The following is a 72,089-nucleotide window of genomic DNA, read 5'->3' as shown; positions in this document are numbered from 1 at the left end:
TCAACCATCATCACTAACTAAATTGTCCTCACCTTGATATTTTGCACGATGATTTAAGTTCATGAAATTATGTTCTATGAGAATCAATCGCTAGATGCACTTCATTCCAGATTTCCAAGTGGGGAGGCGCGCATAAGGGCACTTCAAGGATCAAAATTTCAAACATTTATAATTTTTGACGCAATGCTCAGATTTCATCGTACTTCATAGTTCTCGGCTCGTCAAGGCGGTTCAAAATCATGCATCATAAGTCAAATTCGGTCCATAAGTCAAAAATGGATGTCCAGAATGATCACCTGATCTCAAAACTCTTATTATTAAGGATCTATAAGCATTTTTATATGTCTCTGTGATAGGAATACAGTTTTTCCAGTAGAGCTTGAAAGAGCATTTTTCCAAATCCATTTATTTCAATTATTCTCATGGAACTATTGTTTTAACTTATCAGACACTGTAGAACTATTGATTCTGCATCTAGAAAAGTCAATATTCGATTTTATTCTTGAAAATGCTCTTCCAACTTCACACTGGCGTTGTGTGGTGTTGATGAAACGAGAAATATTCGAAAAAACGTCCCTGGATGACATTGTTTCAATCTATAAATTATTGATGAAGCTTGCCTGAGATCAAAACAACAATGTGAACTTCTCGCTTGCTGATATTGCTCAAAGACAGTGGATATTGTTAGTGTATTTGGATGATGAGGTGTGGGGAAATACGATTAATAATACTATTAGGCAAAATGAGAATCAGCCTCGTGACCAGTGAGTGATTGGAAAACAAAGTTGCAAGTTCTTACTCCAACCATTTTCACTATACCGTTGTTCCTATAGACTACAGCTCTATCAGTTGAATCTTCAGAATAAAAATAATATTTCAAAGCTTCCAATTAATTCGATCATTAGTCTTTTTTGACTAGATTGCAATAAAAATTAAAAGAAGAAAAAACTTCGAATTGAAACTAAATTTGATTAATCAACGTCCCAGCGTGGTAGAATCTTGCTACAATACAGAAATTCACGTAATTGAAATGAAAATATTTATCACGTTCCATTCTAATCATATCATTCAAATACATTTTCTAAGCTGAATTCTCTTCAATGAATGGAAAAACAGTGTTCCTAGCCCAGAGCTGAGGCAGCCTATCAAAATGACATTTTATTTGCTCCTATCTTGATTAATCTATCCATAGCCTATCTAAATGACATTTTTACTCCTATTCACGTCTCTAGTTGAATTTCTCTGAATTATAGTTCGAAATCTTGAAATAAGTATTTTAATATGCCAATAGTTGAGTTATTACAGTATCTGGGACACGTTCAATATAAAATAGTTTTTGAAGGATTCAGGTCTTCTGGAATAATAATTGTTCAATTGATCAATTATTGATCCAGAAAAATGCAGTACGAATAGTGTTCTGATATTCAATAGAAACTATCGAGCGTAGCTCATTATTAAGAGATGCGGGTAAGCTAATTTCGGTTCAAGTGCGAAACTTAGTTGATTATTCTTCCTCAATCAAAAAACTCCCTTTTTTGATTGAATATGATGGAATATTGTCATTGAATACATTTTATGCAGTAGAAGAACGATAAACGTGAACGAGAGCTAATCAAAAATGGAGACTATTTTGTTACAATATACAGGGTGATTCTTAATTATGGTAGAATAATTTGATACGTGATAGTAGAGGTAAAAATAAGAAAAAAATCCTCATAAACATATATCCATAAACGCTTCATTAGCGAGCTATACAGGGTGAAAGATTTCGCCCGGAATTCAGTTCCTCTGGTGAAATACACCAATGCTGAATTGTTTGGCGACTAGTTCTTGTGAAACTTATGCTGGATTCATATGGAAAAATATCTGAAAAATTGAATAAAACTAGTCTGGATGCTGTAGTGTGAGTAGTTTTTGAGAAAAAAGTTGAAATATGCAAAAAATCTAAATAGAAAAACACAGACTTCTACGTTTGATGCCTAATAACTTTCTTTAATGACCAGTAAACAAATAATTTTTCGCAATAAAAATTGTAGAGAATTTAATTTTGAGAAGAATCATGTAAGCTGTGTGAACTAAATTTGAATAAAAGTTGAATAAAATGTATTATTATGTAGTACGTTACACCACAAAAATTTGCTGTTTTATGAGGAGAGAACTAATAACTCATAGGTTGTAGCTGATTGCAAATAAAACATGGATTTAAATAACAGCTGTTCCAAAACAGCTGATTTATTTTGTTTTAAATAAGAAAATATTCAAAAGAAATTATCAGCTGAAAGTTATTTTCAGAAATATTTTAGCTCACTGTTGAACAAATCAACAAACTGTAAGTTATGCCTACTGTAACCGCGCTGTGTTTTTTGTCAGTGCAGTTTAATGTCAATCAATCTATTATTTGGAGGATACTGAAAGAGCAACAATTACATCCATACCACCTCCAGAAAGTTCATACTCTATTGCCACGAGACTGTATTCCCCGTGCTGGTATTTGCCGATGGTTTTTAGAAACACTTGTTAACCCAAACTTTTTAACAACCGTTTTATTTACCGAAAAGGCACACATTACAAGAACAGCTATCGTTAACGTCCACAACCAACATATTTGGGCAGATGAGAATCCTCATGCCATCAATCCTAATCGTCCACAACATCAGTTTTCAGTAAACATTTGGGCAGGAATCATGGAAGATCATCTACTTCTTTCTGTTCGAGCTTCCTCCCAGGCTTAATGACATAATCTACTTTAACTTTTTGAGAGAGGAGCTATCCATCTTATTTGAAGATGTACCACTTCAGTTGCGCCAAAACATTTGGTTTATGCATGATGGAGCTCCAGCACACTTCAGTGTTGCTGTTCGTGAACACCTGAATCACAGCTTTCCAAATCAATGGATAGGCCGAGGTGGGCCAGTACCATGGCCAGCTAGGTCACTAGACTTAAAAAGAACTCCGATTAAGGATTTTGAACGGAATAGAAATGTTAAAGCAGACTCCTGGAATATTTGAACGGGTCCGACAATCGATGAGAAGACGTATGAACATATGCATTCAGAACAACGGAGGTCACTTTGAACATCATCTTTAGTCTTTTGGTATAAGTAAAATGTCATTTAGATATGTTGCATTCATATAAGAATCAAACTTTTCATAAAAAAACCGAATATTTTATTTGCAATCAGCTACAACCTATGAGTTATTAGCTCTCTCCTCATAAAACAGTGAATTTTTGTGGTGTAATGTACTACATAATAATACATTTTATTCCACTTTTATTCAAATTTAGTTCACACAGCTTACATGATTCTTCTCAGAATTAAACTCTCTACAATTTTTTTTGCGAAAAATTATTTGTTTACTGGTCATTAAAGAAAGTTATTAGGCATCAAACGTAGAAGTCTGTGTTTTCTACTTAGATTTTTTGCATATTTCAACTTTTATCTTAAAAACTACTCACACTACAGCATCCAGACTAGTTTTATTCAATTTTTCAGATATTTTTCCATAAGAATCCAGCATAAGTATTACAAGAACCAGTCGCCAAACAATTCAGCATTGGTGTATTTCACCAGAGGAACTGAATTCCGGGCGAAATCTTTCACTCTGTATAGCTCGCTAATGAAGCGTTTATGAATATATGTTTATAAGAACTTTTCTCTTATTTTTACCTCTACTATCACGTATTAAATTATTTCACCATAATTAAGAATCACCCTGTATAATTTTGTTACTAGGCAACTAGTACAGATGGTGATCTGTACTTTCTGTAGAGATATGACACTTCCGAAGTACTGTTGCCAAACATTAGTGTCATCTGTCGTGATACTTGATTGTTTTATGTCGTAACAAAACGTCATTAATTCTGTGGATCCCATATTCCGTCAGATGAACTTCCAGTTAAAATTGTTGCTCTCTCACTTGGAAGTAAGTATTTGAAGATCAAGAATTGATTTGTGAATAATTTTTCTTAATCTCGAATAAAAATTAGTCATAGTCATGTAATATTTGAGAAGCATGTGAAGTGTGATTGAGCTATGAAGGAATAATAGCCGTGGTATAGAAATCTCGCTGCCTGAAATAGACGCATAATTGAGAAGGCGGTGTTTCCTCTATACTCCGTACAAACTAACTTCTGACTTGGGATGGACATGCGCAGCAGAGAAGGCACAAAGCGGCAGGGATACAACGGCGGCTATGTTTCCGTTGTGTACCGGCCAGCGTTCTCTAATTTCCAGTGATTATTCAAGCGCTCATGTTAAACTTAGGTAGTTTCCTCTCTGCTATCACAGACTCGACTGACTCTAATCGAACTGCACTTTCACCTATGACTCTATCCATCACTGCAATTGACTGATCCCCCTCCATTGCTCTGCGTCGCAAATTCCTCCAAATCTGAAGTAAATTATCACGGAGTATAGGTAACCTACTGAGGTAGTGAACAAAGAAGCAATTCTTCTGAGCTGAGCTAAGCATAAGCTGTCTGAATGTTTGTTCTATTCAAAAAAAGACGTAAATGATTCAAAACTGCTCTCTCATCCACTGCCCAGTATGTTCCAGAAAGGTCTTCATCTGGCAATGGATGTTGCAAAACAAGCTCCATCACAGTTTATGTTCCAGAACGACCCTCATCCAAATTTGAATTGCACTTCTGCTCATTAACATTGAAAATTGATAGGATGACCATTTGTTGAATCAAAGTTAATTTTGTTATCGATTATTTGAAATCAAAACACAAATGTCCCTCCTTCTCAATACAATTCTAGAAAATGTTTATCAGAGATTGACAGTGGTGTAACAACCGAAACCGGTCATTCTAACTTTCAATAAAATCTGTGGTTTTGACAATTTCTTAAGCTGCGTTTACACCAAAGTTATTAAAAGTGTTAATAACTTAATCCTTATAGATTCTATTAGATTGAAAATAACTTATCATACACATGATGAACATATGTGTTTGTCAAGTTCCGTTCAATGTAATAGAACCTATAAGCATTAAGATAACATTTTGTTATTAACTTTGGTGTAAACGCAGCTTCAGTCTTTTTATCTGCTATGAATAATTACCAAATCAACTTTTCAACTACACAAGAAGTAAAACTATTCTATAGAATTATATAAAAGCGAAATGGCACTGACTGACTCACTCACTCACTCGCAGAACTAAAAATCTACCGGACCAAAAACGTTCTAATTTGGTAGGTATGTTCAGTTGGCCCTTTAGAGGTGCACTAAGAACGGATTTGGAAAATTTTCCAAAGATACGCCCAAAATCTTTTCCCAGCTCGCGTTTTTCCAGCGTTTTTTAGCGTTTTCTCAGCTTTATCGAGAACAAATCAACAGAAAGCATTCAAATTTAGTACAGAGGCTAAGCTAGGGTGTAATAATGTTGTGTTAGAAGGAATTTGAAATAACGCCAAAGATACGCCCAAAATCTGCGTTTTTCCAGCGTTTTTTTTTTGCGCTTTCTCAGCTTTATCGAGAACAAATGAACAGAAAATATTCAAATTTACTATAGAAGCTCAGCTTGGGTGTAATAATGTTGTGTTAGAAGGAAATTGAAATAACGCCAAAGATTTGAGTAAAGCCGGAGCCCCCTGGCTAGACGGATATGGCGAGCGAAGCGAGCCTGACGGCTAGTAAGTAACTATTAAACGAGCAATTTATGTTTATATGTCTGTATATTATGTCACTTGATCTCGAAAGCGGCTCTAATGATTCTCACGAAATTTGGAACATAGTAGATATTATGATATAAAAATGATCAAATCTTATAAAAGTAATCGATATGAACTCCATAATATATTCTTGTATTGCTTGAAGACAGGAATAAATATATTTATTCATCTTCATCTTTTAGGTCGATTTTCAACAGTTTGGCTACACGACCTCGTATGATTCTCGGGAATATGATATTTCGCCTATCAATGACCAAATGTTTATGTTAGTGCTGAAACTTTTTTGAGGAATATGGAACTGCAGCCCGTTAATAGTTAATTACCTGGAATATTTCCGATGGTATAGTGAGGTCCACGTTATAATGACAGTGATTAAAGATAGAAGAATAGCGATGCCGATTCTCTGCATTAATTAATCATATTTCTACACTGTCAAAAACATAATTGGCACCGTTGTGGACCTAGAAAAGGATAGTACCACCGGCTTTGTCGAATGATAGACAAGGATAGCAAAACCAAAGTTGATCAAATACTGTCATTATAACGTGGACCTCACTATAGGAATATTTTCCCCCTGAAGTGTTTCGAATAGGATTTTCTCCCATTCATTCAGTTCAATTTTCTCGTTGCCTGTTCTGTTCTCGTCAGTTTTCTTCCATAGTCTCGTTTTCATATTGTTTATCTTTTTCATCAACTGCTGGACTGTGACAGGAACCCCAAAGTTTTCTTGGTGAAGTACCGTACTATCAGTTTTTTAATACAACATCCTTTTCGTTTTTCATTTCTGGTGCTTAGGAGTTTTTTAGTACCTCCGGGTAACTTTGAATATTCATTGCTAAAAAAAATAAGCGTACTCCCCAAACTAATAACCTCTTCTTCTTGGTTTTCAAAATCTTTCATAATCTGACATCATTGCGAATTGATTAAGTTGAATGAAAAACTTATAAATTAATTTCAAATTAAACTTATAATTATTGATTATGAACTTTTGAAATATATTTATTACGATTGAAATGAGCTCTTGTTTTGTCTTAACCTTTTACTATGAGAATCCTTTTAATTCAATTTAGTTTAGTTTAATTCAACATTTGGGCAAAGCAGCACTCAGTGTTATGGCATCCTGTAATACAAGGCAGTACAACGAGTGCCGGTTGCACAAAAGACGGATACACTTCAATCGTGATTAATTTCACGAGAATCAATTTAACCGGCTTTTGTTCAACTGGGACTAAATATTTTTTTAATTATAATTCAAATATTGTAGTTGAAATAATCTTCAATCCATAAATTTGAAATCTTGATTCGAAAATTTAAATCCATTTTCGAAATGAAATGAAATTCATCCAATCTTAAGGATCTCATGCCCTGAGTATTGTTGAAACATGCCATGCACCAATTCATTATCAAAAAAGGGTACTGTACTGAATTATTTTCTAATTTTATAATTTTTTTCTAATTATAAATTGAAAATGGTTCCAACTTCAATTGGAAGTGAAACTTTGTAAAGCAAAAATGCCCATGACAACAACGTTAAGAATAGGCGTGCCCTCTTATTTGATATCAATGCAGTTTGCTAGCACTGCCTGATTGATGGTCGTTGGCTCAAATCCCGTCTGGAGCCGGGACGTTCGAAAATAATCTCATTACTCACAAAAAAGCAAACAGTTGAAGTAGGAGCAAAAAGTATCGTCCGCTTCAATGTAAAGTCTGCATGGAGAAAAATCGTTTCCAGGTATTAAGATACTAGTATCTTATTAGTATCTTCAATCTGAGATCTGATATCGCCTCTCAGTTCCTCACTTAGACCTTAGATCTTAGACCTTAGACCTTAGGTCCTTAGACATTGAGGCGAATTGTACAGTGAATGCTTATCAGAACTGTACTCGAAACTAAAAATATTACCAATAACTCCGATGCAATTCATATGATCATAGCTGAATGTGATATTCCAATTGCTCCAATTTGATTTGTTTTCAAATTTGGCAATGACTGCCAAATTACAATATCGCGCGTGCAGTAAATGCGCGATCATGTTGTAAAAGCCATTGAAAAAACAGATCAGTTTCAGAGAGAGTGAGTGGGAAAACCGAAACGGAAAGTTCCCACTGCTACAAAGCATGTTTTCGAATTAGCATTGGGTCTACTTATAATAAGATCCTTTATCCTTCCAAATAAAAAACTGAGAAGGAATATTTTCCTAAAAATAGTTCACAGGATTGATTGATTACACTTGTTTTCAAAAGCTCTCCATGAATCGTTATTTTATTTTGAGCTCACGTTTTGTCTTTGCCACTTGTGGGAGCGAGGGAGCACTGGCGATCAGAGACTAAAAAGAGAAAAGATACAAAATACAGGCGAAAAGTTGGTGGCCTTTGAAGGCCAACCGAGAGACCACACCCATCCGCACTCCTCTCTCCGCCCGCAACTGTCTCACTCTATCTCATTCTTGGGCTCTCTTGGGCAATTTCCTTCCTCGCCGTTCTCATAAGTCGGCCTGCATGCAGCCTGCAGCCTGCAGCTCAGCTGGGCTTATTGCGCCTTTCATTATTTCTATTTGAGAAGTCGGACCGCCTCAACCAGTTGTCTTATCTGCTGGCAGTACCGTTTTAAAACAGCTTGACAATATGCAAGAAACCCTGCTGTTGCAAACATGCGAATGGAATTACGTGCGTCAAGAATTACACAAGGAAGGTTTTTCATGTTCTTATTGAAAATGGGGATCTTCGTAATTACTATGACAAAAACAATCGACCAGATCAACAAGCTGCTGAAGTAGGAGTAATTTGAGTTGGAAAATATAGTTATGAAATATTTCTGTCCGTACTATAAAATTGATTGGTTAGGTGATAACTCTAGTGATAACCTTAAGGAGCTACTATAACATGCAAATGTTGTAATCTATATTGAATAAGGAAATCTAATCTAATCTACGCAGACTTCAAATCCTTCTTCTAGTGATTTTCTTCTGTATAACGTTGATATATTAAGTTAAGACATGAGATCATGGTTCAACATCGCTCTACTGGAAATTAGATCAGGACAATTTTTAATAATAATTCAATTTTATGCTTCGAAATCCATAATCTGCTTATAGAATCTATCCAATCTAACTCTATTTATACTAATCTGAACTCTACTTATATGCTAACCGTCAATAAATTTCCATATTCTCATATAACATGCTTCACCGAAACCAATGTCAATGGGCAATTGCTCCTATAATAGCGCAGTAGATAGAGTATATTATTATCACTTATTTATCAACAGAAGAGGATAAATTCCATAAGCCTTCATTAGTTGTTTAGGTTATTCATTAGTAGTAGGTTTTCATTAGTAGAGTTAGTGATAGAGTTCCCTGGGCAAGTACTAACTATCTTGTGAACTCTCCTAATGAAAACGTTCATGGTAGAGTACTAGTTTTTAGTAGAGTAGAGTGGTATAGCACTGTGTGATGGTACTCTACCACTTGCATTCCCACACCTCCGCTTCTCACTCTACTCTACCACTACTATGCTAATGAAAATGTCTCGAGCTAGTAGAGTTATTTATTAAAAAGTAATAATTTAATAAAGTGTTAATAAGTGGTTAATTTATTAAAAAGTATTGACATTTTAAGGTTAGTTCTGTTCACTATAGTGAGGTCCACGGAGAAAGTCAGAGGAACAACGTTGCCGATCCTCTGTCTTGGCAATGCCTTCTATAGACGGTAGCTGATACAGGTTTATTGATGTAATATTAACTGTTAATTCTCGTTTAAAATATTCAATTATATTTTATTAAGCGAGGCATTATATTTTTCAATAATTTCATAATTGAGATTGAATATTTTGTTAATTAATCATCAATTCTACATTGTTGAAAGACGATCTGGCAACAGAGCAAAGCGAGAAAGAGATAGCGCTATCCGCTTAATTGAATGATAGATAAGGATAGCTATAATCAAACACTGCCATTATAACGTGGACCCCACTATAGACAACACACTCCACCTACTATTCTCAATCGTAGTTACTCGACCAAGTAAGTAGAGTAGAGTTAGCTCGGTAGAGTTAGTATGCCAGTTACTCGACCACTAACTCTACTAGTGAAAACCAGGCTATAGAGTTCTCTGGTCGGGTTATTTAATGATACTACCATAGAGAAAGGATAAGCATAAACTATATTGTTTATCACTGATACTACTGAGTAAAAGTCAGTCAAAATGAATTCTTCATTCATCGTAAATGTACACCGTTCCTAACTAATTAAAATGTTTAAAAGATTCTTGATTCAACTGAAATGACAAATGGATACAAGTTATTCGTAGAGATATATATCTTCCATTCTATCAAAAATGATGCTCAAGATAATCTATGTTCAACATGAATGAGAAAAATTGATAAAATTATTCATTTGCCACAAAAAATAATACTTTACAAAAAAATAAGAAAATGCCACTGCACTTGACTAAAGAAAACAAATACCTTTGAATAGAAATACAGAAACTTCACGATACAAATATATAAATCCTTTTCATAATATTAGCCTATGCTCTATAATAGTAATACGACTATACCCGTTATGGCAACTCAGAGGACCTTGAAACGTATAGAAATTTAGAAATTGGGGTACTTTCATTTTTTCGGGATGAAATACTTTCCTTACCTGTGGTAATAGGGCAAGGAAAGTAAAAACACCTGTAAAATGAAGATTCCTTGTGCGCCAGTGTGGGTCCTGAAATGTGTCAGTCTGAGTCCTCAGCTTGAGAGTAGTAAAATAATAACTTTGTATTCAGCCTATGTAGTGTTCTACATTTTGCATGAAATTCATGATTATATGAAAGTCAGTGATGAGAAATAACTTCAGCCATGTCTCGATGGCTCTTTTCCTGTGTTTAGTGGGATTATTTTGTTACTGTGTTTGAAGAGATTATTTGGTGGAAATTAAATTTATTAGATACGGTATAGTACTCACATCTTTCATCTCATTAACTTTTTCATTCATACATTAATATAATATCACATTCATTCACAAAGCTTCACTCAGTCCTAGGAGTTGGCTTTCGAAACTAAAAAAAACACAATAGACTGGAAAGTTCAACATCTTGGACTCAGATAAAAAATATACTGCTTGGATAGAAAAAATCCAAACCTATAAAACATTTTTAACAAAACTAACTCTGATAATAGTACCCTAAGGTAACTATAACTCATTTGTGAATTCAGGTTCCATGTAGAAGACACAAAAAGAGTGAACAATAATAATTTATGATGAAGATTCATTTATCGCATGATCCAATCAATACGGGATGGACCTCACTAGACAAAAATAAAAGACTGGAGAGATATGAATCGATTCGAAAGCCATTATGAAGTACATTTGAGGACTTTATTTATGATACGGATTTGATTAATAACAACAATACGTTGTATTTGGACTGTTGCCACCTCGCCATATTATAGTGGGCGTAATACTGTTAGACTGGAGTCTACATACCCACGGGGAACTGGAGTAGAAAATAATCGATAAATCTCGTTTCAAGCCTATAATATTAGAAACAACTAATAATGTCAAGGTCATTGTATTCGACGCTTATAAAATATAGTATCCCTATAGTTTACCAGCTTCCATTATGTACATAATCCCCTTAATCAAAAGCCAGTTCCCGTATTGCTTTTCCAAATAATAATTAGCTTGAAAAATTTATGAACGCCTTCGAATAATAATTTAGAAGTGATCCTGCATCACTTTTAATCAATTTGGAGCGATAAATGTCAGGTAAAAGAACACCTAAGCAGTCAATTTGGAAATTAATAACAGTTCCTAAAAGTTTTTACAGTATGAAATATCAATTTGTCTTAGTGATTAATTGAAAATAACATTTTATATCGAATAATGATATTAAATTTTAACGTCAATCAGTACCGTATCTTTCGAGAGCTTATTAGACTCTGGCTTGGCTTTGATGATATTTTTTCAGGAATTACAACTAAAGGTCATTACGTGGTTAAGATGATTATAATTATCCCCCTTCCCCAAGATGAAAATATTGAACTATACACAAAAAACTCTGAATTCAGAAATGTTATTCCTCTGTATCAGATCAGTCCAGCATTTATCAGCTTGTCTTATTGATTGTGTCTATTATTGTCAGCACTATTATTGTGTAGGCCTATTGTAAGATTACTTCCCTTCTTGGTCAATATCGATGGAAACCCACAATATTTCAAGACACTTCGTTCTGAACATGGAATACAAATCACCGCGTGAGATAAGATGAAGAAATGAAGAGGATTTATTTTCTATGATTAACCTTTCAAGAGAAATAATTTTGAGATTTTAGGATCAATAACTTCTTGATCAATCAGCAACAACTTTCTGAAAGCGGTCCTATTGTCATTGTATAATGAAGCTTCTATAGTCTTGAAATGTTAGTCACAAAATTAGGATGAAGTTGCAAAGAGTGAAAACATAAAGTTGGAGAGGTATTCTGTGAACGACTTCTCTAAATTGCCAGACGGACTTTGGCAGAAAAACAACAGAATCATGATCGAATAAATCTATGTTGAAAAGCGACTACATCAAGACATAGAGTCCATAAAGTGTTTTACAGATCGGATTGAAGAATGAAGCTGAACTTGAACTTGTGCCGACTTTTTATGTTTAATGTCGAAGCTTGTTGCAGGCTGCAGGCTTCGCATTATTTCTGGAAAAGGTAAGACTGGTTCGTTGGCGGGGTAGGGGCTGTGTTGCCTCCCTCGACGTCGATGACTAACACCCGCCGTCGCACCCCTTAACACCACCCTCCCACCACCCAAACACCCAACGTGGCGTGGGCCGATCACGCCTATCGACGTGTTCTCATTTTGGAGTCAGCAGCGGACCACCTCATTTCCCTACCTAGCCCATATGTTACAACAATCTGTAAAGTTACTGAGCTGATCTCTTTTGCTAAAAAAGAAGATAATTGGACAGTGAGGCCAAAAGATTCTGTTGTAGTTTACAGATTTAGAGCAATGACATGTCGATAAATAACAAACTTCTAGGGAATGAATAGTAAAAAAAGAAATATTTGGAAAGGGTATTGTTTATTTTCTTGAATGAAAATCAATGAATAGTAATGGAGAATTGCTTTATAAATATGCCAGCCTTAACTATACTGCATTAGATTGATAATTTTTCATATAAAAATCTGCATTTTCGAAATGTAATTTTAGATGTTTTTCATTGGTCAAATCATCAATTGAATTGAACTTTTAATAGATAATATTAGTTCAATCTTCTAGAAACGCATCATATTTCTTTCTGCACTATCTAACACGAGAAACATTTCATATTATTTTTTAGTAGAATAGTGGTTAAAAGTAAGAAGTATAGAGTTAGTCTCTGTTTGGTTGTTAATGATAGGTATAAATCTCATCCATTGATAGTCATTATCAAGGCATTTATTTAGAAATTGAGAAATGGAACAATTTAGAACCAATGTTGACTACATGCAACACGTTATATGACTTGTAGGCATTGACGTCCGAGGAAGTGCAGAGCAACTATCATAACAAATCAATAAAAACCTCACACAGTGCACAGTTCAGTTTTGATTCTAAAATCAAATGTAATTTTCAAACAGTTCCTTTTTACAAGGGATGAATAACTTATTCCGAGTTCAGGAAGTGAGAAATAAGCAAATAACTCCATGACGCGATTTTTTAAGTTACAGAGAGAATAGTTTGATTCTTGATTGGTAGGCTACCTTTCTCAGTTTCTGAGTTTCATAATAAAAAACAGGAATCATTATAAAAACATACTCGAAACGAGATTTTTGTCGTTCCTCTTATATCTAAATTTGTCAATACAAAACACGAGTTTTTCTATTATTTGGAATTCCAGAATGAAAAAGATAAAATTAATGTCTCCACTATTTTAGAGTGTGAAACTGTTTGAACATCTAGCAGATTACTCAGGACACTATGTCATCCTGATATCTGCGAATATGAATAATGTACAAACTTATTCATATCAATCTTCTCTGGCAAAACTCCAAAAGTCACATTCTTGCTTGTCATTAATTTTCTGTATGTAAATTGGAGTAAGTCATACTGAAAAATAATCGTTAATATGATAATAAATGATCAAATAAGGAGAATTTTCGCAGACCGGTTCAGAACTGTCGTTTTGTTTGTTTGATGGTGTTTGCTATGGTTGTTACGAGGCTCGATAGAGTGTTCAAAAAATAATTTTTCCACGACCAGTGAGAGATAAAATTTTCCATGAAGATTGTTGGAGACTGACACTTTGTCACGTACACCATAAACAGAAAACAGGTATGGATGAGGTTCACTGCTCGAATAATTTGTAAAATGCTGCAGTTTGATGAAAGCTAATTGGCTGCTGGAATGGTCTGCAAACAGTTGATACCGAAAGAAATAAAGTTATGAGCTTGTTTGTGAGGCCTGATAAAAAGCGGGCACCAATGAGGGGGCTTCGACCCTTGCTGTCGCTTCACTTACCCACTGACACTGACTGACTTGACCTTCCTCGGCGAACGGCCACTCCAGCTATTTCAAATTAGACGATAAAATGTGGTGCACGGCCTATTTCTCTTATTCACTTTTTCCTCACCATCTGTTGTGTTTGCTCACCTCCTCGACTCTCTTCCCTTATCTATGAACATTATGGTTTCACTTTGATTCGTGAATAAAGCTATAAATTTTTTTGTAATGATGGAGAAGGAGGTTTTTATACTCAAACTTCAATCAGAGCTCTTTTGTAGCTCGTAAAGTGCATTAATAATATATTTTCTAATCTACACTGTAATGCTAATATCAATTCTCCTCCTTGTTTATCTTTCTGTTTCATATTTATCTATTTATTTATTTATTTAACAATAATGACAAATCAACTTAAACATAAAATGATTTATCATAGTAGGTTTATGTATATTTTTTCTATCTATATTTTTCATTGGTTCTCCTAATTTTTTCACATTTATTAATTTTCTCATTTCAGCTATCATCATTATTTCTCCCCATTAAAGCTGGGTTTTCGTTTATGCGTAAATGTCGTCGTCCACCACGACAGGGAGAGAATCTCACATTGGGTGGATTTCAATTTGTCTACATAACCTAAAATATTATGTTCAATCATGTTTTAATGGGGCAGGTTGAGCTTATATTTTTTAATACTTTTTAATGGCAATAATGTTGATATTATTAGAAATGTTTAATTCTTTAATTGAAGAGACAAATAATGATGAAAAGTTATTTGATCAGCTGTTTAAGCGCACTTGAAATTTGGACAATATGAATGTCAACAATGCTTGCCGTCGTCGACTGCTGATTTTTACGCACAAACGAAAATGCACATTGATATTCCTTTCTTCCCATTCTTCTGTATTTGAAAAAAAGCAAGTTTTCCTTCGCCTACTACGTCACCTTTTCATCATTGTCAACTATTCTCTATTCTTCTCTTCGTTTGAATGATGCCTACCCTAGATTTCCACTTACTTTCACCAACTTCTTATTCCCTCTTTTCCTTCCTACCTTTCATCTATCAACTGCTTCTTCTCAGTACTCTCCCCTTTTCTATTCATACCTGTTCATTTCATCACTAGTGTCATTCTATCTTTCTCTCACACACTCCCCTATTTTGTATTGATACATGAATCTTATATGAATAGCTTTTCACCAGAATTGTCGCATCAAACATCGCAGTTAAATTTCAAATTTTCTCCTCAACTCATTGCTCCACATCGTTGAACAGAATAATAAATGATTCTTGTTGAAATTATTGTACTTGTATTACTGATATTCTCGATAAAATCAGAGCAAATATGTTTCATAATCCACATCTTCCAATTTAATTGTATTTTTCTTCATTCTATCTCTTCTTTTACCATTCTTCTTTCACGGCTTTTCCTTCACCTACTCCTCATACTAACTTATGTTTTATTTCATCCCTTCTCCAATGTTCTTCTTCTCCCTTACATTATTCCTCCACTAGTTATACTTTCTCTCCAGCCTTCTCTGTCTCTCCCATTCCTTTCTCAAATATTTCATTCTCTGCCTATCCTTAATTTTCTTCTACTTCTCCGTTTTCTACACCTCTCATATCATTGTTTACACTCTCCTATCTCATCTTTTTTGTCCTAATTTGTTGTTTCTTATATTATCTCTTTTCCACTCCACTTTGTATCCATTCCACCCCTTCATCCATCCACCCCCTACTCCTTTCACGTTTTCCAATGTTTCCTCCTAGAAAGAGAAGGAGCAATGATTCCACTGTAACTCCTCTAAATTATTTCATCCATTTATTCCTGAGTCATATATGTAACTTTTTATTTCTCTAATTCACAGCGACACTTGTTCATTTCTTCGTTTTTGACTTCTCTCTCCTAACCTCCCTCTCAAACCCCCTCCTATTCTTTATTCTTAGTTTTCTGTCCTCTCTTCTCAGCTCAGACTTTTTCTCCACTCTTCTCCAGCGTTTCTCTCTCCACCATTCTCCTCTCCCCACTCTGTCCTTTGTCCATTTGGCTGCATGTTATACACTGACCGAATCGATTTTGTAGCTCAATTTGAATAAAAATCTAAAACCAGTGGCAATCTTCGTTATTAGCGAACAAAATGACCAGGTCAATTAAGCGTGGCAGCCATTTGTGGATGTGCCATGACGACAGCAGCCATTAAATTTGCGTTCGCGTTTGACCGATCTGATTAATTTGAACCAATAAGGTAAGACGACTCGCTCCAGCATTCCAAGTAATTCATTGTCAAGGTGAACGACGAGTGACTTTTCTCGTCTCCTTTTCTTCTTTTTTCTACCCTTCCATGTGACTTCAATACTCACTCAATTTAACAATCGTAAATCTGTTCTGTTCTTGTGTTGAGGGTCAAAGAACCATTCGCAACTCATCAATATCGTTTTCCACTTGATTTCCAATTGTAGACAGCTCGTACCTGTAACACGTTTGAAGAACGAGAATAACTGGAATGACAAAATAGTATGATGCTGTCATAAGCATTTCTTTAATGGTCGAGTCCTGTCAATAACTTTAGAATCGTCAAAGAACATCAGGAATCCAGTCAAGTACATCAATAATCATAAAATTTGAAAACGATAGTAGAATGAGTTCAATGAACATGATTTTCACCTTTAGCGCTGTATACTCTATGGAAGTTCATACAAGCCTACACTTAAACTTCTATCATCTAGTTTCTAGGTTTCTATTCGTGTGCTTTCATGATGAAATTGGATTTTTGATAATAATTCGAGGGAGTTTATTTGAAAATTATGTTCAATTTAATGAAAAGCTCCTAATCGTTACATGAATATTATGGAATAATAATTATGCATTTGCATCTATAATATGTTTTTTATCTACTTAGGTACTGAGCAATTCTAAAACACTTATCAAAACCTTCCATTTCATTATTCCCATCCAATTTTTTATTAAAGGATATCAAATTTTTGCATTAAACCATCTATAATATTCATGAACTCAAATTAGGCTAATATTTTTCCATACAATCGGCAAATATTTTATTCAATCTCCGAATATTGAATATAGCTTGTTGCATACTTTCGTTGTATTGACTACTCCTGCATAATTCCGGTATGCCTGGTTCCACCAGCTCGGTCAATACATTTGAACATGATCAAGCCGGGTACGATTTACAAGTGTGCACTAGATTTATCAATAGTAACTCTCGCCATAGAAATATCTCCCTGTGAACTTATTGCAAAGTGTAACTGATTTGATCATGTTCAAATGTCTTGACCGAGCCTTGTGAAAACGGACGTTAGTCTCTTCAAGAACAAAAACTCAGTTTTTTTTTTGGAAAGAAACTAATCTAGAATTATTTATTGTTAGTTCAGAGTATCTCTCAGTGATTAGACCACTATAGAGTTATGTAATTTTGTGGAGAACTAACTCATCTATTAAAATATGGATTTTTTCACATTGTAAATGAATGTTTTTTGGATCGATGAGTGAACTGAGCGATTAGAGAAAGAGCTGAGATTGTGCGATTCTCAGTGGAAACTGCACACATATAGCACCTGTTATTATCAGAATGAACATAATTTTTTCTCTGCGACTGAATCCATGATTAGCCTATATTTTTTACGTCAAATAGAACAAGTTGCAGTGATACGAAATGCTCAACAATGCTGTTCCGTGCATGACAAAGACCTTGGCAAATGGCAAATAATTATCATTAAGTTCAATGCCACCCTCAGGCTAGTAATGGCTTCTCGGCTTGTATAAAGTTACACCAATAGGCTATGCAACTTGTTCCGTGTTGGATTCGGTATTCCAGCCCTATAAATCACAAGCGTTGGTCACTGCCATGGCCTGCAATTATTATTCAATATTTATCATAATCGAATCGCTTTCCAGTAATAATTTCAATATAGTTGATACAGGCCAGCTTCGGTCAGATCAAGTCGATAAAAGAATAATGCTGCGTAGAATGGTGAATATTCATACTGAGAAGTATGATAATTGGACAGGGGAGCTTGAATCCACTTGAGCGAAATTTACCCACTACTCAAACCTTATCTGGAAAATATGCTAGATATAATATCAATTCTTCAGGGTGTGAAAAAGCTATCATCTCGTAAAAAACCCATAATTTTGATAGTTAGTTACCACTATCAATTTGGATCTTAAAATATAATAGCAGGGTCAAATTTTCGGCACTTTGGTATCCCTATTCCCGTATTTTATCAGTTTCCTTGTGCTTTTAGTTTTTTCCTATAAACCTTCATTCTTTAATTTTAGAATTCTTCAATGCTGTTTTTCATCACCAATAGGGATGTCAATCCCGGGACTGATTTCCAATCCCGATATTTCGGGATTATCCATTATCAATCCCGGGATTGGTAAAAATCAGTTTCATGCATTTTCAACCAATTGTTCCTCCTCAATTACATGTTCAGTAACAGTGTGTGGAGATGAAAAAGGGCTCATTATAGAGGGAGAGGATATTATTGAAATGAAAAAATACTTAAGAATAATATTAAAATTAAACATAATATAGTAAAGTCTAATCTAATATAAAAAATTTACTAAATTAAAGAGAGATAGAAATTACTATAATTTTTCTATCAACATTCTATTTCTATAATTGTTTTCAAGATTAGGAGTAATTTCTTTTAAAAGCTGAACCACTACTAAATGAAATTTTGTAGAGTCAACTATATTTACTTTAAATAGATATTCTACTTATGATAGAGAAGAAGGGAGAAGAGAAGAGAATAGGAATTATTAGACAGAGAGTGAATAGATGGTGCTTGTTTTTGATGATGCGAACCAATATTACGAATTTTATTTAGCCAGTAAAGATTATATATTATGTATATGAAACTGTAGGCTGCGCCTGTAGAATAAATCAGTCAAACATTCAGAGCAATAAATTAGTTATGCAGAACTCATATTTATCACCATAAAATTCTATATTGAATTGTTTTTGTAAAAATATGATTCACAATAAATTTCAGGCTTTCTAATCCCGAAAATCCTGGGATTGATGCTGGAAAATCCCGGGATTGATGCTGGGAAATCCCGGGATTCTTAGGTATCAAAAATGGACCGGGATCCCGGGATTGACATCCCTAATCACCAACTGCTTAATATTGAATCCCTTTTATGTTATTAGAACGACTAGCAGTCAAATTCCTTCAATGAATGAATTTATTCACTTAATTAATTAATTAATTCATACAAAAAGTACATCATAGAAATGTAACAACAAGATCTTTCGGCCGGATGCTATTAATAACAAACAGTGTTTTAATCTTATTATTGATTTCTATTATTTTCTATAGATTTCAATCTGAATATTTCTCATGAATTTATATTATAGCATCAACTCGCGAAAAGCCACATGCACAGGTTCGTGGTGTATAAGTCTGTACGCACCTTAATTTCAATGTATCTAGCACAAGCCAGCTGTGAGCTTCAAGAATTAACTCATCTTCTGATTTCTAGCTTGTGGTAATGGTAGGCTAGATGCAAAGATACAGCTTGAATATTGTAGATGGTGTTTAGGGAAGTTCAATAGGACATTAAATGTCACTTATTCACTATTTTCGACCAAATTGTTCCAAAGAGAAATGAAACCTGCACTTGATGCTCACTTTTTTGCCACATATTTAATCAGCTTGGCTCATCATTTTTGCTCAGCTTTTTTGAAGTCGTATTGAACTCACCGTGTAACGTGATTGTCATTCTTCTATAATGATCGAGTCTTCAAGTTCAAATCTTCTGATATATTTATTTATTATATTAGTTTCATCAGCTCACTACCAACCTGACAGAATTGAACGGTATCCGATGCTTGATTTAAATACATCATCATTTCAGCCAACCTGACAAAGTTAAAAGCAGCCCAGTGATAATTTAGTCAGTGCTGTCTCAAGATAATTTTGTTGAAAAAGTTATTTTTGTGAATAGGCTAGTACCTACGAGTGGTATTGCTTCTGCCACAATAGAACAACTCCTTCATCTCATATAAAACTGATGAGATCAAGGAGTTACCACTATTAATGGAACCATTCCAACAAGTGGGATCATTATGATGTAAAAAAAGAATTTTGAAGATAATTTGAAGTATTTGTATAAATGAGATGTCATACGGAGCCTTCGAAAACTTTAATTGGTAAGTCCAATTTTCAAAAGCTGTTTATCATTATTGTAACTTAATATCTTGTTCAACCATCAGCTCATCACTGATCATCATTACGATAGTTTTCAGACGTATAAGCGTTCTAGAGGATGTGTATAAGGAATTATTCGTATTCTTCGTACTAATATGACTCCAATTACATGATACAGGTGAAAGAACCATTATCAAATCTTCAAACTCCAGTACTCTCCATACCAAGTACAGTACCTATATAAATTTCCACTACACGTGGAAAATGCTAATATTGTTTTATTCTCTAATCCAGTGACCTTGATTAAATTAAATTAAAAATTCTGATTCGCTTTCGGTTTTTCAATCTACTCTTCTGAGGATAGCTACCATGATGACATCCATAAGAATGCATTGTAAGTGGAGTTTTCATGGACTGGCTTGAGGGTATGTTATTTACGTGCTCAGGAAGTTTCTATGAATCCAGCTCTTGATTACCTGTTATGCAAACTTGGAGCCACTGATCTACACTCAATTTCAATTCTCATTTGAGGTTTCTCATTTTATTTTCAACCTTGAAGAAAAGCAAAAGCTGCACAAACTCTCTATTAGTACTCTGTACTCTTTTTATTATCAGGCAGTAGATTGGTAATATTTTTTTAGAGTCCAGACTGATTGATATTCATAATATATTCTCGTTGTCAACAGTAAGCTTACGCTTATATTCTAGCGGAAATGGTTGGAGCAGCTTTTTTACTGACATAAATCGGGCTGTCAAGTGAAAAATGAGACAATAACATTTTGGAGAACAGTAAATTTCACACTGGTGTTTTGTTATTTTTTCGAGAAAGGAAACCATTTTTCTATTATTGTTGTAAATGTAGTAAGTCATAGATATGAAATTTTCCTCTATAATTATGAAAACTCCGTGAATTCAGGGTGATCTCAATAACCAGTACGAGAGTAAAAATTGAATAGATAGTAAGTTTTTAGATAGTTGTATATTATTATTATTAGCGTATGGCAAACACATACACACACATGAATTCACAAAAATATGCAGGTCTTTGACCTTTGTCAGCTTGAAGAGAAAAAAAATATACATAAAACAAAATAAAACCATCTATCTAGGTTATAGAATACAAACAAAAATATATGACAAAGAAAAGTGTATATATTCACAAGGAAATAGGAAATAATCAAGTCAAACTTGAATGTCCAAGTTGGTTATGTAGGCTATTAGTTGTATCATCGTAAAATGATTGATAATAAAACTTTATTATTATGTTCTTCCTTGCATTATCAGCTAAACATTTATGTTATTTTTGTAAACTTGAGAGCAATTATTGTCGATTGCCATTTCGTAATCGAACTTCCCGATGACTAGTTCAGGTTCAGAACAGTTCCATCTTCTCTGTTTTGTTGAACTAATTGGACTCATTAAGATGATGAGTCAGTGGATAACTCACACAAAATATATTATTTGTCATAACATAACCTATTAATTAGTGAAGTATCTTTGAACTCGAACTTCTATAATCCAATTCAAACCGATTGTCAAGAAATGTCAAGATTTACATTACATATTGATGAGATACTGTCAATATTTGAGAGGTTGAGTAAAATTTGTTAGAATATTAGTTTAGGAATTTGTTTAGATTAATTTGAGTCGAATTAATAATTGGTTTATCCCAGTTATTAGATTTACAGCGTTGTATAGATGGACTTACATAATTTAAGATTATAGTGATATTGAATTATATTAGGATTGATTAAATGAGAAGGTTTGATGCCATTTACTGGGAATGCTGTCATTTTTTAGTGAATCTCACGATAGTCTCATTTATAATCTTGAGTTATAGAAACAACTCAATCATTCATGACACTCGAACTCCTACTCTTATTGATTACATATTTTTCAAAAGAACTCGAATTTTCATCAGAATTTGTTAATTCTAATAATTATTGTCACTGTAAACACTAGAGGGTAATGGATCAAAATCAAGAAGACATTATTGCATATCAGTTTTATTTTCTCCTTAGGGAAAAACAGCGAGTCAGCTTAAGTAAATCTTAAGTACTAATATGTAATCACTTGAAGCATGCATTTCATATAATAAAATGAACCTAAGTGTTACAAATAGAATGAAATTATGGCTTCAGCTCATTTCACGTTAGGTATAAGTTACAGTTTGAAAAGACAGAAATCAATACATACTCTTGTTAATGATTCCAATGAAAATAGAATAAGACTGATCAGTTCGTATTACAATATTGGGAATTCCTATGTATAATTCAAGATTATCAAAATCATTATCAAGCAGGACTTCTTCACATTGATCTCATATAATTATAATTTCAGAGTATAATCATATCACATTCACAGTGTTGTAAAGCTGTAACCATGTCATTAAAAGTAAATCATTTAATAAACTTAAATCATTAGGAATCTACTCAGCACTTAATTATGATAAATAATATCTCTAATATGAAGTAAAATTATCACCGAAAAACGTAATACATTTATAAAAAATATTGTAGTCGTATCTCATGTATGTGTAATATCACTTCACATAATAAAACTACAAAATTTGTCACGGTCATTCAATACAAGTCGCAGTAGTGGTGTACAATGTTAATCTTGTTCTAGAAAAGCTCTTAACTCAATTTGAACTATTTTTCATTATTTGATGTTCCAATACCAGTTCCTAATCTATTGTTGTGTTGTCATTGAATTGTTTAGATTGATAGACTGAGTTATTATCACTCTTCGTTAGAGTAAATAGGCCTATTGATGCCAGTCGTTCTATAGTGTTTTCAATCACCCAAGTTATAATTAACTCCAAGCTCTAATTTACTGAATAATGATGAAACATCTCTTAATGAACTTAATGGAATTTATTCATAACATTTTCCACCATCTCCAATGTAAGGCTGTATTGGTCTTGTAGACTTTAGAGTTTAGATACAAGATTCCATTCCAGTTTTTGTTATAGTTCTGTGTTCATTGTAGGGAAATCATTACAGATAATAGTAAATTTCTTATAAAACCCTTGAATAAACAATTTAACATAGGAGATGGAAATTATCTCTTGAAAAATCTTGGGAATCATTTGAAAAATGCTGATGGGAGTAGATAATTCAGTGGACTAACATTTTTTTGGAACAGTAATCTTGTGAGTTTTCATCATTTCAGTTTTGCTCTAATAATCTAAACGTGATCTTGAACTATAGACTGATACTAGAGGTTCATAGATCAGGAGATGCATTCGACCATGCTCAATCCACTTCGAAGATTTTAGTTGCGAGTAGACCAATATTAAAGCATGTTATGAGAGAGAATTAGTGTAGAATGTAGCCTAATCATATCGAAGAAGAATCCCATGTTGTAATGTGCAAAAGAATTTATTTCATTCCACATGCATGCTTGTGTTCCTTTTGGTAATAACAACTTCATAGCAAAATTGAGCAAGATGTTTTTGACTCATGTAAATGTAAATTAGTACAAATGAAAGAATTCAGTTTGATAAAAAATTTGTAACTAGTCTAAGTAGTCATTCAAATACAAATATTCAAATTGACTAGCTCTTCAAGAGAAATTATGATCAAATAAACGTAATTCTGAACAATTATGATTTGAGTAGATTTAGAATATTATAATAGACAGTGTTATCGACTTGAAACTTTCTTATAAGTAACTAAATAAATATAAGGCACTTCTTGGAGAAGTTGAACTTGAGCAAGACATTAATAATATCAAGTTTTAATTCGCATTTTGATCTTTGAGAAGCAAATAATGGTGAGAATTTAATTTGGCACAATTAGATATATCCGTAAAGTCCAATCATGTTTTAAAATATACAGTGTATCACACAACACACGGCCACTTCTGAATCTATTGATCTGTGGCAAATCATGGATCATCGAAGTAGTGAGGCCTGCAGCTCAATGATTTTTCACTAATAGTCCACAAATAAATAAAATTAAATCTACAATCTATCCAGTAATTAATACATAATACTTATCCTACATTCTAAAAGAGTTAGAATTGAAGAAAGCAATAGAAGAATTTCACAGATGGAAAGTTTAAATTAGACGAATAATTATAAATGATTTTATCGAATTTTCAATCAACAGTATAATATCAAGGTTGAAAACATTTTTGCTATTAAACATAAATCTTTAAGTATCTGCTTCATCAGTAGAGGTTGTGAAACGGACGACTGGAAGATTAAAATAAGTCAAGTGAAGTTCATAGGAAGAATCTATATGTGGATAGATAAATATATATCGCAGGACAATAAAGCTTCACTACTACCTAAAAAATGTACAATACATTACTAATTCAATGCAATGACAATAAGCTTTGACTTTTCCACATACCGAGTTACAATACTATCAATCCCGGAATATTATTGAATACTATCATCTAATATTATAATCGAGAATCCCAAGTTTTCAAAGATAATATAAACAAAATATAAACACTTCAATAGAGCTGACAATAGCTTTAATGCACAATAATTTTTAAGAAGCTTTTGCTAGTATGCGGATTATTTGTTAGTAGAAAAGCTACATAAAGTTTCCTCGTTTCGATAAAAAAAAAAACTGATCCATTAGTGCATCGAGCAGCAGGCCAGAGCGTGTGTTGTTTGCGTTGCGTTGAGCTTGGTTGTTCACTTGAGCGATAGGAACTTGACGAGTGCGTCGTAGATGAGTCTTGGGTTGATGGTGCTGTCGGCCGTGTAGCGGACGCCACGCAGACTACCGTCATCGTGGCTGACGACGCCATACTCGCCGACTATGAACCCGTCGGCCGTCTTCTCCTCGACGCGGTACTTGCGGAAGTTCCTGCCCTCCAGCACGTAGCCAGACTTGTTGGGGTCCTCGCTGTCACCGGGTCGCGGGGGACCTGACGGAGGTGGTGAAGGTCCAGGTGCAGGACTCTGGACGCCGTGAGCTCGCCCATTGGTCACCACACTCACAGCCTCGTCCACCTCGTAGTTCTGTTCAGGCACACCATACACCCGTTCCGGCTGCTGGTAGCTACGCTCCGGTGTCACCGGTCGCTGCTGCTGCAGTGTCGGTTCCACCGGTTGCTGCTGCTCCAGTGTTTGTCGCTGTGACGCCTTCCTGTAACCCAGCGGCTCACTGTAGAACCGCACTCGACTACCCGACGTTGCCGACGAAACACTCGTTTGATAACTCACCGGTGACAACTGCGGATTTTGTGGGTCATAATGGTAAGCTAACGCTTTTGGTTCATTATCATAGCTTGTCACAGAATCTCCCCCCTTCCCTTCCTTCTTATCTTGTCCCCCATATTGTCTGTACCCATGGTTAGGTTGTGTTCTCTCAACAAAATCACTACCTTCATCATCTTCACTCCTTGGTTTGTTCTCCAACTCGTATCTGTTCACTTTGTGAGTACGGTTTTCTGGTTTGGTATCTTTAAGTTTCAGAAAATCGGTACGGTGTACGTTGATCTCCTCCTGAACGGCAGCTAAAGCTTCAGGACTGTTGTGGTAGTCGGTTGATTGGTATTGGGCTCCAACAGATGTCTGCTGTTCGCTGAATCCGTTTGTTTGACTAGCTGGTTTCTGTAGGTTACGGACTCCGAATGAGTTAGGGGGAGTTGATGTCTGCGGCGTGGTCTCTGTGGTGGATGACGTGTGTATTGGTATGACTTGTGGATGCTGGGCAGGTCTGTAGGGTGCGTAGTGCTGACTCTGGACCTGGTGACCTCCGTGACCCTGAGCCTCGATGAGAGGCGCCTCCTCCACATTGAGTGAGCTTCGCTGCACGGCGGTCAGTGTTGGCTGCTCCTCTGTCACCAGCCGGCTGGCAGTCTTCACCAGTTTCTCGCTTTCGAATGGTTTCGGTGTAGAGTGGTCGTCAACCTACAACATCATCAAGTTTAAATCATTCAACATTATATTGTGATGATGTTGAAGTATTCCTCCATGATAAATAAACAACAAGTAAAATGATGTCCACAACAGAACACTGTTTCATTGCTTAGCCAGCCATATCTCAATCTTTGTTCTTGACTACTGCTCGTCTAAACCTACAGTAGTGAACTACATAGCTGAAGATGTGGCTGATTAAGCCTGAAAACCATGTTTTGTAACATGATAAAAATTTGAAAATGATATAGTGATTGGCTGGATTGGACACATAATAAAACATGACGCATTCAGGCCAAGATTCTGGCCAATATTCAATACAGTTGATGGACAAAGGGGTCGTGGAAGACCCCGGCTACAGTATTTAAGACAAATGACGAAGGTTCTGGGTGCTATAAGCTATGTGCAATGGAAGAGAGTAGCAATGAACAGATTCAGATAGAAGGCTACCAACCAATCAAACGATTGAACTGAAAGAAGAAGATAGTGATTGGCAACTTTGATTTCGAGTTCGGGAATTAATTTATTTGATTTCCTCCATGTCAATGAAAAGAACAGAAAGATTTGAAGTTCAAGATAAACAGAATAGCATGAAGTTTTGCACTAGTAAGAGTAACTAATAATTCAATTAATTCGCATCAGATTCACGTAAGAGACATTTTTCCCGATGATAGAAAAGCTACGTTGAGGATAATATTTGCATCACTCGATGATGCAAATCTGGAAATGAACGTTCAAGATTGATGAGAATTGAACATTGTGAAACTAAAATTGTATTGTGAGAAGACTGATCTTCTTAGATTCTATGAATTTTATAAGTTGTTCATCGATGAGCATCGGAAAAAATATATTGCACTGTAGAAACTTGTTTCCTATTATTCCTTAAATTATTATCACAATTGATAACATCAATCCTCAATGACTGATTCCAATAATTCATGTTTCCAATCATGAATAAATTAATGATTGAGAGATTGGAGTACACCTAATCAATTCACAACGTATTTCCAAATTAGAATTCTTCATGCATTTTATTGTGCATGAACAAGTGGATGAGGACTCAAAAAAATTCAAACTTTAAAAATGAACTTTTCTGTCCTGTGGCCTAGCAGTTATTTGAATTAATTCATATTGGATGGAGTAAATCAGTGGTAGCCTACGACTGAAAACAACATTTGGACTATTTGATTACTGTACCTTATGAGAGTGACGAACGACAGACGACGAGACTCGGACGGAGATGACTTGCAGCGGCTGCTCGTTGTCATGTGAGGAGCTTGGGGTGGGAGGTGGTGTTGGAGGCGTGGAGGACGCTCTCTCGGTGAAGCGTGCCCAGTAGCTGGCGAAGGAGGGCTGCTCGGTCAGGGCGCCCATCCCGATTTCGGACGGATTCTCCTCGTCCAGGTCGTAGAACGTGCTGACGGCTGCCTCGTCCTCAGGCTCTGAGGCAGGTGTAGTGGTTGAAGGGATTTCGGTAGTGGTGGTGGTGGGGATTTCGGTAACGATGGGGGTAGTAGTAGGTGAGACGGCGTCTAGAGACAGTCGTTGGTCTTCCGTGAATCGGTCTCTGCTATTGAAATTCCTAGCCGACTCGAACTCTTCGGCGTAATCGGTCGCCTCCAGAACGTTTTCTCCTTTGTGGTTGATGTCTCTCTCCTCACCCTCCACCCTGTGCACTGAGTTGCTGTTCTCCGAGAAGTCGGAGCCGATGGCGGTCGCGCGACCCGGGTGGTGCCGGGATGCACTGTGTGACGAGGAAGTACGCATGAACACGCTGAGGAAGTCGCGGCCGGCGAGCACCTCTTGTCTGTGAGCTGAGAGTCGCGGTGCGGGTTGCGGCTGCCTCACCAATGCCTGTGGCTCCGGCAGGCGTCTCGGCGTCGGCAAACCCAGCGCCGGCATCGCACACAGCCACATCAATACCTGCACGACACAAACATTATTATCAATAATATGAATGATCCAGTCCTTTGTTTATCCAAAATAGAATGAATTTTGTGCTGAATGTGACTTCAAATGATAAATTTATTTATCTGGAATATTGGAATCCGAAATTGTCTCATGAAATGTGCAACCAGATTGTATCATGTAGGAATAAAAATCACCGCACGATTCTCAGACGACAAAGAACAAACAGCAGTTCCGTATTTTTTGTTGGTCCATTGACTATTAATGTGAAATTAATATGCACATTGACCTTAGAGTTCACAGCAAAAAGAAATGGAAATTATGAGATTTCGCATGCTACTTGCCATCACGTGGAAGACGTTAAGTCACTGCATTCGAGAACGAATCAGTATTATTCGACATTGACATTCTTACAAACTATAATAGCCTAATCTCCACGGGGGATTCGACTCAGGTTTTATCTGGACTAAACCTTATTTGGAATTACTTCTCACAAATCGTCCAAATCGAGCTAGTTTTTTCGTATAAGTCTTTGGAGATTTAGGCAATGAAGAGAGACGTAATAACTCCCACGGAGTTTCAATTTTGTATTATTGTTATGTGTTATTTCATTTGGAAATGAAGGAGTTAACGTCTACTTTGACGGTTGTCCAAAAGATTATAATCATTTGTAATAAATTATAAGAAAGTTCAGATGCTCTCATGATTTTTTGAAAATCAATTTGGTTTGAGAATACATTTTGCAATCGGTTGTAGATTCTTTAAATTTAAAATGAAAAGAAAAATCAAAGTTTGAGAACTCGCGAAAAGGCTCTCTCAATTTCAAGGTTATCTGTGGGGAGGCTCTGATGTCTTGCAGCTAAGTTATTATCTCTGAGATAAATTCAGGCTCATTCGTCTCTGACGGCTTACCACTTGAGGGAGCCGACTTAACTAATATAATTCATGAGTTTATGTGGTTCGGATCCCACCTAAAGCTATAGGTCCACTCATTCCTTGCGGTGGATTCACACATAAATTTTTCACTTGAGCGTGGGTAATATTATGAAATGATTAAACGTCCATGCCTACCGGTGGGTTTCGTGCCCACGACCAGGGATTGCAGACTGAAGGTTGCCATAGCCCACTCGCCCACCCTGGCCAAAAAAACATTTTCCTGCCCATCTCTTATCAGCCTCCTATTACGCACGCACAAGCCTAGAACTTGTGAAAAAAGCTCTTCCTCAGAAAAAGCTCTCGATTAAAATAAAGAAACTGTGTTAGCAAGAATATCCTGTCCAGGTATATGGAACAGTTTTTTTCTGTTAACCTTGATGTGATCAATCTGAATGTATTTTAATAATTTGTTTTAGCTGTAGGCTCCAGTAACTTTTTAAAAATAACTCTTGGTAGAGTTCTTCAATTACTCTGAAGCTCAAATACGCAATATCAATAATGGCATAGTCTCCAGATGAAATTATTCACGTTTTACTAGTAACTTTAATCATAAATCAGAGCTATTTTTGTAAATTGGAAGTACTATATTGAGTACATACAATATTGTTTGGGGATTACGAGTTCATGGCTAGTTTATTTCCAGTACGTGTCGGTCCGTTTCGACTTCAACTTGACTTTTTGAATCAGATAAAAAGTAAAGCAAGTGAGAATATATTCAGAACAATAAAAATACCACCCATTGTTGTCCGCTACTCTATTATTGTATCGGTTAACGACATACAACCGTATCCTGGAACTTACAACACCCGATTCTGGTCATTCCTGTGCTTCTACGAATGTTCAGTGTTCAAGACTTACAATCCAATAATTTTGATTTCCAAGGTCGTGAGGCCGGCCAGTTTTATATAATGATATGGAATTTGCGACAATCAGTTCCTATTCAGTAATAGAGCAGATTTATGTGTAGACCAGTGTAATAAAAATCTACAATAATGGAAGAGTGAATAACAATGTTTAGCCACCAATTATTATAACTCAATAAGTTATTCAAATTAACTTCTTAGATTGTGCTTCCTCTGATTGAGTATTAATTTTTATTGCCTACAAACTACTCAGACGAATTAAAAGAGAAGTTAGTTATGGGTCTTCTAGTCATTAGCAAAAGTTACACAGTTCAACATCTCATTCTCATTTATAAATAGCAGAGAAGATAATTTCGGAATGGCATGACTACTACAATACTAATCGATTAAGATAGCTAGATACACATCCAACTGAATGAATGAACCGATCAAATTTCCATTTTTATTGGTTCCTCCCATTAATTTTGTTTGTGATAACTCAGGGTTGTTAGTTAGCTACGTAACTAATATAAATAGCCTGCAGAAATGAAGTCAATTTCAGAGTTTGATATTCTCACATTGTATTCAAAGAAACATTTTATTGTTATTCAATTTGATTACCTTGATGAGTTGATTCTGTTCCTCATATCGTCAGCTTCGTGGAAGCTATTTTGAAAGCAATTCGTTATTTGGTGGAAATGTAGTTTTGAAAATTCAAGAGTGTATCATCATGATCACTAGAATCATTCAGATGTATGCGTTTAACAAAGTATCAGGGAATTGATATGATTATATGATTCCGTTGAATTCCCTACGCTTTTTATCATAGAATGTCTGCAATTAATGATTCAGAGCTTCAAGATAAGTCATTCGATTATTTCAAGCTACAATCCAAAGCTCAAGAGATTGAAATTAACAATTATTAAATTGATTTTTGATCAATATTATACATATATTAGTAGTTCTATATTCAAAGTGTAAGGGGATGCAATGACATGACAGAATTATTATAGAAATCGATATAAGCAATTTTCAGAACCTGATCCATCAATCATGATAGTTGGCTATCATATAGTCTTGTATCATTTCCGAGCCTATTTGAAGTATAATTTGATGTCTTGATAAATCTTGTTCATAGCTCATGGTTGTTGGAGTAGACAAAATTGAGAGCTAGTATTATTTATTGCAAGAGAAAAAACTGCGAATAGCCAGGTGTCATGATTGATAGCTCAAAGGTTAAACGAATTGACAGTCAAATGTATCGTTGTCCAATCAGATATTCATCGTCAGAAATTGGTGTTCCTCCCACTCCTTGTTAAAACCTGTACCAGTAACTACGGAAGCAACTTGTTTGGTCAGGTCATTATCATTTATCTCCATCAATCATGTCCCACAAGTGGCAATACATGTATTAATTACTGGAGGGTTACTGATCAGCTCGTTGACGAATCAATTCACTGCAAATACAATTATTGTAGACAAAAACATATTCTAGACGTTAATTGATTGAAATAATTTCATTGTATTTTTGAAGATGTTGTCATTCTCAAACATACTAACTTGCAACAGCTAAACTCTCCACCAACGAGTTTTTATATCCTATATATAATATAATAAAGGAAAGAATTGGCTTATACACGTAAGATATAGGAAATTCACGAATAACACATATTAATATCTGAACTACTGCAATTGATTAAATTGAAATTTTGCATATAGATTCTTAATTTACCGAGGATGGTCATAGGCCTATTTTGAATTCTTCATGATATTTCATTGGGTCAAGTTCTCGAATTGTCAAATATTTTATTAGACTCTTGCGGAGCACGGGTTACCTGCTTGTCATAAATAAAATTGAACATACTCAGCCATATTTTACCCATATTGTTCGACTCCGAATATCCATCCATTCATTAAGACATTTATCACTTGTATCATTTCTCAGCTCCATTATTCACACACAAGGATAAATAATATTATGAGTGGAAAAGTATGTGAAGCATAATTGTATTAACAGAGTTCAACATCATAAATCCAGCTTTGGAGTTCTAGTGACCGTAGTAACCTTGGTGATTGAATCGCCACTGCAAACATTGAAATAATCGATCTTCTACCCTCAAAACACTTTTAATTACCAGTCTTTGGAAAAAAAAACCATCTGGTAAAACAATGATGAATGAGCTAAACGAACAGGAATTGAGGTATTTCGGTCATTGTTTATTATGCCTACGAAGATTATTGCCTCATTTCAGTCTAAACGCAACCTTGTGGGAGGTGATTGTCATGATCTGTTCTAGCTAGCATACTTAGCTCCTTACTAACAAGCAACAACATATGAAGGTTCTTGGTATCTTGGAAAGGTTTGAAATTGTGCCGAAACAACTGGAGACTTGTACGGTCTGAACAGATATTTACGGCCGGTGACGCTGAGTCCCGTATTTTTGTGCTCTGCGAGCTCGTTATTTGTTCGCTGGTCGACTAGGACTAGAAAGTTGTGCTGAACCGGGCGACCAAGAAAATATGTTATTAGGCCCAGTGCCTCCGGTCTTCAGGCTCAGGCAACCAACCTTTCAATTGTGTTGCCAGGTGTCTCTTGTCTTAGTTGTGCAGGAAACACAATCAAGTACAGAAAAAGTTTGGGAAATGAAAGAACCATAATTTTGTAGTATTGGAAATCTATCAATTTTTCCCGGATAGTCCAATTATAGACTTTTTGGTGGTTGAAAATCTATCTTTACTGTTATTGAAGTGGACTACCTAATTGGATTCCTTCCTGTGGATGAAAGTTAACAATTTAATATGGGGCAAACCGTAAATAGAACTGGTTGGCATTCACATTGCAAGCCGATATAAAGCAAGCACTATTACTATCAATATTATGTTGAAGTACTGCATGTTCACTATCTAAGCTAGAGTAGTAGTTTTAAAGTGTTAAGTAGGATTAAGTTGCATTGGAAAATCTAGAGCGCGAAAGGGGGGGAGGAAATACCAGTTTATGCTGAAGCTCTGAAAATCAGAGATAAAAAAATTCAGTCTGTAGGCTACTGAAGTTCAAGGATCTTCGACTTTTCCACACACGTGAATGAAGAATAACTCCAGGAATTGAAGATTGTTTTGGAGCAACAAGGGATTCTGTTTTTCTTTGGTAACATTATAAGTAATGAGAAAAAAATACATCAGACAGCTATTCGCACGATAAGTGTAATTTTATTCATCGTGACAATAATCATGTAATTGTTCAGTTAAAATTATTTGACTGATTGAATTTTACTTCCTCTTGTATAATATAATAGTGATAAGATGAAACTAGTTATTTTGGTAATTGATGAGATGATACATCATTGTTGGTTTTGGAAATTGAAGATTTGGTTAAATTTGAATTATCTCAACAGATTTGAAGATGTTAATAATATTGAGGGGGAAGTTGGTAACATCCGAATGTAAACGAGTGAACGAGAGTTGGTGGGCGGATTGAATAGTTGCTATTAAATTTCAAATTAGACGATACATTCCAGCTGAATTGGCTATCTGACCAGGTCATGGACAAAATAAAATGTACCTAGGCTTCAAGTTCGTGTCAAATAAGCATGCTTATTACTGTAGGAGGCTATCTTAATTCATCGCTGAAGAAAGAAAATAATAAGCACTCAAGTTGTTTCTGTATCAATATATTTGGCCAATCACAATGTTGATATAATTAGTTTTTCCATTTCTCTGAAATGTTACTTTTACTGGAATCTTACTTCCATAAAGTTTAATAATGTTTTCGAATTACTTAAACATTGATCAGTGATCAGCACAACGCTTGTAAGATATGAGGCAGTTATAAGGTAGTGGCAGGGAATCAGTCACTACATAATTTGGCTAGCAGCCAATCCCATAATGTATTGTGTCTTCCTCAACGGACCAACACTTAGAAGTGAAGAGTACGTCTCCTGCTTTCCTTAACAGCTGTTAACGTTCGCTGAAGCGTCCATCATTGTTTAAAGCTCCTCTGATGCCTGCACTGCACTTTGGTGTTGTATTCATTGGTCCGAATCCAATCACGACTCCACCAACTTATCGATCTCCGACTCTTCTATGTATGCGAACCAACATTTCTTGTATGAATAGTCGGCTAGAATGTTCCTAATACAACATAAAGACGTTGTTCGTTGTTTGAAAGTGACTGCTTAAACCGATAGTGGGAGGAGTGTTGAAAAACTTAACTCTCAGCTGTACACGATTTATTATTGTTAACTTTCACTTTTGTCCCTCTTGTTCGATGGTAATAATAATTGGAGGTGTAGTCATCGCCGCGCACAGAGCACAGAACACAGACAGCTGCTGCTGCTGCTGCTGCACTGCAACTGCTGACCTTATGCTCGTGTCGTTCTTTCTCCATGAGTGGAGCACATTTTTCGCACTGCTTCTATCCTACAACGTAGGTCAACTACTTCTGAAAGCTCTCAGACACTATCGAGTGCTAATGGAACATGAACGACAACGAGACAAGGAACTCACATCAGCAAACGTGTTTGATTATCTCTATAGCTTTGAGATGTAAATTGGGAGTCTGATCGCCATCTGTTGTGGATTCACGGGATTTGAGGAATCTGGAGTCATTGCACTGGGTTAAATTCATTACCACAATTAATTTTCATTAACATGCAGCGATAATGATAAATTTGTGGATGACAACAGAAAATTTAAATATTGTCATTCAATTATACTTAGCCTTAAATGTTTAGATATATTGCCTGCAGTGCAGTTAATAATTATGATGATTATTATTCTTGAAGAATTGACAGTTTCAGTTTTTATTCTAAAAGCTAATGAATATGTCCTACATAGGGCATAGAATCCCATGGAATATACAAGTCTCTCACTTCTATTGATTAACTTTTGTAACTCGTATTGGAGTTACAATTTCTAGTAGTTAAATAAATTTGTTTGGAGAACTGGACAGATCTTAAAGTTGCTCATTTGAGTGATGATTATCTCATCTGCATTGAAAGCACAGCAAAATTAATATTCAGATCTTGACTACTTCAGAAGCAATGCAGTTCTCACAAGATGTCTCAACAACAACAACAACAATTACAACAACAAGCACAATAGAAATCAATAACAGCACTCTAAAAATTGACATCCAAAACTTCTACATATCTATGAGTACAACCATGAAGATGGCTGACCTGCCGAAAGATTTCGTTGTCACAGTAAGTAGACAAGTTCATTTATTAAAGAAATTTGACTGCTAGTCGTTCTATTTGATAGCAAAAGGATAATTTAATAGCAAGGAGTTCGTGATGGAAAATAATATTGATGCAATAAAAAAGTAGCACATATGATTTATAGCCTTCCAATCTTGATTTAACAGAAGAATTTTAATAAAAATTATTCTGTCTCCGCAAAAGTTAGTACATTTACAAAGAAACAACTGTTTGTTTACAAAGAAACCTATTTCATTGCTCAAATTTTGGTAGTTTTTATTTCATTCAAGAACTAGAGTGTGAAACAGGTTTCTGAGAACGGATTCATATTGAAAAGCTAGCCTTTATCAGAGCACAGTTAGTGCAATGATAAGGTTTTATCGACCGCAATCACAATCTATCAACTCACGGGCGTGAAAATTGGGCTTGGTTATAATTGATGGCAATCAGGTTACCCACCAACAGCGACAGCAGGCGGTCGAAGGCTCTCATGCTTATGTTGTGACCACAATCATTTCTATATGTTGTTTATGCTTATATGACGTGAATATATTTTATACAATGCAATATTATCAAGTGAGATACGCGTGCTGGTGCTGGGTCTAATGGAACAAGCTGATATCTATGCCCACCTTTCCACCTCAGGCTAGTCGTTCCCAGCTACACAGGATAACTTCATTTTCCACTTATGATCTTTTGTTACTCCATTTTGATATCACTTCCACATATTTCTTGAAGTGTGAAACGACCTATCAAGTTGCAGAAGTCGAACAATAATCTCAGAAAAGATTAAGTGTGACCTTTATTTTACTTATTGCCACGATAAAACGTTATCTTGTCGTTCATTTATTAGTGAACCTTGTTGAATGATATTTCAAGACAAATATTCCAATTTCTCTATCAGAAAAGCTTGTTGTTATCATTCAATTTGAGTTTCTAAGAATTAACTTTGATATATAGTCAATTTTTCAATATTTTTTATATTGGAGGAGCGAGGAGTATATTAGATCTGAATCTTATAAACTGACTGCCCTTATCCTGGTAATCCCTGTTTAGTACAACGCCTGGAGTTGAGGATCGATTATAGAGGTCGAGCAAAGGTACGAAATAGAAAATACTTATCACTGTGAGAGAAAATCAATGATTGCCACTTTACTTGTCATAGGCACAAAGTGAGAAGTATATCTGGGATGTTGACTTTTGGGAATTGGGAGACAAAATACAGGATTATTCGAATTGTTTATTTGGACTTGAAATTGACTATTGTGAGAAATAATCATAAAACTGAGAAAATCGATAAAATATTGTTCATTGTTGAATATACGATATTTTATCATTTTCAGTCGACATAATTATGTAGAGTAAGTGCATTAGATTCATGTCAAAAAAATTGAAATTTTCATCATGGAGAACATCTATGCAAATGAAACTTGAATGATCCTTAATAGATATTGTTAGGGAGAAAAGCATCCATCTAAGCTTTCTATTTTCATCGTTGGTCCTCACTATTTTCTTTGTGATATAGTGCTTGCGTAGCAACCTTGAGTTACTTGTCCCAAGTACAAAGCCGGATATGAACAAAAGTTTTTAGTCAGGTCACTCCCTTGTTACCTTATGAGCGCTATAGATTGTAGGTCCCGGCTCATTTAACAGACGTGAGCCTCATTGACGGCTTTAATAATATATTCAGGCGAAATGGAACTTCCGTAAGGGAATCCCCACCAATAAAAGCGATACGAATTATGCTCTATTACTTTTTCTTCCATTAAATAATTTTGGTATTGAATTATTCTACTATCCTCATATAAATATCATTATCCGAGATTCAGATTTCTTCAAGAATACCTGGAGCTCTTGAGCAACATCAAGTGACATCTTTAATTGGAAGCTGATCTCATTGTAGTTGAAGTGATACACTGTAGCTGAACAGTATGGTATTCTATTCAATTAGAGTGGTAGCTTCGCAATTAATTAACGACATTGGGGGATAAATGAAATAAGAAGATAGCAGTGTGGATTGGAGTACACAGGAAATTCCGTTGTGCGGATGTTGGGCGCGATGCGTGCGAGAGTCAGACAGGAGACAGGAGAGTGCAGCTGAGAGAGCGGGAAGAGAGTATTGAGCAATGCTTGGTAGAGAGGTACAGAGCGCCAACTCAAGGTCGGGGAAAAGCTTCACATAGCAGTTGCAAGCGTCCTTGTGACGTAACAGGCCAGCAATATACCCAACTACCGGCTGGGGCTTCTGGGAAATCTTCATCACTGGGTCCGAAGAGCTGAACGGAAACCGATCACTCAGTCTACCAAATCTAATCTCAAAGCAATGCAAATCGTCATTATTAGATCATCAGAAATTGAAATTCACACAAATATGTGTAAATGACAGATGCATTGTAAGAAAAAGTTAAATAGATGTTGTCGATCGAATCTAAAGCAATACAAACAATTATTATTATTAATTATTATTGGTCGTCAGAGTATCAAAATCGCTCTAGTATTTCTTTTCACTGAGAGATATGGTGCTCATGACAAAGATGAAAAGAAGTCGGATAAATGTCGATGAAGCATAAAGGTTATCGAATTATTATCAACTGGTCGTTAGAGGATCAACGTATGTTTAGTATCTTTCCTACTACAAGGTCCTTCCTCTCATGTATAAAACATGCTTCCATATATAAAACAACGAATTGCAAAAAAGAGATACAAGTTTCAATCAAGCATAGAGGATTACGAATTAGTCGTTGGAATATTGAAGCAAATATTTCAAGTATCTCTTTCCACTGAAATGTGTCTAGTAATTATAGTATCTCTCCAGTATATAAGATCGTGACGCAGATGTATTGCAGAAAAGAAGACAATGCTTCATGAGAAAGACGTTATGCACTATTTACTTCATACTCTTTTATAGTGGATTTTAGTGCAAGCCTTCCAAGGCAACCACCAACGAGTTAGTGCTTGTTGAAATGTTTTTCACTACCTAACAGAATGTGTAATCATACATTCTTGGGTCTCTGTTATGATATCAGTTCTATATTTCTTGAGACTTCTGTTTTTCAAAAGTAGTTTTCATCAGTAATGTGTAGAGAAGGAAGAGAGAGAAGTAGGACAATCCAAATAAAATTTAGAAATCAGGTTGATTGCGATAAATAAGTAATCATATTGGATTCTATGATTTTTCCAGTTTGTTTTTTATCAATAAGTTATGTGATAATTTATTTTACAATCAACCATACGTGGATGCAAAGTGGAGTTTAGTGCAATCCTTCTAAGGCACAACGAGTAGTGATTGTTGAAATGTTTTTCACTACCGCTTCTCCCAATCAACCTCAAGTCCTTTCAAGTGAAAAGTGGATACATATATTTCAAAGCCTTTCAACAATATTATTACAAGTGTATTTCGTACCATCAGCACATGAAGAGTCCTTACACAGAGATAGATCACAGATAAGAGCAGCGAAACTTCAACTGCAACTAGTAGACAGAGACTAGCGCTAGTCTACAACATGGTTACGAAAGAAGGGGCAGGATAGGCTAGCATCTCAACACATCATGCACATATATAACACATACAACAATTTACCACTACATAGGCCTATTTACTTAGTAGGAAACTATGGAAAAGTGATGAAAATATACAGTATATTTAAAGTAATTTCAAAGAGCTTTTAAATGTTTATTTATTTGTTATTTATTAATCCTCTCTAATCCATCAATCAATCAATCCACACTTTTGAAGAATGTTTTAGATGTACTATCTATTGCGTCTTGATAAGCTATAGTGAAACTATAAACTATAGTCCGTCATGAGTTGAGCTATGAATTGAAATATAATATTCAACACATTTCCATTCTGGTCATAATTTCCTGAAAACGTACTTGATCAAGTGGAAAATTTTTTGAGTTTAAAATAATTTTAGTTTTTCAATGAAGATATATTATGACACAGAATACATTATAGGAGATTTCTCTGATTATGATTTAATAAATATTTATGTTCAGAGTGAGTAACATTAGGTAATATCCCAGAGTGCTTATCTTGTTAATTGTCGCTTACCAAGTAAAGTCTTTTTCTATAAGACATATTTCGTTTAGTTAAGTCAATTTAAGTTAAGTTAATTTATGGTGCAATGGACAAAAAGAGAACAATCAGTTACAAAAATGAAGAAATATAATCAGGTTAATTAAGAAATATAATTATAATTGTTATTGATTGTTTTTTATTGTATGTAAAGGATTATTTTTATATATCCCTCAAATAGCTTACAGTTAGAGGGATACAATCGCACTATTGTAATACTCAAATAAATGAATAAATAAATAAACAGTCACATATTAATAGAAACTACAGTAATGAATGATTGATCAGTCCCTTCAATGAACAACATTTTGAGAAAAGGGTAATTTCGAATGATGTGTTGTGGAAGATGCTTTTGATCCACGGATCCATCTTCAATCTGGAAGATGAACAAGGAGCCTATTGAAAATCTCATCATGTATCAATTTCGAAACGATCACCTCTTTCCTTGAGGGAGTCTCAGATCAATAGTGGAACGCTGTCAAATATTGGCTAAAACCTTGACGAAGCGAATTCAACAACATGATTTGAACCAGAGTGTACTATGTAACATATAGTTCAAGTACAAAGAAGATGTTCTCGCCGTGATGAATAGAATAATGGATTTTTAATGGTAACCTGACACGCAATCGCATAGCGCCTTGTCGCAATGGACAAATTATTTTTAAAGCTGTGAACGCAATTGATTCTTTGTCAAAAGATGATAGCTGCGCGTCTGCTCTCACAGGTGTCAGAGAAGATTACAGTTAAGCATGTTGAACTCAACTACCATTTGAGTCGTTCTCCTTTCTGAAATCTTCGAGCTCAGATTCGTTCTTAGTCAATAATACTAATCGTTAGTACACCATAAATCCAATAGCATACATTTTAAAATTCCAGATACAATTATGAACAATTAATTAAGTGTCCATCTGATCAGAATTTTGCATGATTGACCGAGCGAAGTGAGGTCTAAGATTCAAGTCAACGGTTTGGCATTTCTCATAATGTTTAAATGTTTGAATGTCTAGTCTATATGTTTAAATGTTCATATGTTTATATGCTGCGCATTCACGGCGAAACGCAGTAATAGATTTTCATGAAATTTGACAGGTATGTTCCTTTTTTGATTGCGTATATACAAGGTTTTTGGAAATATTGCACTTCAAGGATAATATTTATAAAAGGAGAAAGGAGCCTCCTTCATACGCCAATATTGGAGTAAAAACCAGACAATAGAAATTCATCGTAAATCAGCTGACAAGTGATTACACAGATGTGTGGAGAAGCCAGTCTATTTATTGCTGTATTTCCATACGGTCTATAGTTTCAATCAGGTACTTGTGGATGAGAATACTGCGTGAGGTCTACTGTTCACAGAACTACTAGTATATTATCATAGTTTTCAACACTGTATCAGATCAGCTAACGAGAAGCACAGTGGAAGCTCTTGAAGTTGATAATATATTCATCTATCGTTATTCAAATAGTAATTATTTCAAGTAACAAATGGAATTCAATGATATTTTTGGGAGATGAAAAATGCTGCTCTATATTCTTGAGTTCCAGTCAACCTTTTGTTATAAAAAAATTGGATGACTGGGACTGGATTCTTATGGTTTTATGATTATTATGATTCTGATCAAAACCATAGATTTTTATAAGCAGATAAGAGATATCCACTCATGAAATTCTTAATTGCAGTTCCAAGTTATAGAAATTTATTATTAGTTTTGATGTGGCAAGAGAAGAATTGATTTGAAAACCTTCATTTCTGAGTCTTCTTAACCCGTTGTGTCTCTGCAATGGACAGGAAAATACTAATTATTTGCTTTTTACTGTTTATCCCATTATTAAGGTATGTTTCAGGTTTGACCCTGAAGGGGAAGGCAGCCTTAATGGGATAATACGAAATGACGCGGTGTAATATCGAACACCGTACAAGGTCCTAACGCATAAAACAGGGCATTTGGTTTTCAGGTTGACTTGAATTCCTTATGTTAGCACTAAAACAGGCGAAATTTGTTGAAAGTGTGCATCGCAACATAAAATCCGCATAATTATTTGAAAATTATTCTCTGGGAAACACGATTAACAAGCATACAAATGAATAACATTATTACAATGATGCTTTGGAATTGGAGCAAAATAAGGGGTAATCGTAGAACTTGATAGCTGAATAGCGATCATATTAAGTGGATAATTCAGTTTAAGAATGGTTTTGCTGGATAATTTCGTCGATAAATCAATAAAGGATAGAATAGGGATAAAGATAGATGGATAAGATAGATTCAACATCAACAACCAAAAAACAAAAGTACTTGAAACCCTTGTTATCCAACCAGCTAGCTTAAAAACTCCACAATCTACTTCTTACACACACATGATGATAGAAAATTCAGAGCCACCGTTAAAAACAGGATTATACCAACGAAAATACATTATTTATAGGAAACATAATTTAGAACAATATGTTGGTTGACTTACCCAATGTATTCGCATGGGTTATCATAGTCAGTAGGTTAATTTCCGAAAAAAATATTTTTTTGAATTTGCAGTGAATTTAATATTGTATTCTTAAATATTATGTACGCATTATTTATTTGATTGGTAGTTCATATTTTAATGGGAATTAAGTTTATTATGTATCAATTTATCCGTCACAATACAATACGAACTTCGATACATAATTGAACATGTAATTAGAAATTTTGACTTTTCCAGTATTAAATTTGAGTTTAATTTTTTAGAGAAGTTTCGTAAAGTACCATAAATGGAAATTTATTTTTAGACGTGAATATTAAAGGAGTCTACTGATTGCTGTTATCAAATGCCAGCCCAGAATCAAAATGAGGAGAATCATGATTGATCAATAATTTCTGAGGAAAATCCACATCCGATTCGGTGATGTGGAGAAAGTTAACTTTGCAGGAGGAGAATAAGAAGTGATGCTGACATAAAAAAAACGAGCAAACAGATTCTGTTGCGACTATCAACAATGATAAATTCTGGCCGTGTTAAGTTTTATCGTGCGTTGGGATCGATTCTCATTTGCAACTGGCCTTACACTAGATGATCGTTGTTGTGGACACAAAGCAGATGTCTCAATTTGCATAATCTATATTTGGACCGCAGTGAAAAAGTCAGCGTGAAGAGAGGTCAATACACGGCAGCGGCGTAAGATAAAATCCAGTGTACACTGTTTTCAAGTTCACGAACTGGTGTGACCTTTGAAGGCCGCGGCTAAAAATAACAACGCAGGACAACGGATGAAAGGAAGATGATTATGTAGAAAAGAGAGGAAAAGGTCGGCGTTGAAGAGCAGGTGGGAGGAAACAGTTGAGCTGTCGTCTGCCAGAAGAGAGGAGCAGTTGCCGGGTTGCCGCCCGCCCATCACCTCAACTCCTTTTTGATTGCGCGTCGACGTATATACAAGGTTTTTGGAAATATTGCACTTCAAGGATAATATTTATAAAAGGAGAAAGGAGCCTCCTTCATACGCCAATATTGGAGTAAAAAACCAGACAATAGAAATTCATCATAAATCAGCTGACAAGTGATTACACAGATGTGTGGAGAAGCCAGTCTATTTATTGCTGTATTTCCATACGGTCTATAGTTTCAATCAGGTACTTGTGGATGAGAATACTGCGTGAGGTCTACTGTTCACAGAACTACTAGTATTTATCATAGTTTTCAACACTGTATCAGATCAGCTAACGAGAAGCACAGTGGAAGCTCTTGAAGTTGATAATATATTCATCTATCGTTATTGAAATAGTAATATTTCAAGTAACAAATGGAATTTAATGATATTTTGGGAGATGAAAAATGCTGCTCTATATTCTTGAGTTCCAGTCAAACTTTTGTTATAAAAAAATTGGATGACTGGGACCGGATTCTTATGGTTTTATGATTATTATGATTCTGATCAAAACCATAGATTATTATAAGAGATAAGCGATATCCATGAAATTCTTAATTGCAGCTCCAAGTTATAGAAATTTATTATTAGTTTTGATGTGGCAAGAGAATAATTGATTTGAAAACCTTCATTTCTGAGTCTTCATAACCCGTTGTGTCTCTGCAATGGACAGGAAAATACTAATTATTTGCTTTTTACTGTTTATCCCATTATTAAGGTATGTTTCAGGTTTGACCCTGAAGGGGAAGGCAGCTTAATGGGATAATACGAAATGACGCGGTGTAATATCGAACACCGTACAAGGTCCTAACGCATAAAAACAGGACATTTGGTTTTCAGGTTGACTTGAATTCTTATGTTAGCACTAAAACAGGCGAAATTTGTTGAAAGTGTGCATCGCAACATAAAATTCGCATACTTATTTGAAAATTATTCTCTGGGAAACACGATTAAAAAGCATACAAATAAATAACATGATTACAATGATGCTTTGGAATTGGAGCAAAATAATGAGTAATTGTAGTACTTGATAGCTGAATAGCGATTATATTAAGTGGATAATTCAGTTTAAGAATGGTTTTGCTGGATAATTTCGTGGATAAATCAATGAACGATAGAATAGGGATAAAGATAGATGGATAAGATAGATTCAACATCAACAACCAAAAAACAAAAGTACTTGAAACCCTTGTTATCCAACCAGCTAGCTTAAAAACTCCACAATCTACTTCTTACACACACATGATGATAGAAAATTCAGAGCCACCATTAAAAACAGGATTATACTAACGAAAATACATTATTATAGGGACATAATTTAGAACAATATGTTGGTTGACTTACCCAATGTATTCGTATGGGTTTTCATAGTCAGTAGGTTAATTTCCGAAAAAAATATCTTCTTGAATTTGCAGTGAATATAATTTTATTTTTGAATATTATGTACGCATATTTATTTGATTGGTAATTATATTTTAATGGGAATTAAGTTTATTATGTATCAATTTATCCGTCACAATACAATACGAACTTCGATACATAATTGAATATGTAATTAGAAATTTTGACTTTTCCAGTTCTAGATTTGAGTTTAATTTTTTAGAGAAGTTTCGTAAAGTATCATAAATGGAAATTTATTTTTACACGTGAATATTGAAGGAGTGTACTGATTGCTGTTATCAAAAGCCAGCCCAGAATCAAAATGAGGAGAATCATGATTGATCAATAATTTCTGAGGAAAATCCACATCCGATTGGTGATGTGGAGAAAGTTAACTTTGCAGGAGGAGAATAAGAAGTGATGCTGACATAAAAAAACGAGCAAACAGATTCTGTTGCGACTATCAACAATGATAAATTCTGGTCGTGTTAAGTTTTATCGTGCGTTGGGATCGATTCTCATTTGCAACTGGCCTTACACTAGATGATCGTTGTTGTGGACGCGAAGCAGATGTCTCAATTTGCATAATCTATATTTGGACCGCAGTGAAAAAGTCAGCGTGAAGAGAGGTCAATACACGGCAGCGGCGTAAGATAAAATCCAGTGTACACTGTTTTCAAGTTCACGAACTGGTGTGACCTTTGAAGGCCGCGGCTAAAAATAACAACGCAGGACAACGGATGAAAGGAAGATGATTATGTAGAAAAGAGAGGAAAAGGTCGTTGATGAAGAGCGGGTGGGAGGAAACAGTTGAGCTGTCGTCTGCCAGAAGAGAGGAGCAGTTGCCGGGTTGCCGCCCGCCCATCACCTCAACTCCAGCGAACGGCTTCAAGCATTCCGCGGATGCTTCTCATCAAAACAAATGGCCAACGCATATGAGATAATAAGATCGCTGTGGACGAGTAACGAACAGCACTTGGAGTATTATCAATCTTGCAAACCAGTTTATCAGTGCTCTGCTGTGAAGAAACAAGTTCTACATGGCTTGCAGATAGCCATGCAGAACGCCCAACATAAACGTTGAGTATTTTGATCCAGACGTGATTTATATTATATCCGAGCCCCAATAATTATTGAGTTTTTTATACAGTCTGGATGATAGGATCTGAGAGGAATGGAAGCATAAAATGATACTGAAGTGTGTATGAAAATTCCACTAAGATCCATTACATCTGGCTGAAGCTATATCATAGCATAGAACAAAACAATCTTGAGTTAAAGGTTTCTGACCATAGATAGAAAATTGTGGTTTGTAACACTAGCTATGTGAGTAAAATATATTTTTAGAGATTATATTATATATTATAAAAGGGATTATTTTGATGCTTTACCCTTATAACTGAGATGGAGTATCAAATTAGAGAAGAGGAGTAGAGTATATCCAGAGAATACATTCTTATTTTTAATCCTAATGGATTCATCCTTCACTCTTTTACCCAATTTGATCAAATTGAAAGGATACTATACTCATTGTCATGAATTTCAAAAAAGAACACCTGTTCTATTATTGCTTTCTACCTGATTCCACTCAACCTCAATAATATTGTTTTGATAATTGATAAATATGTTTACGAATATTATTATTATTGATATAATAAAAGTATTGTTTTAATAATTAATTATTATCATTAATATAATAATAGTATTGTTTTGGTAATCAATAAATATTTTTATTTTCACAAACTCTGTATAATTTATAATGGTGAATGTGAAACAGCTGCATCAAAAAAATTATCTCAAAAACATATGTTTAGGAAAACCTTAGTTTTGAACTTCGTTTTACGGATGCAATGTATAAGCCTACACATGGCATGTATTATTAACTAGCAAGAACCCGTGCTTCGCAAGGATCTATTTTAAAACTTGACAAAATGAAAACTTGATGTAATGAAATTTTGAAGAATTGAGAATAGGCCTATAACCATCCTTGATTAATTAAGAATCTATAAGCAAAATTTCAAGTTAATTAGTCCAGTAGTTCAGACGTGATGATGCGTCAAACATAATTTTCCTATCCCGTACGTGCATAAGCCAGCTCTTTACTTTATATAATTATTATAGATATAGTTAACGTCTGCAAGAGATAGGACTATGGAACAGAATAGTGGTGAAACTATGATAGCGCCAGACGTGTCTCAAACACAATAGTAGGTACTACATGAACTTTTGAAAGTGATTTGAAAAAATGTTAAAACACAGAACTGAATCCTTATCATTCTACCTTCATTTAGAGAGGCTTTTGTTTGAGCCGAATGGAAATCTATTTATAAAAATGAATGTCTGTTTTTTTGTTTCATGTAGACTTGAAAACTACTTGACATAATGGCATGAACTTGGGAATATGTTGTTGAATATGGGGATGGTTCTGAACAAAATTTTAATAGGGGGGCTAATAATAATTATTTATTAATCCATTTTACAGACATATGTTTTCGAAATTTTCGGCCGAGCGGCTACTGAAGAACGAAAAGATGATCATGGTTCAAGATCATATTGTTAATATGATTTAGCATCTAAAGTTACCAGCTGTAATAAACTATCACCCTGTGATAAATTATTGTGTACTGGTATTAAAACGGAGTTTGGAGTTGAAGTGTAGTGATTGGTACCAGCTGTTGATAATGGTTCCTTAGAAGACCTATACAAATAATTATCACTCCCTATCATTGAGAAACTGGAAAATGTTGGAAAAAATTATTCACCAATGAAAGAGGTATATAATATATTGTATAGTATATATTATGTATAGTATTCATATTGCATTCATTAATTACTGAAGAATGAAAGAATAATTTACATTTTTATGAATTTAGCTTAGCTTATATTCATCTCAAAATGGAAAGAATATGGAATTCTGTGTGATTCATCGTACATCGCATATTTCCTGGACCATCGACAATCCACAGCTATGTAAACATTGAATATTTTTCTTTGAAACACTGATATAATCTTTTTTTTTAATTCTAAACTTTACTGATAGATTTATACCAATTGATTGAGAAGAATTATGTTTTCGGAATAATGAATGCTGCATGACTAAGCAGATAGGAAGTCCGTATTGAGATGTAAATGAACATGTTGATTGTCAGATAAATTTCATGATTCACCAAATAAAGGCAAGTGTAACATGAGTTACATTGGCGGTACGAAGTTCGCTGGGTAAGCTAGTTATATATATTATAAAAGGGATTATTTTGATGCTTTACCCTTATAACTGAGATGGAGTATCAAATTAGAGAAGAGGAGTAGAGTATATCCAGAGAATACATTCTTATTTTTAATCCTAATGGATTCATCCTTCACTCTTTCCACACAATTTGATCAAATTGAAAGGATACTATACTCATTGTCATGAATTTCAAAAAAACCTTCTTGAGTCACTTGAGAATGCATCATGAATAAACTGTTGGTTTCAATATCATCTTATACAGTTTACAAATCTCTTCAGAATATAGTGTGAGAGACTTGTGTTTTGTTCAATTTTATATTTTCGTATTCGATGAAAATTAAATTCTGTTTGTTTTATGTAGTTATCAAAGTTGCGTAGACTGCAGCAATTGCACAATAATTGTGACTTTCACCGACAGCTAGCGGTAGTTAACTTGGATAACCTTACTAGTGATTGTCATTGACCTTCATCAGAAAACCAGCTTATCTCCAGAGATTATATCACCAAAACCAAACCAATTAGAGACAACTAAGTTTCAAAAATTATTATATTTTGTGTCATTTCTGTTACTCGAGATGATGGCCAAAAGAATTGACAGACGTGTTCTGATTCAAGGATGCTCGAGCTCACAAAGCTATGAAAATTGTCTGTATAGTAGTTTCCTGACACATTTCTCAAGGAACACCTAACGTGTTTCGCAAAGAGGAGTAACATTAGCATCGTAATAGAATTAAATAACTGACATTTGTTCATCATCCTGATGGGTCCTACCTCCACTCATGTATTAATAGAGTGGACCATACAATTTTGATTGATATAGCAGGATACTAACCTTTGATATTTTTCCTCACATCGCAATGCACGTCAAATGTTGTGGTTTTGTAGTTGAGGAGAAATAGAATTGATACTATTATGTTATTTGTGACCATCATCGGCAGACCGAACACCGCCCTATTATCCTCATATTTGTCGATAATTAGACTGGATTTGATCGTTTCAGAATTCTAAATACTTGGCAAGTCGACCTTGACATTAAAGTACTATAATCATGTAAAGGAAACAGTTGGCAAGAATAGCAAGACGAAGAGGAGGATTAGGAAGAGATGAAGGAGGTAGGTAGAGGAGGGCTGAGCGCTGAAGAGCCCTGAACTTGATTCCAAAACAGTCTTGCTCTGTTCTTTTGTGTCCACGCCAATATGGACAACTTGTTGCCTGTCAAATTATGTATCTAACAATAAATAATATGTTTTATCATACTCTATTGGCTGCAGAAGTTTTTTCTCTTCATCCGCTGCAATATTTTACGTTACGAACAACTGCAATCATCATCATCTAATCCTACAATCAACTCTTCTATTATATACACCATGTTATAAATTTGACTTATAATCAATAAGTATGTTGGTTATTCATTAGGCCTAACTTCTAAATGAAAAGTTATTGGACAGCTTCCCGATATTGGCCGATGCTTTATCCCAATTACCGTTTACCGAACAGATCGTTTATGAAGCTATTTGAATTTTGTTTTAGAAATATTATTCTTCTGAGGTTCTGAATCACATGAATCTAACTAAATAATATGCGTTATTTTTGCAGTTGAGGGGTGTTTGCAGCAGCTTAAATCTTCTTATAATAATATTACTCTTCTGAGCAGCAACAGTTCAGCTAAATATAGTATGCTGTTTGTTTTTTGGTCAGGAGAGTGTAGGTATAAATAATTGTCACTTGATTAGGTTTTATTTATCCTTGATCTTTTTCAAATAGGTTCAAATGGACAAAGTTCATATTCTGCAGTAACTACCTCTAATAAGCACAGTATTAGGGGCTAACTTTATGTTAATACCATATACTAACAAACTCTTGCCTTACCTGTAGCTAGACCCTTAATACTTGAGTCACATGAGTTTGTAGATTGTAACCTTTCGATCTGGAAAAATGTTTTTTTGTACAAGTCGCATTGTAAGAAGCAGAGTAAGCGTGGGGCGTGGGTAGTGATCGGGCAAATAACGTGGAGATTATGCTCTGGATTATGAATGTAGGTATGATTCTCGTCATAACAGACTTGTATCATTATAATAAACAGTGGGAGAGGACAAGCTCTGTTCCCAACATCCTAAAATGAAAAGTTCTCCAGATGGTCTCTGCTTTTTTCTAGTAAGGCGTGGTCAGGCCTGAGTTAATTTTTAGACTTTTCAAGAAACTTGAAACTCATCTTGAAACTCATCTTTAGTTGTACTTTACTAAATTTTTGATATTACATTTGTTACCTCATACTCTTCGCCTCACTACTAATGAAAAGCCATCAACTAATAGAATTCATGGAGTTACAATCTTCTGCGTTTACCTCAGAAGTGAGATTGTGAGATAATGTTTCCAGGGTCATCACGTTCCTGACAAACGTGAACTTGGAGCTTTTCACATGATCCAACATCTAGAGGATTCCCTTTCTTGAATTGTTCTATGAAGTTTAGCTGTGTTTGTGACTCTAATCCAACCTTGAATGTATATGGCAACAGTATCAGTATATGGACATCAATCAAGAAGACTCAATATGTAATTCAAATATTGAAATAAGAATAAATATTCAAGTATCACACAAAAAGTAGTGGATAGGTACGAGTATCATGTACACTCTAAAGTGAATTGAAATGTGTGTATCTCTTTGGAGATGACGATAAAGATAATTACAAAACTTAAAAATCAAATGTGTAGATAGATTGATAAAAGAAATTGTAAAAATATTCAGTAAATGATTCAATTATTAATCCTTACTGAAATGATTTACTTCTTTTCTTATACTTGATATTATTTTGCACCTATTGAGAAGCTGAAGCTATATTGTTAATTAATGATTAATAGGCTGTGGTGATAGTGAAAAACATTAATGTTCAATTTTAATACTGCAGTCTAACTGTCACGCCACCACAATTGATCACGTATTCTTCAACTACAGTCACGATTCATCGAAAGTGGAGTACAAGGATGCTTTACAATCTTTCATCACTCTCGTGTGGAAATCAATTACAGTTATGTTAGAGTCATCCAATGAAGAATTTATCACTTCGTTCGATTCACTTTGAGCCCATATCTCTAGATCTGAATGTTTCGTTATTAGAGTGATGTGGATGGTAGATTATCTAAATTAAATGGACTATATAATTTTGCTTTTTATGGCCAAAATGAGACCTAAATAGAATTCTAGAGTGATATCAAATTTATAGCGTATTTGATCTTCGTAAATTCACGTAACAGTAGAACGAATTATATAAATACGGGACTTGATGTATAAATCGACTTGACTAGTTTGGAAATGGATACACAAATTTCAATAACTTAACGTTCATCGATTCCAATCCATCGAATACAATCCATTCATCACTAACAAATAGATATTTTATGGAGATATTTTATAGTGGGTTGAAGATTGAGTTTTTTGAGTTGAAAATGGTGTTCTCCTAGACTGAACTTCTCAATAAACTCCAAAAAATGTAATTATTTTGAATTATAAGTCAATAACTTATCATTTGTTGAATTATTATTAGATTCTTCAAAACTTCAAACAACTTTGGACCTCCTATTTTGCAAATGTAATATAATATCTTACACAAATCATGTTTATAGCTGGGTTCCCTTCGAACAAATAGGCAATGTTTTTGTCTTTTTTACCACAGTACCATTGTGCCATAGTCTACAATAAATTTTTATGAAATCGTTATCTTAATGCCTCTATTATCGACTAAAACTGTGAAATTTGACAAGCATTTTTATTTGAGTCATCCATGAGAGCAGCCTCCCACCCCCTCTAATGATCTAGATACTCATGATCTTTTTCTGCAAGTTCTTTTTTGAGAAGGAAACCAGTCAAACAGCATAATTAAATTATTACTGCACCCCTGTTTATTACCTGGCGATAAAAGGTCAAGCACATTTTTCACGACTCTTTTTTTGAAAAGCAGACGAATTTATGGAGTGATTAATTTCCAGATAGACTAAGCTGAGGGTTTTTATTACGCCTAGCGAATCTGATCCGAGCAAGATTAGTGCTGTGGTAGCGGATATTTAGCAGTTATTTTATTTTAGACGGACAGGTACTCGAGGCTCGAGCTGCCTGATTCAATATAGATCGATCGCACTATTTTCAATGTGGGCACTGTTTTTCATTATTATTATATTTGTGCAAAGGTCAAGGTCGACATAATGTTGAACATTGGCAACAGCCTTCAATAATTACCTAAGCCACTATCTCCAGCACAATTAAATAAGCGCGTTCTCCGGCAGCAAATAGCCTGACAGCAATGCCCACTGACCGCCGCTGGCTCCACCAATCACAGGCCAGCATTTCTACTTGAACTTCTGCACTAGGCAAACAATCTGAGGTCGAATGAATGGCATTCCATGCAAGACTAATCTAGGAAAATTTCGATTCTGAAAACTGCATGGAACTCATGAACATGGAAAATTCAGATATCACTCAAAAAGTGATACCATGTGCTCCATGTGCTCATTTCATTCAGCAGATTACCTGATGTTCTATTTACATTCATTCCTAGCAGAAAGACCTTCGTCAAGTGAAAATTCAATTATCAATTCAAATTTCACATTACTTTATGAAGGCCGTATTAATATCGGCTTCTCAATAATTTTGAATCATGAGAATTTAAATCTATTGAATAATTTAATATTTCTTAGCAATTTGCCTGTTCGACTTTAAACAACCCATCACATCCAAGTTTTGCGAGGTCTGCTCTCAAATTGAATCAGAACTTATTGAACTTTTTTTTCAATAAGACCTGATGTTCGAAACTGTTTTCCTCAAATCTCTATATACTGGAGTGTTTCTTGCATGGAGATTCTACATTATTATTGAAAAATGATATCATGTTCATTTGATTCGCATTTCATGAAATAAGAATTAGTTTGTGCTATTTTGTTTTCTTAATATACAATATTCGTTCAGAAAAATGACGAGTGAATTGTTCATTTGCAGAAAAATGAATCCTCAGCCATGAGTACCTTAGGAAAGGGCGATATATTTTTGCCACTGTCCCAGCAATCTATTGTGGGGACAGTTTTGGAGTATGGGAAGCAAAACTGAACACAAATGATGCCGTTAGATGACTCACAAGTCAGTTTTTGTGTTGAAATTCAAAGTCTACAGAGAGAATGAAAATTGAGTTTAGATTTGAAGTAAGTGTTATGAATACTAAGAGCTTTGCAGTATCAATTATAATCTTACTGGATATAAATATTGCCTGGAATAAAAATTATAGACCACCAGCTGTGCTGAAATCCTCATATTAGAAAGGAGTTTGGTTACGAGACTTTCACATTCAATCACGCTCATATTCTAATCACAATCATAGTTGAACATTTCATTACAGTTCTATAATAATTTTGAATTTGTATTTCGAGTTCATATCACAAAGTTTTTAGCTTCGGAACTAATTATGTACCTGCATACTAGCAAGTCCTTCAACTACTACTGCAACAATCTCCCTTCACAGTAATTATTATGGTCTCAAGCTGCATGAATTTGGTCGGAATAATTTTTAATTAATTCCCATAGAGAGGATTGAAAATAGCAGTCTATTCTATCCTTTTCACCTAAAAAATCAATAACTATGATTACTGGGAGATTCTTATTTTCCAAATGCTGAAGATACACCCCTCTTGATGCATGTAATAGTTCCAGTTTGATCGATGGATTCCAATATAGAATTTTCTATTTAGATTTTTCACATTGTTATTTAATTCACATCAACATTTGCGAATCATATTCACAATCAACAAATAAAAAAACAATGAAACACGAATTTACGGATGAAACGATAACACGAATAACAGGAATCAGCTAATACAATCTGATAAAACAAAAAAAAAAAAAAAACGATAAGCCTTAATAGGAGATCAAATTTCGAATGAGCTATTCTGTAACTCCATAAAGTTACCCACAGAGAGTATAATATGCATACAAGGGTTTCTCTCTAAATAACTGTTGATATCGCCGTTCTAATTTGTTTGTATGAATATTGAAATAATCCCAACATAGGACATTGTAAGCAAGGCTGTGAATCGACAAATTTAATGATAGACTTCAGCTGTATGTAGGACTAGTATCAAGGAAACCTTTGTCATTGAAACAGAGACAAACTGCTCTTGATTCCCGCTCTGTCTTCCGTATACCCAGTGAAGTCCCACTAGGATTACTCATTGTCTGATTCATGGTAGGTGTTATAATGATTTATGTCTCCGCTCACAGTTCAAAATGTTCTCTTCCATGATGAGCGTTTCGTCGTATCTGTTGATTAAATTTCAACAGAGAGAACGCGGATACACGAATGAATGATAAAGCATAAATCGATGCTGAACCCTACTTTATAATTTCCTCTCACACGATATACCACATAACTAGTATATAAAAAAACTATCTATTATTCCGTATCTATTATGTAGATGTAGTGGTGATTGAGAGTACAGTGTGAGTATATAACATCATCACACATAACATACATTCTTGTCTTGCAATATCCGTACAATCAATATAATAGTCGGGTCCTGCATTACAGGCTCAAAGGCCAGAAGATGTCTGAGATACATTGTATGATCGTATTCAACAATGAGCTAACTACTTTGCTATCTGGATCGGAATAGTTTGTCCATAATAGTACATAACATTATTGTGTTATTGCATTTGATGATGTAGTCTCTTAATAATATCGTATCAATATGAACGCTTGTTGCTCGTACAAATTCTATCATCAATGAGATAAAGGATACTGAATCTGGATTTATATACATAAATTTATTGATTCTGGCTCACATATTGAAGTACCAAGAAAAAGGAACATAATTGAATATTATTAATTTAATTCTTATAGGCGCTCTTGCCTAGTCACGTATTCATACTTTCACAACATACTGTAATTACGAGGCGTTATATACAGTGTTAGTAGATAATAAACAGATTATCACGAGTTTCAAATTAATCGTGACGGATTCATGAAATTATCTTCTACAACACTCCGATCCGAAAAGTTTGTCAATAAGCCTTGGCCTTGAACGCAGAATTACGAGTCATTCGTCTCTCATATTAGTCAGGATATTCTTGTTCATGACCTGGAGAGCTAAAAAGGTAAGATCGAGGGAAATCCAATTCCTACTATCAGATATCATACTGATCATAATAGAGGAAATTGATTAGTTTTCTGTTATCTTTATGTCGGTGATATTTTATTAAACTAAGAAAATAATGATGTATTTGACTCCATTCCCAAAATGAATATAAGTATTTGTATTATACAAAAATATTGAAGTATACAATATTTAGAATCAGTAGTGTATTTTTCTTTTGATGGAAACCAATAAGAAATCTTATTTGTTTAAAAAGTGATAATGATGAAAAAAGTATTATTTAACGAAGATTTAAAGTTAAATAATGTACTGTAATCCACACCACATACACTGTAATCTAAATATATTTACCACAGAGTTTTGGATAGTGGCTATAATCAAATTTCCTTCTAGGTATTCACTCATTGGCCAATATTTGCTGTAGCAGAAGTCTTAGAGGTAGTTTTCAGCATTCAACTTTGAATTTTTGTTTAATAATAATAATAATAATCCCTTTCCTTTCTTTGATGATACGAACGGTATCGGTCAACCATGCTCTTTAGAAATGAAATTTACAAGCCGCTCTCGGAAGTTGGATTGTACTCTTTCTAACATTGCCCTGCCAATTTGTTCGACTTCCTCACGAATTGCTCCCTTTAGTTCTTGAAGTGTACGTGGTTTATGCTGGTAAACACGTGACTTCAGGAAACCCCACAAGAAGTAGTCGCACATGGACAGGTCTGGAGAACGAGGAGGCCAATCAATGTCACCAAACCGAGAAATGATGCGACCACGAAAAACAGCCCGAATTGCTTCCATTGAATTTCTTGCTGTGTGAGCTGTCGCCCCGTCCTGCTGAAACCATACTTGCCGGATAGGAATACGTTTCCTTCTTAATTCAGGAAGGAAGAATTCAGTGAACATCTGTCTATAACGTTCTGAGGTTACAGTTACAGTGGTCCCGTTGTCGTCTTCAAAAAAGTATGGACCAATAACAAATATACTGCTCACAGCACACCAAACTGTCACCTTGGGACTGTGTAATGGTCTCTCATGCATTAATTTCGAATTTTCATCTGACCAATAACGATAGTTCTGCTGATTAACGGTACCATTCAAATGAAAATGTGCTTCATCTGTCGTAAACAAAATGATGTTTTCATTTTGGTCAAATATGGCCTCCATTTCTCGAGCAAAATTCAACATCGCCAGGATTCAATTGTTGAACCATGGCCATTTTGTAGGGATGAAATCCTAGATCTTTATGTAAAATACGCCTTACTGACCGATCACTGATGTTCAGTTCAGAAGAATGTCTCCTAGCAGATCGATTAGGACTACGGAGTATGGCTTGCCGAACTCTTTCCACATTTTGTGGAGTGCGTACAGTGCGATGAGCCCCTGGTGGTCGTTTATTCATTACTGTTCCTACTGAACGAAATGATTTTACCCAACGTAAAATGGTGTTACGAGTGGGTACATTTTCATTTCTCGCAAGATTGAAATGACGACGAAACTCGCGCTGAACTGTAATGATACTCTCATTATTACGCACAAAACTGTCGTAAGTAAACACACGATGTTGCACATTCCACGAATCCATGATGCCGATTAAACAATGACTAGAAAAAATGGTATGATCTACCGAACACATGTTCACTTCAGCTGGCCCAATCCGACTACCCAAATCAGAATACTATCTGTTCTAAAAACATCCACCCTTCCTGCCGCACCCAGTATATGAGTTCTTAATACTGTATATGAGTTTTAATAGAATCATTTTTGATTTTAAATAGAGCAATGAGAATTGAATGATTCAATCAATAGTCAATGGACGCAAGTTTTTTTTTTCAAGTGACTTCACAGCAAGCCTTCAAGTTACGGTTAAATCTGGCTTGAGTAAATAATGTGGAACTGACATTAAAATGAATCACATCTCTTTTATTCCACATCATTATGCAAATATTCGAAAAAAATTCTGCCTTCAAGTTATAAAATGGCCTTTCTATAATTCATTACTAGACTAAGAAGAGACCTTACTGTTACCTTTTATGAAATACCATTATTTCTCTAACAATAGTGAAAAGTTATCGCGTTTTACTTATATAGATTGAATCAACACACATCTACCAGGGAGAGAGTACCCAATTTCTTCAATGATTTTTTGTTATTCACGATCTTGCCGAAGATTACATTCGATACAGACAGACAGAAAGATAATTATTACAAAAAATATGAAAATTAAAAAATAAGAATCTTATGTACTTAAATACAGTTTCAATAAAAACAAAAAAATAATGAATACACTAAGCTAAAAAAAATATGTGTGTGTACAAATGCCTTGTGGGGGTATTGTAATTTGTTGTGAAAATACTTTTTGCATTGTCTTCTCCTAGCTGTTTTGAGAATTTCTTCAATTTTAATTCAAAAAATAATTTTGAGACGTCATGAAATACTATCTGATATAAGAAGTAACGATAGCATCATTGAAATAAGATAGTATGACGAAATGACAATAGCTCATCTTTTTGTCAAATTGAAAAAAAAATCAAGTCTTTGGCCAATACCAAATATTACTTAGAAGTAATAATAGTTACAGTATTGCTTTGTCGCATAATAGATTGTTTCCCTGTATCATTGCAAGAGTTCACTATTCTCTTAATGAAAAGTCTCCAAATTGCTATGCATGCCATCCATGTATGACAGAATAAAAATATCAATTTTCAAATTATTACAAAAATCGTTATAATCCTCCAAGTATAATCCATATTTTCTAACAATAAAGATTATCTGAATTATTCAGAGGTATCCGTACCAATAAAATTTAAAATTCCGTCTAATCAAATTTGATACATGAAGAGTTGAAATTCAATACAGGAAGTAAGTGATCAGAGACAGATGGAGAGAATGGAATGAATCTTAGCGATTGATTCGATCAAAGAAAGCTTGACAATGGATATTATCTCAATTGATGAGATTAGAAAGATTAAAAATTGAATGAGCACATCATGATAATTGAATTTCATCACTAACTGACATACGTCAGAAACACTATCAATGTCAATGGACTCAATCACTAACTTCTTATTTCGATTATCCACACATTATTCATCATCCGGCAGCAGCAGTTAACCAATCTCAATCCTTTCCAACAGTAAGATTCGGACACTCTGTTTACTCTAGGATAATAGCCTAGAAATGCCAATGTGATCAGGTTAAATCGAATGTCTCCAATTCATTTATCACAAAGGTTAGTCAAAGATTGATTGTGAACCGGTGCGAACCGCCGCCGAATAAAACAAGAGAGGCGTTAACAACATTCTTGCGTGAGAGAGCAAACGAGTAAACAATTTGTGGTAGGGTGGAGCCGTCCGCCAAGGTTAGCTCCTGTTGCTGTTGCGGCACAACGCATCGCTATGCGTCAATCTTGCTGCTTTCATTCAGTCTGCTCAGCACCAGCTGATGGAGAATTGAGCAGAACAGAGATATGAAGAGATAGAGACAGTGAATGCTGAGGCCGCGTCTAAACAGGCAGCTTCCAAGCAGGAGTTATTTTTGGCTATACCTCCACTCCGCTCATCCACCGGTTGTAACTAGTTTACTACAACTAATTATAACTGCTTATTACCATAACATATCAAATTCCCACACAGTATCTGGATTTTTCAAGTTTTTAGAGCCAAATTTTTCAAATATTTTGAAGCTGTTGCTTGAATAATATGTATCATCACATACAAGTTGGTTTGTAAATTATGTGGTATCCCAGATATATGTCAGGTATAGGCTTATGTGTGTTCTGTCTAGTCCAGAGTCGTGATCGATTCATGATAGATAAATGCCAACTCAATTGAAAAGAAACATCGTTGAGGAAAACGTCGACATGTACTTAGGTGATTTCAATCTAAAATCTAAAACAGTTTACGTCTATCACATAAAATCAAATGTGTTTGCTTTTCAGTAGTATCGTAGAAGAGTATGGAGATAAATTGCAGGTAGAAGCACATGTTTTTGAAATTAATTTGTTTCTATTTGGAAATGAAGGTTTGAATCTTGAGAGATCATGCGACGTCATCGTCTTCTTGGATTAGATTCTTTTAGCTAAAAATACATGAGCAAAGCCTTTCTCAGTGTACATATTTTTTCACTACTGAATGCCCCTACTTGATAGTTTATGCAACCTTGTATCCAGGAGGATCATGTAACATTCTTGATAAATGTTCTTTCCACCTTCCCTTTACAGATCCTGGCTGAGTTACTAAGTATCATAAATGAGAAACCATTTGTTTCACTACACTCATTGCATCACAGAACCATCTCTGTACTGTTCTTTTTACAAGAATCCTTTGCATTCCTTGAAATGAGCAAGGTCTCTGTGGAAGCTTGATATTTCTCATATTCACAACACAAGAACCCTTCGCTTTCCTCTCATTGAGCAAAGTCTCTGTGGAAGCCCAGTAATGTGTGTATTACCCATTATTTTGATATATTTTAATTCAAAAAAACAAGCTCTTTTGAAGCTTGAATTTCTTACAATCAGAGCAGTCATTATCTTATTTGTTAATTGATTATTCATATTTATAATTTTTGTTTAATAATGTGACTTAATATCATTACCACCACAAGTCTTACCAGGTATTGTTCGGGTAGTAGACTAGTCTCACACTCACATTCCACAGCAATTTCCATGTGCCAATAAAATTATCACATAACCAGGCATCATCCTAATAGCATGCAATTAAAAATTCTTAGTTATTGTAATTTTTTAGTGAAAATGGACCAAATTCCAGAAAAGTGGAATCATAACCCTAATTCGGACTTTTAAAATCTTATCTAAATTTGGGAGAGAAATAATACGAGAGCTCTTATAGTTTCTCTCTCTGGTCAATGATTTCTTGTAAAAATATATTAATAGCACATCAGTTTCGGAACATGTAATAGACATAATTTAACATTGAAAATTTACTTCGTGAATGAAGCCATCATCATTAAGCGAGGACCATACTTATCATGCAGCTTTCCGATCCCACTCCGATCCGATCACATTATTTGTCAGTGATTACAACGGCCTGGAATGGTGCATGCCACACATAATCGTCATATGATCTGTCCCACCACCGCCCCATCACCTAATAAATATCGGACATGAGTAGGATCGGAACGCTGTATGATAAGTGTGGTCCGGGGTCAACACATTAGTAAAAAGTAGCTCCAACCTCCCATTTTCCTGTGTTCTCTAAACTCTAAGGAGAATTCCATTTCTATCTCTCAAATCCAATGCAGCATATACACATTTTAATAGTTCACTATTTTGAAAATAAATTACCTAATAATTTGTATCACAAATTTGTCAAGAAAAGCGTACGAGTAAAAAAGCAATAAGTACTGAGGCGATTGTCAGGCTTCGTGTGAAAATTTTGTTGTTAATTATCTATTATTCACCTGTTTCTTATCTTCCAATATAAATAAGGGAGCTCATATAATATATATCAATCATGATTTTAATTTCGATTTATTGTTGCTCTTTATAATTATGTATGTGCAAAATTTGGATTCCACAAATTACATAATATGATAGAATGAATATCTAATAATATTGTCCAGAGGAAACACTTCAAAAGGACTACAAACTGAACATGACCGTTATCTTTTGCCGCATCTCAGGAGTGTCGTTCGGATGCATTGAGATTGAAATGTCAGTAGGTTAATACAGACACGATCGATTCATTGTTGCACTTGGTTTTTGTTTCCAGGATTTGTATCTGAGACGGCTAAAACAACAATCGACTAATAAACTGGCATCTGCATCCAAGTCGGTGTAGTCTTCGTTTCAGGAATGTTTTCAGCTTAGTTTGCACTATCAATGTTGGAGAGCAAGTGAGAATAACCCTAACCAATAATGGTAATAGCTTCTAGGTTCGATAACTAACATTGATAAGAGAAGATTTGAATCACTAAACTCAGTTGTACTTGGTTCATTTAAATATAATCCTCTGTAATAAGCACGACTATGTCCCAATGTCAAGTCAAGGTTGACACTCTCCCTTGATGAGTTCTCCACTGTTTCCAGTGTGTGTGACACTGTCTGTTTCCATTCTGAATGATGGAAACAAGGATTCCAATTTCACGCTAAATAACATGGAATTCAAAATGGAGACTTTCAATATCATGATGCAAAATACAGTAACGAAATCCTTATTCAGATCATGAGGTTAATTAGATTATCGAATAAAATATTCATTTATTTTCGGACATGGGAACATGGAGAGAATCTGTAGTGACCATGATTTCGTTCTGTATGATGATTCTTTTAAGTCGATGATGGAAGTAAAGCTTATTGAGGCAAGAATTGGAGAAAATGTGGATTAATTTATTAGAGGATGTTCATTTGCTGATAATATGTCTATTTCTAAATAGCAAATTTGGAAGAGATAAATATGAGCATTGGAATCTATTTTTTGCTACCTATTGATGTAAAAACCAGCTCCTTGTAAGGTTGGGACATACTCGGAGAATAAGATATGAAGAATGACCTATATGAAGTGGGGAGTGTGATGGAAATAAGAAGTGCGGTTCAACGAAGAATATATTCGAGATACCGTTTATAGTGAGAACATATATGAATGGACAAGCATTAATCCAATGGAGGAAAAGTAGGTGAGCCAAGAGGGATGGGTTGAGATATGTCTGTTAATCTCTGTTTTGTATAATGAAACCAGCAATCGGATGATATCATGGTGCAAAAATTATCATGCACCAAGAAGTGAGGAGAGTATCGTCACAAATGCTGTGTTATTAGTATTTTCGTTAGAACAATACGGTACATGATTTACTTGGTCTATCCATTTCCACCTTGACCATCACTATTATTCATGAATCTAGTTATCATGGAAAGTATCCTATGTAAGTCAACAGAAATGCATGAAATTAAATCTTTTTTATAATCGAAATTCAAGTGATTGTTTTCAAACGATTGAAATAATATTTATAATCTGAAACTTCACATTACACATACCAAAACTTGGTACAGCAATTAACCACTACCCACTACACTTGGCTGGTAGCAAACGTGAATAATTTCAGGTGATTATTTGATAGCAGTAGCGCCTTATAGTTTTGAAGTACGTCATAATTCACAATTAGGCAGCATTGTGCTCATTGGTCAACAAAAGATGTTCATAGAGAGGTGCGCACTGCGCAGGTATGTGTAGGCCTAGGCCTCAGTGGCAGAGTTGCGCAATTGTATATTGGCCAGTCACTTGACACTGGTAACGAAGGTGAAGGTTAGCAGTTGGGAGCAGCTTTTTGTCACTCTGTGCACTTTGAAGTGTGTCCGAATCACAGTGCATATCCGTCTCGTCACCACCACGCAACTCCATTGTTCTTATGCTCTGTACATGCGATACAGATAGACAGCAATAAGGAACAGCCGGTTCTTTGTTCAATTATTGAGGCCCACTCTATCAAGAGAACTGTGATCTGTGATTGATAAGGAGCAAGGATACTGTTGCAAGGTTCAACGGCTCATGGGTGTCAATCTCGTCTTGTCATACCATTCAATATTTCCCGTTGTCTGCTTCTCAATGCAGAACTCTGTAATATTTGGTCTTCCATTCCTCCAACTTTTCTTCAGTTGTTATGTTTTGATTTACAGAATTAGATATTTCTCATCCTGTCTAGACGATGGAGTCCTATAAGGTTTTGTTCTAGTAGAACTAAAGAAGAACTAGAAGTTACTAATCTGAAGTGACAAAATCATTAACGAATAATTAATAAGAAAAGGTTCAAAGGTGGACTGCTTCATTCAAGTATTGGTATTCTATTGTACAAGACAATTGAGTACTGATGCCCCTTATGAAACATAAGACAAATACATACCTTACATACCGTATAAGAAATAATGAATATCTTAGACCTCAAAAGTTCTCTTCCTAGAATTGATAAAACAGCTTTTCCATTTACCTTCTCTCTCCATTCAAAAAATAAATTAGATAACTTGTGAGTGATCAATCTATTGGGCAGTATCTATTGTGTGTACATTCATTTATAGTAGGCCTACGATTAATCCTACAACTGAACGATGATTTACCAACATGTAATTCATGAAACTCAGAAAATTACTCATTCCGCGTCTCATTTAGAATTTGATATTATTTAAACAAAACAGAGGCTCTAGAGTCTAGACAACTACTACATAAATGAATGGCCAAGTCTGAATCATCTCAGTATCTATGGTCTGACACAATTTCTGCCAAACGTGAATTCAATGACGTGATCGATAAGTATGAATGGAGCGTAGAACAGGCCTCGTGAATAGAACAACAACTAATCTGCTGTTTGCTGCTTCTGGCGGACCGAAACGGGAACAAGCTTCTAGGTCGATTTGATGCCCTTGACCCTTGACTTTGACTCAATACTTCTAATGTCAGCTGAGCTCCTCAACTAACGGCCACCAATTGAATCTGCTGAGGAGGACAACTTGATTGATTTCCAATCAATTGCCTAATTTGGCATGATTGATTTTAAATTGATATACTAGGTGAGATCTGTTCCAAACACTAATTCAAGAAGTGACACACCCTTCCAATAAAAAGTCTTCCTCCTTTAGACAGTAGTTGGCTTCTTACATATTTCGTTTGCACTGTATGTGGGTTGAGACAATTGGAAACTTCACGTCAATCATCAATTGAGCTGCAAATCAGAAGAAAGTCACGTTAATAAACCTAGGTGGAATCGTTATAGTTTGTTTGGTATCAACTATCAAGAGTTCCAAATCATGATTGTCTGTAGGAAGATTACTTCCTGCAGGAATTTTGTAATACAGAGGTTAATAATCAAACCAATGCCAAACCTAGCTGTCAATCAACAGAGGGTGGAACAAAATAGAGCCTGATGTGCCTGAATGTTGAACTATATAATATTATCATGAATGATCATTATAATGCGATCATATCTGTAGTGATTATTGTGTGATTTCATTGGGAAAATTTATCGTTAGAACAATGAACAATTGAGAATTGAGAAAGAATGAAAACCCACTATATATAGAATTGATAAAACCAAATGTCAAGGTTAAAGGAGTTTTTCTCTGTTTGCTACAGTGAGGCGTAACACTAAAAAATGATTTTTCAAATGGTGGCAGAAAGTAACGTTTTTAAGGGGTGTAGCTAAATATTTTGAACCAGTATCTTCAATGATTGAATAGTTCTGAGTACTATTGAATCATGATGAGAATAATGATTCTACAAAATGGAGTCAATACATAAGAATCAGGATATGCAGTTCAATTAAGTCCCTGAATAGATTGGTATTGAAAAATATAAGTTCAGTACTTTCCTATTCAGAGAATTTTCCTCATTACAGAAGTTTAATCAATCTATCTAGTTCAAGAGCAGCAAAGATTAATTTATCAGACCGGATTTCTAAGAAGATCTGGATTTTTATTGCGTTCTAGCTAGACATTCAATTACAGATTCAACAAATAAGTGTGCACTGATGCTTATCATAAAAGGAATCTTCAATCTATTTATTATTAAGTCTCACGTGGTAACTGGTTGATCACTTATAAGTAAATACTGTGATAAGTTTTAAACCTATCAGGGCATAAAATTTTACTAGCTGTACCTGATTATTGATTTGCCTATATAGAACCTTATCAACACTAATCTCAATTATTCCAGACAATTAATTATTTTTATTCTTCTATGATCGGGTGTAATCAGACACAGCTACAATCGATTAAGATTATTGGAATAACACATCATGAAGATATAAGAACGACGACTCATTTACTGTATAATTACTCATCGAGGTTCATATTTGAAATTATGCATTTGAGTTCAATCGTAGATACTATACAATTTGATAAGAAAAAATCGAATGACTGAATGAGCTTACTCAGCACTTTTATCCCTCGGCACCAATGCCATTGGAGGAATCGACTTTTTAAACTTTCTTGACAGATTTGTAGGAGTCGAAGCATGGCCGATCAGCTGACTTGAGCACGGCGCGGCGCGGCTCGGCGCACAGCGTCGCAGGAGTGAACGCCAGCTATTCTAGCCTTTTCCCCGTTGCTTGGAATTCCAAGGTCATCTCCCGGGTAACGATTGTCCTAATGCATTCACGAACAACATTCATTCAATAGGTCAACTGTGAACTGCTATTGGCACGCCACGCAATTATGCAACTTCAATTCATGAACAATGAGTACTTGAGTAAATAGCTTCAAGATAGATTTTCAATAATAATAAAACTGATAGAATATCTCTATTATTCCAGACTGGTGGAAACTATCATCTCACGATTAGAAGATTGTGATAGCGATACCAAATGAACAATAATTTTCAAGTTATTCTTTGTAACTTTTGGGTACCGTTTTGCTATTTACAAAATACAAGTTACTCATATGTAAGAAGGAAGAAATAAAATATACTATTGTTGTATTGTAATATTTGAAACCCGCAACTTCTAATTATACAGAGTTCGTGAAAATTTTAAAAACAGCTTAATATTCCTTTTACAAGAATAATTTTACAGTAGATATATCATTGAGGATTGAAATAAAATTACTCTGTCCCTTCAACATTTTTGTCCCTCATATGAATTCAAAATTTCTTTAATGAGAATTACCACCTTTGATGCATGCATGATTTCGATTCAGAGTTCCAAGAGAAAAAATCTGGTGTGGCGCACTCACACAACTTTCCTTGCCGTTATGAAAATTGATCACCTGACGCTAGTGTTCCCGCGCATCTCAAGTCTACTATTCAAAGATCTGCCAGCTGGTGACAGGGCAATAACGCTGGAGACACACGAGGTCTGCTATCTCTTCATAGTGAATCATTTAATAGAATCAACAGTTGCCAACAGTTTGCAATAATTGGATAATCACATTTTCTCGAATTTCGAGCTTATTTTTGATTTTAGGTGAAAATGTCACTGAACACTAATTGTAGAGATTCTCATGCTCAATCTTTTCCACTCGAATTTTTTTGTTTAAATTGTATCTGAAGCCTGATAATTGAGAATCTAAAATCAAACTTTGCATAGATGGGGCGGAGCTCCTGAAATTTTTACAGATATGGGACTTGTGGCAGTTGATAGAGCTTATTGATGACTATTCTAGGTATAACTTTGATCAAAATCGTTGAAGCAGTTTTCGAGGAAATCGCAAAAAACCTGTTTTTGACAACATTTTTGCCATTTTAGCCGCCGTCTTGAATCGCATTTGATCGAAATTGTTCGTGTTAGATCCTTATAGTGTAAGGAACTTAAGTTCCAAATTTCAAGTCATTCCGTTAACTGGGAGATCAGATATCGTGTACACAGACGCACATACACTCATACACACACACACACACATACAAACCAATACCCAAAAGCCACTTTTTTGGACTCAGGGAACCTTGAAACGAAAAGAAAATAGAAAATTAGAAATTGGGGTACCTTAATTTTTTTCGGAAAGCAATACTTTCCTTACCTATGGTAATAGGGCAAGGAAAGTAAAAAGAATGGCGAAAACCGCACATTGATATCTCAACCAGTATCAGTTTGTTGATGTAAAAGTTGTAATGTTGTATTACATCAATCAGCTGAAATCATGTGTCAGCTTTTGAAGGTCTGTGATAGCTCCCAAATAGCCTCAGCTGATGTGATGAACAAATGAAAAAACTGTCTTAATTGCATGCAATGAATTCTTCAGCTGACTAAATGATAAATCACAACAATTTTTTCCCTTATGCTTTTTCAATGTTATTTTTATTTCCTGAAAGAGGACGAAGGAGTGAGTCAATTTTGTTGCCCAACGAACTTGACCTGTAAGAAGGTTTGAAGAATACGTGATCAAAATTTGAAGCTGATTGATCAATTCTTTCTAAAGTTATTGTTGAAATACTAACAGACAGACGACTTTGGCCTGCAGTAAGTCAAAAGTGAGAACTCGCTGACGCTCGATCAATGAAAAATCGAAGACCGAAAATCGATATTTTCTACACAATCCGTTAAATTGATGAACTGGGCATTTTTAATTGCTGTGATGAGATCCCTTCTCGCATCCCGTCTCATTTTAATATTGGAGAATGCATTGCTCATCGCATATAGTATTCATCAGATGTGAGAGACAAATGATGAAGAAAAATTTATATCGACAAAAATTGGTCAGAGAAGAAAACAAGTATGAACTAACAGACGATAATCCATCGTATTCGTAGTATAAGCTTGAATCATTAATTCTCAATCTCCGAGTAGGGACAGATATAAATTATGAATGAATTTAGATTCACAGTAAAATTTCGCATCAGATCTCTGAGAGTGAATGAGACTGAATTAATGTACATCAGCACGAAAAACAAATGAATTTGATATTGAAAACAATGATCATCATTGGGAAGTAGAGGTTGCAATTTTGTTACCTGATTAGCGTTATGAATACACAACTTGATAATTATCAGATTCTTACGATTTCAAGGTGGAACAAGCAAGGTTTCAAGAGAGAGACTGAAGCACCCACAACTGATGTTATTATAATACCAAGTGCAATTACCCAGTTACTCACAAGGATACGTATTATGTCAAAGATGTAATGGGCAGTACAGTTCTCCATGAGAATAATAGTCAACTCCTATGACTTCTTAATATTACTCTGATACTACATACTCCATAAACTGCTCTTATAATCTACTTTCCTATAGATGCCCATATTTGATTTGATAATTGATTCGCGTTTTCCCTTCATTTGGATTACAAAAGAGATTCAATCCACAATTACTATTATCATTTTATTCCAAGAATGGAACTATAGCGCTGAAACTTTATAATCAATAACTATATTTCGTGAGTTTTCTCGTATCCCTTGAATCTTTGCTCCTCCAATTCATGTTCCTCATATCTTCAAGTCAATCTCACATTCCACGATATCATTATTTTGCTCAACATGATTCATCAATTGTAATATTATTGATATTAGTGAAATAGCATTATTATCATCTATTCCAATGAATAGTGTGTTTCTAATAATGGAATTCTTTGTATTCCTCAATGACATGTCAATCACCCGCTATTTCATCATCATTTCCCAATTCACAATTTTCAGTAATGGATATTGTCTAGTATGGATAATGAATACTGGGAAAGCGTATATGCGATTGTTCATAATAATATTACAATAATTATCATAGCTCCTATAGATGATTACAATACCTATAAACAATTGAATATACTCTTTGCTAGTAATCGTTATACATGCTAAACGATATCCATAACTGAAAATTGTGAATTGGGAAATGATGATGAAATATGGGGTTATTGACATGTCATGAACAATTGGACATTTGGGCAATTGGAGCTCAATTGATAAAAGTATTCTATAGATAGTGGCCCAACCCCTGATTTCTTTTGTTTATTGGTTCTCAAACTAGAGTATCCTTTTGTGTATGCGGGGGAAACTTTGTGAGAGATAAAATAACCTATCTCCGTTTTTCAACCAAACACAATAATAATTATTGATAATATTATCCATTTTCTAACTCTTGTCCACAACAGGCTCTCGACAGAATTCATGAAACTGACATTCGGCGGTCTATTAAAGAGCGGCAGACCTACCAAACTACGTGTATAGAAGCAGGAGGAAAGTAGTGTCAAATAATTCAATTATATAGATATGTGAAACAAATTAAAATTCCTTGAGCCAGTCCCGAAAATCCCGATTAAATGAATCCTGTGCATGAAATCATGAAAAAGAGGTTTGTTTAACTAACTATCAATCAATAATTTTAATCAACTCAACACAAAATTCATAAAGCAAAACGAAATAAAAAAATCACAATCAAAAATAAGTTTCTAATAAAATACAGAAACAGGCTTCATGGTGGGGTGTGCTGGAAAGAAGGAAGAAAAATACCTAGCCAACAATGTTTTCCCATGATAAGGCAGGTATACCCTCTAAAAGTAGGGAATGAATGGTGAAGAGGAGTGGATACTTCACCAAGAATACAGGAACAAGCTCCATGATTTCAGTATTGTATTGCCTAAATTAAGATCCAAATATTTAGATATTATGTGGGAAAGATTTAACGAATGAATAATCTTTAATAATGACTGTATCAATCAATTAAGTTGATCAAGCATGCAAAGTTTTCAATGTCACCATGTCTCCCCCCCCCCCAGCGAGTTCGTCACTTCTTCAACACCACTCCTCACCAACATAATCTGTTGGTCCACTGTTTCAAGGAGGTACGTAGAAGTATTTTTTTCATCAAGGAGAAACACTGTCCCTGATTAGAAACGATGTTCAGTTAGTAAACTGTTGTATTATTTTGTGTGTGTTTCTACTTAATTGTGTGTCCTATGTTTTTAACTCAATGTGAGTGGGTGGTTCAAAGTACATACATTTTGACTAAATCTTTAAAAATTAGTTTTATCGATGAATCCTGAAAATAACACCGCCTGCATTATCTCTGAAGTTGAGCAGAGTGCAACTAGTGATCATGAATAAGCGAGTATAGACTAAATTGTTTCACTGAATCTATGATAATTATAGCTATTATCAATTTCTTATGGTAGTGTGGAAAAATTATTGTTGTAAAATCGCATCGGTGATTCAATGTATATGGGTATTCAAAATTCAATGAATCTTTAAACGGCGTTCCAATCTTACTTAGTCCAAGCTATAGAGATTTCATCATCCTAGCAACTATAGAGGAACAATGTTGCAGGAATCAATATCTATTGAATCGGTGATGAGAGACAATTACTAAATGTTAACGACTTGATGCTGTCAAAACCACTGGTTTATTAGAACAGTTTGAGATACTAGTTTCGGTTGTTACAACATTATCTATCTCCAGGTAAACCATGTTCCCAGTCTCTAGTAAACTATAAATCTGGTAGTAATGAGTAATCAGTAGAAGTACTCTCTTTAGTAAACCATAGTTCTTACTTAGGTTTTATTTATAACGGTGTAACAATCGAATCTAGTATTTTATATTGTTTGAATAAACCAGTGGTTTTGACAACTTCAATTTGTTTCGATTTCCTTTACAACGGCACAGAAAAAAATTACTTTCAACTACGTAGAGAGACATTGCTACATACAAAACGAGAAAAGCCTACTACATACTACATTACACTACATTACATTACTAGGAAATTGACATACTATAAACACATGGTTTAGGAACACCCTGTCTGGGATAATAAAAATTTATTGAAACTCTGGTAAGCATAAGAATGAGGAAGGAAATATAAGGGATGACGTACCAGCGCTGGCAGCCAACCGTCAGGCATGACTGGCAGTAATCAGCAGCTTCGAATATTGTCGATCAGCTGTTCACTAGTCGCGCACTGTCGCTGCTGGCGTCGCATGGCGTCGATGAAAGATGGCGGTCGGAGCGCACCTGAGCTGGACTCGACAACGCGATCCGCACTAGACTGGCCGAGTCGAGGCCAGCGACAGAGCAGCGCAGCACTCCACCCTCCCCCACCCATGGCCCAACACTCAAGTGGCGCGTGCTCAACGGCTGCATCACCAATCAAAACTAATCCATCAATGGATCATCTTCAATCAAGGGCTGGTAGGGATGACTGGAATACAGTCAGCATCTATCATTTCTGACTGCATCTACCCGGGAAAATTCGTGAATGCTGGCATCTTTGAAGAACTCTGCAATGAATAAATAATCTGTAAAGCTGTGTAGACACTTGAGTGCCACGAACACGCGCATTTCGCTTTCCATCTGTAATATTGCATTACTAATCTTATTGGTGGACATGATTACAGTTTGGTCGATGCGAAGCGACACGGGTTTGAATGAACAGCAAGCTGTAGTCCTTGATGTGTGAGAGCTTTAGAGAGCACCCAATCTGTAATTGGATCAATATCTGCAAAGGATTGATGGGGATTTCAATTTTGAATTTCAATGTCCTTGAGTAGAAAAAACAATTCAAACATGATTGGACAGAGCATATCCATCCATCTACCTATTAAGGCAATCTCATACCGCCGTTGCGTAGCTTGAAATACGTCTTTTGAGAGACGTAGCCGTTTTATCTCTTAATGTAAGCTACGCCGATTTCAAATGATTGTATAATATCAGAAGATACGTTGGTTACGTATTTCAAGCTACGTATTCATGCTAAATCGGTATAAAATCCGCTTTAGATATTTGATGGGATGAATGAGTACTTGACGACATGAGATGTTATATTGATTTCTCTATTTACAGCAAGCTCAAATCATAGATTGCCTGTCGCTCTTTGAATATTGAGATCTGATTTCTTAAGGGTTAACTTTTATTCACTGGTATTTAGTTTGCAGAGAAAGTTTCTAAATAGTTTCTTAGTTTTGAAAATAATAATGAAGAGAGATAAAGTCAATTCCTAAACTCATAAGTTCCTGCATTCAAGGTATATACGGTAGATATGTGTTGTGATGTATAATTTATATAATTTGGTGTTTTTTTATTTTCTCATTTTTTGCGATATTACTGTTAATCAAGAGTCTCTAAAACGAGTACGATACATGATCGAGGGTATCCCCAGCATCCAGGGTATGTATCCAGTGTTGAGAATGTGGCTATGCAGGGGACGCATGGCAATGTCTAATTGGCGAAAGTCTCCTACATGGCTGGGCACTAAACTCAGAAATAATAATTGAGTTTCACACAAGGTAGGCTTAGCTTGCTAAGCTTATATCTGTGCATGAAAGCATTATACCGTCCTCTATCGAAAAATCAGTGAGTGATAAATGAATTCCATGATTATTAATATTTCAGTGACAATAAGGCCAGTTTCACACGGCAGAGACCTCGCTCCTGGAATATCATATTACAGAAGATCATATTTCATATTTTGCAGCTCTCCTGTACTTTCACATGGGGATCTTACGAATAAGCCGACAGATCTAACAAGTATGCCGACGTTTGCTCAAACCTATGACTCATCACTTTTTCTCAAAGTCTAACTTCCTTAAAAATATAGATAGAAGATTTCTGATTTCAGATTTGGATTCAGCGACCCCAAATTCTTCAAAGCGTAAGTCCCATTTTCAAAAATACCCGAAAACAAGGGAGTTATAGCTGTTTTTAATATAGCTTTCCATTATCATATGATTATATAGTAATATCAAGATAATAATACTCCTGCCTCACAAAGGGACAGGCAAAGGTTTTAAGAAGTTTTTGAACACCTGAGAAGTTTATACATAAACATTTTTAATTTTTAAAAGTTCTAGTTTTCCAAAAAAATATTGAACTATGAAAAGATGAATCCAAATATGAAATCATAAATCATCTCCACTCATCACCCAATAAAATAGGAGGAAAAGGAATGTTGTACAGTAAAATCACAATCAGTTGTCATTCAACAATCCAATTTATCAGGTTCAAATCGTTGAATATCACTTCAAATTCTCAGCAATTATTGACTATTTCTTTTTACAATCAGAAAAATCTATTATGAACATACAGTATAAACATTGTGCTGATCTGAATCGATCTATGGTAATAATAGGAATTGAAAGAATAGAAAATGTCATGGCATTCCAAGTAGTGATGTCTGTGTATTAGAACTGCTGAGTTGATAATGCATACTGAAAAAAAGTCATGAATAGCTCAGACCAGCCTGGCAACTTTGATGCTTTTGAAACCGGAATCTTGTTTTATTTTTATTAAAGAATGATACGGAATGAAAACCATGTATCATAGTACAAAGCTTTGTATCATGAGTAAGATTGACAATCATGGCTTGTCGATTTTAGTTGCTGACCTAAATCCTCATTCCTCAGTCGTAGAACTATGGACCAAGCGCGAGCATTTGCCTTTTA

The 72,089-nt window shown here is 35.0% G+C and overlaps 1 protein-coding gene across 1 annotated transcript; it reads right to left on the bottom strand.

The window, feature by feature from the left end:
• Positions 1-22,302: 22,302 nt before the first annotated feature.
• On the bottom strand, positions 22,303-69,765 carry LOC111052859. The gene is made up of 3 exons (XM_039425415.1): positions 69,527-69,765; positions 27,394-28,119; positions 22,303-26,190 (listed from the first exon to the last, which is right to left on the bottom strand). The coding sequence occupies exons 1-3, from the start codon at positions 69,551-69,553 to the stop codon at positions 24,967-24,969; spliced, it is 1,977 nt and encodes a 658-aa protein (XP_039281349.1). The 5' UTR covers positions 69,554-69,765; the 3' UTR covers positions 22,303-24,966.
• Positions 69,766-72,089: the final 2,324 nt, after the last annotated feature.

This window comes from Nilaparvata lugens, chromosome 1, assembly GCF_014356525.2.
Source record: "Nilaparvata lugens isolate BPH chromosome 1, ASM1435652v1, whole genome shotgun sequence".
NCBI lineage: Eukaryota > Metazoa > Arthropoda > Insecta > Hemiptera > Delphacidae > Nilaparvata > Nilaparvata lugens.
This window is presented reverse-complemented; position numbering and strand designations above follow the sequence as displayed.

Bases quoted from the DNA above. Each gene is read 5' to 3' on its own strand.
- LOC111052859 (XM_039425415.1), bottom strand. From the start codon at position 69,553: ATGCCTGACGGTTGGCTGCCAGCGCTG. The intron at 28,120-69,526 runs GTACGTCATCCC...TGTGTCGTGCAG, and splicing joins ACGGTTGGCTGCCAGCGCTG to GTATTGATGTGGCTGTGTGC. The intron at 26,191-27,393 runs GTACAGTAATCA...ATGATGTTGTAG, and splicing joins TCGTTCGTCACTCTCATAAG to GTTGACGACCACTCTACACC.